The sequence below is a fragment of the Monodelphis domestica genome, chromosome 1 (genome assembly GCF_027887165.1).
Source record: "Monodelphis domestica isolate mMonDom1 chromosome 1, mMonDom1.pri, whole genome shotgun sequence".
In the NCBI taxonomy this organism is placed as follows: Eukaryota; Metazoa; Chordata; class Mammalia; order Didelphimorphia; family Didelphidae; genus Monodelphis; species Monodelphis domestica.
Window position 1 is genome coordinate 704,457,533 of NC_077227.1, and position 72,089 is coordinate 704,529,621.

A 72,089-nucleotide genomic window follows, 5' to 3' on the forward strand; every position below is an offset into this window, starting at 1 on the left:
CATTGTCCCCATTTTACAGATAAGAAGATTGAATCAAAGATTGGGAGTGATTTGCCCAAGGTCACAAAGGTAATGTCTGAGATAAGATTTGAACTGAAATGTCTGATTCCAAATGCACCAATCTTTTCACTACCCAATGCTACCTTCCCCTTACCATATCCTATCTTTTTATTTATTTATATTGGGCAGGAGGGACTAGACTGTATAATCTTTGGAGACAAACACCTTATAAGATGGGGAAAATGCTGAACTTCGTCAGGATACCTGCAACTCAGAATCTCTGGCATAAGCCACATCCCTAGAATTCATTTGAATTAATAGGCAGCAAGATACTTTAGAGATATTAATATCTAATCATCCCTTTTTAAAGTGAACAAACCAAGGCCCAATGAAGTCCCTTACCCCAACATAAGTAAGTGGAAGAGTCAGGCTCTAAGCCTAGGTCCTCAGATGTGTCCAAATGAGAGAAACTGAGGCAAGGGAAGTCAAAGCAATGTACACCACTAGCCCTCAATCATTTGGAATGGGAGGTGGAAAGGAGGAAGCATACTACTCATCTCTGTCTCTATCTAGAAAGGTCAGTTGCCTAAGCTTTGGAACTATAAAAGGAAGAGGCAGTGAGAGTCCTCAAAAGAATCTGCCTTTGGATTTGTCTCACACACAAAATAATATAGCTTTAAGACAAGAACTCCCCAAGTTAATAGGAAGGAAAAAAAAAGCCTCCACAGCTAGCCAGTGTCTACAACATTCTGTCACCAGTCACCCTCTAAGTTTGAATCCTGTCTTAGATATTCATTCACTGTCTGATAGCTGGAAAGTCATTAAATTGTTCATAGCCTCAGTTTTTTCCATCTATGAGATGGGGATAACACTACTTACTTTAACCACCTCACAGAATTGTTGTGAGGAAAGTGCTTTGCCAACACGGTTGTGTGTGTATGTGCATTACATACAATAGGAGTCTAATAATTGTCCTTTGAATCAAATTTATTCAAATTGGCAAGAAAAATCATGCAGAAACACATGAGATGTCTGGCAATGTAAGACAAAAAATGATTGATTAAATGCCCAGATGAGCAGAACAGAGGAGGCTGGCTATAGTTCAAAGGAATGATAGAGAAATCCTGCTAGAATAATATTAGCTAACTTTAAGTAGCTCTTTAACGTTTACAAAACAAATGCATTATCTCATTTGATCCTAACAGTGTTCTTTGTGAAGTAGATGCTACCTAATCACCATCTTACAGAGAAGGAAACTGAGGCTAAAAGAAGCTAATTGCCTTGGCCAGGGTGCTATAATAAGTTCCCCAAATGATATTTGAACTCAAGGTCTCTCCTTATTCTGGGTCCAGCATTCTATCCTTCCTGAAGAGGTGGGACTTTGGATTTATTACTTGACAAATATTGATGAGTTATTTCATTATTCACCCTAACCTCAAGGGTTTCCCTCCTTTCCAACTTTCTTTCGGAAGTCAGCCAATCCTTTTCTGGAAGTGGGGGGTGGTGAGGGAGAAGGAATAAGGATGGATGTGGAAAGTTTGCATAGTTTTTCACTTTAGCTGGGCATGTTTCCTTTCTTTTTCTTTGCATGGTCATTGAGAATATGGAGCCTCCCGTCTTGACTCCAATGCTCTCTCTGCCAAAATTCAGAAAGCACTGAGGAAAATGTGACTATACCATGCTGGCCTTTTGCCACCCAGAAGTCTGACTGAGTATGGAGGGATGACAGGCTATTGTTGGCCCCTTTCTAGCTCTCTCTCCCATTGAAGAATGGGCAAGTTCAGGCCATTCCATCATCCCAGGGGGCCTGAAGTGGTCCAGCCCTTCCTTTCCCCTTTCTCCCCTAACCTAGTCAGGGCTCAGACTGACACACTGACCCTGATCACTTGTCACCTTGTATGGAACATCTACCAATGAATTCCACAAACATCGATTCGGTGTCATCTCTTTGAACAGCAGTTTGTTAGGTTTTAGGTATGCAAAGATGAACCACAAGAAAGTCCTTGTTCTGTAAGCTCAAATAATAGGGAAATGGTGTATACTCTTTTCACTGACTGTCATGTCTGGAGTGTTCTTCCTTATGTCAGTTTCCCTGGATTCTTCAAGACTCAACTCACCTCCCACCTGTTCTTTCCTTATTTTTAAGCCCTTACCTTCCATCTGGAGTCAATACTGTGTATTTGTTCCAAGGCTGAAGCGTAGTAAGGGCTAGGCAATGGGGGTAAAGTGACTTGCCCAAGGTCACATAGCTAGAAAGTATCTGAGGCCAGATTTGAACTCAGAAAGATGATCTCAGAAAGTTTCTATCTATCATCTATCTATCTATCTATCTATCTATCTATCTATCTATCTATCTATCTATCTATCATCTATCTATCTATCTATTTATCTATCTATCTATCTATCTATGTATCTATCCATCTACCCATCCATCCATCAATCAATCTATCTATCTATCTATCTATCTATCTATCTATCTATCTATCTATCTATCTATCATCTATCTATTCTTCCATCTAGCCATCTGTCTGTCTATCTATCTATCTATCTATCTATCTATCTATCTATCTATCTATCTATCTATCTATGTTTCTGTCCCTCTGTCGATCTGTCTATGTCTGTCAGTCTTTCTATCTTGTACAGACTGATTAAAGGCCACTGTGGCTTAGCAGGCAAGAGCAATGGGTCCAGAGTCAGGAAGACCTGAATTCTAATCCATTTCCTAGCTATAGGACTTTGGGTAATTCACTTAACCTTGGCATGACTAGCCTAGGAGGAGCTAGGAAGATTAGTGGATAAGGTTCTGAACCTGGTATCAGGAAGACATGAGTTCCAATCCTGCCTCAGACACATCCTAGCGATGTGACCCAGAGAAAGTCACTTAATCACTAATTGCCTGACAAAAGGATCTACTGGAGAAGGAAAGGGCAAACCATTCCAGTATCCTTGCAAAGAAAACCCCATTAGTCCCTTGTGTCAAGAAAAGTCAGACATGACTGAACAATACACATGCATGCATGCACACACACACACACACACATCAAGAACAGTAAGCCTTTACATGGAGGCTTGCTAACTAATTGCCTGACAGTAAACACGACTCAGATGCTACTTCTAAAAGAGGCCTTTCTGGACTCCCTTCAATGCTTAACATTCTCTCCCTCTTGAACTCTTTGTGTCTTGTGGTGTACATACCTGATTCCCATTTGTGTACATATTACATCCCCCTCCCAGTAGCATGGAAGTTTCTTGAGCTAAAGCCATAGAGCATAGACCAGATTTAACTGCATGGGACCCTGGAGACCACTGCCTCCAATATTTTCATTTTACACATAGAGAAAATGAGACAGAGATTAAATGGCTTTCTCAGGGTCCCACAGTTAGAAGTAAGCGTCTGAGGTAGGATTTGAACCATGTTTCTGACCAGTGCCCTATTGAAGTATTTCCTTTTTGTCTTTGCATCCATTGCCAAGCACACAGTAGGTGTTGGAGCCCTCATGTTCAGATGGACATGTTTGCTGAATTGAATCACCCATGTCCTCTCTTCTCTCCAGTCACCACAGCCTCAAAGACATAATGAGTGTAAAGTGCTTCCAGCCAAGGGAGGCATCCTGGATGGTTAGAAGTTCCATGACCAGCTTCATGGGAGGATGGAGGCCAATGTCAGCTGAACCCGTTAGGGCAGATTTATCATCCATTAGTGGGGTGTGGAAGGAAAGCTCACTTCTTTTTCTTTGCATTGGTAGAGAAGCAAGATGGTGAGTAAGACCTTCCAGTCAGCTAGTTTCCAGGTTTCCCAGGCTAAGTTTATGTGTGTGTGTGGGGGGGTGGGTGAGGGGTAAGGGGTGGATGACATATTCAGATAAGACCCATCAGAAAGGTTAGACTGTCCCCCTACAAGCTAAGGACACTAATGATTGCAGGAAGTATAAGCCATTTCTGATGTGGAAAGTTTGGCAGCCTATATTTTAAAGCTCAGGTTGTTTATACATTCCTTTAAAAAAGGAGAGCAAGGAAGAACAAAGAAAGAGAGGGAGAGAGAAAGGGAGGGGAAAGTAAGAAAGGAAGAGAGAAAGGAAGGAAGGAAGGAAGGAAGGAAGGAAGGAAGGAAGGAAGGAAGGAAGGAAGGAAGGAAGGAAGGAGGGAAGGAAGGAAGCAAGGAAGGAAGGAAGGAAGGAGGGAAGGAAGGAGGGAAGGAAGGAAGGAAGGAGGGAAGGAAGGAAGGAGGGAAGGAAGGAAGGAAAGAAGGAAGGAAGGAAGGAAGGAAGGAAGGAAGGAAGGAAGGAAGGAAGGAAGGAAGGAGGGAAGGAAGGAGGGAAGGAAGGAAGGAAGGAAGGAAGGAAGGAGGGAAGGAAGGAGGGAAGGAAGGAAGGAAGGAAGGAAGGAAGGAAGGAAGGAAGGAAGGAGGGAAGGAAGGAGGGAAGGAAGGAAGGAGGGAAGGAAGGAAGGAAGGAAGGAAGGAAGGAAGGAAGGAAGGAAGGAGGGAAGGAAGGAGGGAAGGAAGGAAGGAAGGAAGGAAGGAAGGAAGGAAGGAAGGAAGGAAGGAAGGAAGGAAGGAAGGAAGGAAGGAAGGAGCCTAGAGTCATCAGTCAATGTTGCTTTGCTTTCTTGGGCTACATCAAAAGGAAACTGGAAATCCTGAGTCAAGAAAAATCCCTTATGAAATGGGCAAAACCAATGAATAAAGACCTATTTAACTTGATTCACGGAGTTTCTCCCTTTTGGGAAAAAGTAACTGAATTCTGGGATTCATTTCTGTTTGCTATCTTAGCCATTCCTTTATTTCTGTATTCCTTCCACCCTAGCCTCTGCCTCAGCTTCAATCTCAGCTATGTCTGCCTACGTTCCTTATACCTCCTATCTAGATACTATATGCTGACCCTTTTTTGTTGTTGTTGTTAAACCCTTACCTTCCATCTTAGAACCAATATGTGTAGGTAATGGGGGTCAAGTGACTTGCTCAGGGTCACATAGCTGGGAAGTGTCTGAAGTCAGACTTGAACCCAGGACATCCCATCTCTGGGCCTGACTCTCAATTGACTGAGCCATCCAGCTTCCCCCATATATGTTGCCTTCTAGTGTAGCTTACAGTGAATGGCTGACTGCAGATGACTCTTAGGAACTTAGGAAAACAGTAAAGAATCCACTGATAAAGCCTCACTCATTGATCCCAATTAAGGACATCTTGTCTTTAACATCTTTATACTCTGCCTGATCAGTATGAGAATCTCCCTCCCTCCCTTCCTCCCTCCCTCCTTCCCTCCCTTTTCTTTCCTTCCCTCCCTCCCTCCCTCTCCATTCCCATCCTTTCCTCCCTCCTTCCCTCCCTCCCTCCCTCCCCATCCTTCCTTCCTTCCTTCCTTCCTTCCTTCCTTCCTTCCTTCCTTCCTTCCTTCCTTCCTTCCTTCCTTCCTTCCTTCCTTCCTTCCTTCCTTCCTTCCTTCCTTCCTTCCTTCCTTCTTTCCTTCCTTCCTTCCTTCCTTCCTCCCTTCCTCCCTTCCTCCCTTCCTCCCTTCCCACATTATGTCATGACTAGCCTACAAGGCTATAAAGCAGAGGGGTCATAGAGAAGCAAAAGCCACAGCCCAGATTTCCTGCTTGCTACCTGTGTGACCCTGGAAAGGTGACTTCCCATCTTTACTGTTGAATTCTAAATAAGGGATTGGGTGATCTCTAAGGTCCCTTCGGCTCCTAAGATCCAACCTTCCTGAAGTTTCTGGTTTGTGAAGATCATTAGACTCCCTGACATATGGTCAGTCTCATTTCTCCTTTGTGTTGTTCCTTCACTTTCCTGAGTGATCCATACAAGAAGTGCTGAAAGAATTCAGAGAAGTGGGAAGTTCAGTGATGGCTGGAACAGCCTTGGAGAGGCCTTTTGGAGGAGGAGGATTTCCTGCCAATGTGTCAGGGTGCCCTAACTAAAGAGAGGAGTCTAAACACCCCCAAGAGCAGCAGAAGACCCAAAAATATTCTCCCCTCTTCTCATCTTGGGAACAGAATGCACCGTGTTACTTCCTGCCAGAAAGAATATATTTAATATTTAGATACACTCTGTCAGACTGTTGATTCATTGAACTCAAACAACATTTCAGTAAGTGTTTATTAAATTAAGGCAGCTCTGTGGTCCAATAGATAGAGCACCAAGCCTTGAGTCAGAAACACCTGAGTTCCAATGGAGCCTCAGACTCTTAACTAGTTGTGTGACAATTCGACAAGATACTTAACCTTTGTCTGCCTCAGTTTCTGCATCTATAAAATAGGGAAATTGATAGCACCTATTTCTCAGGTTGTTCTGAGGGTCAAATGAGACAATAATTATAAATACTTAGCACAGTATCTGATAGAGAGTGCCATAGAAATGTTAGCTATTATTATTGTTGTTGTTGTTGTTATTTCATGACTACTAGGTACATGCCAAGAACTATGCTGCTTAGTGCTGGGGACAGACAAAAATGAAAAAGCTCTCAGCCTCAAGAAACTGACTTTTTTTTCCCCTGGGAGGCAGGGGACATACACACAGATTTAAGAAATGCAAAATATATATACATAAAAGAGGAATTGAGGAATGGGTAGGATGCAGCAACCTGCCTTGTTGTCTCCTTTTTCCACTGGTGAGTTCTAGCCCAGTTCTCTGCTTTGGTGAGGGAGTGCAGACCGGACTTCATTCCTCTCCCACTTCTGTTTCTCCCACTTCTCCCACTTCTCCACCACGTCCTGTCCTCCACCGTCAATGCCTCACCCCTTTTCAATACCCTCATCCAGCCCACTTTATTCATGGGGGAAAGTGAAGACAGGAGAGTTTAAAAACTTTCCTAAGATCCCCCCAGCCAGTGAGAAGCAGAAGCAGGTTTCAAATGAGGTCTTATAATCCAAATTCAGTTCCCTTTTTCCACTCTACACCTTTCCTATGAGTGAGATAACATCCAGCCTCTCAGAGCTTCTGTCTCCTCGTTTATAAAATAAGAATTTGAATTCCTTCTATTACTTCACAGTTTGTTATGAGAAAAAATGCCTCATAAATATTGCAGAACAAATGTGAATTAGTATTAGTAGAGGATCATACATTTAAAATTTTAAAAAGGCTTTTTGCAGTCATTTAATTCAACCTCCTCATTTTATAGATGAAGAAACTGAGGTCTAAGTGGTTAAGTGATTACCTGTGTTTTCTGATGTCAAATCAAAAGTATTTGATCTTGACCTTTAAACAGTGGTAGGATTGTGACAGATGGAGATGCAGATGCAGGATGTGGGGTCAAGGAGTGCTGGAGCAAGTTATAAATGGTGTTCAAAATTAAGTTTTCAATGTGGATATTTACACTCAGGAAATTGGCAAATCTACACATCAAGTCTTGACTTATCTTGTTGATTGATTATACTTAAGAAACTGGGGTGGGGGCAGCTGGGTAGCTCAGTGGATTGAGAGCCAAGCCCAGAGGAGGTCCTGGGTTCAAATCTGGCCTCAGACACTTCCCAGCTGTGTGACCCTGGGCAAGTCACTTGACCCCCATTGCCTAGCCCTGACCACTCTTTTGCCTTGGAACCCATACACAGTATTGATTCCAAGATGGAAGGTAAGGGTTTTAAAAAACAAAAAGAAAGAAAGAAACTAATGAGAATAATGTTAGTAATGCAGATTAAACTTGTAAGTGTGTTCTTTGTACACATTTTTGCTGCCCCTCCCCAGCCCACCCTAACCCTCACACCAATAATGATTGTTAAACATTTACCAACACATCCCTGGATAGCAGTTACATTTTAGGCACAAAGAATTATATGCCAAAATTTGGGAAGCTTAACTGGAAAATCAGTGGCCTATTGAATTTGATAAACTAATCAGATAATTTTAATCCCCATGACAAATTTATTTTCAGTAATAATTATGAAATGAAATGAATAATTATGGCAAAAAAGAAAAAATTCCTTTAATTGAACTTAATTTATATATAATTTATTCTCTATATAGATATGACATATATTTAAAAATAATTCATTTGGGCAATAAATTATATAAAATAAATTTATTTTAAAATAAATATTCTTGCTCAGTAGTTTCAGTTGTATCTAACTTTTTGTGACCACATTTGGGGTTATCTTAGAGTAGATACTTTTCCATCTCCAGCTCATTTTACAAATGAGGAAACTGATTTGCCCAGGGTCACATAGCTAGTGATGTCTGAGGTTGGACTTGAACTCAGGAAGACAAGACTTCCTGACTCCAGACCCAGTGCTCTATCCATTTCGCCACCTAGCTGCCTGAGTCAATATTACAGTACTGAAAAGAAAAAAGTAATGAATGAATACTTTTAAATTATATTACTATATTTATTAAAAGGGGGAAAACTGTATACATTCTGTGTTAGTCAATTGCAGTGATGAAGAACAACATCGTAGTTTCTCTTTTCAAGCCTAAACATCTGTGGATTTGTTGATGATTTCATCAGTATTGATCTTCACATATTTGTTTTCAAATCTGTCAGGCTATCCTTGCTCACAGTCGATTGAAAAACTTTTAATTCATTTTAATTTCAAAAAGTTTTCTTCACATAAAGCAACAGAAATACTAACAGTTAGAAAATATCTTCAGAATGAAGGGGACAGTTAGGTAACTCAGTGGACAGAGAGCCAGGGCTAGAGATGAGAAGTTCTGGATTCAAATTTAGCCTCAGACACTTCCTAGCTAAGTAACCCTGGGCAAGTTACTTAATCCCCTTTGCCTAGCTCTTACCACTCTTCTGCTTTAGAATCAATACGTGGAAAGGAAGGTTGTTTTTTTTTTTTAAGAATTAGATAAGTTTGGTAGAGATTCATAAAAATCCCATTTTACAAATGAATTTGAATAAAACTGGAACATCTACAAATGGTATAATTTAGACAACAAAGTTCTACCATTGATGTAACATTTTATTTTCTTGATCCATCCTTTAGTTTTAAAACAACTAACCATTAAAATAATACATTTCCATTTTAAAGATTTTTAAGTTTAATGAAGTATTTCATATGTACACTAAGATTTGCACTTACCAACAAAAACATACCACTTCTGAGTCGACACTGTTTTACTATTTTAAACTTTAATCACAAATTAAAACTCCAAGTGGTCCCATGGAATGAGAGAATTCAGATAATTCAAGGTCTGCTCCTTCATCTCAATAATAACTGTGCTACTGTTGTTTATTTTAAATCTACTGCTTAAATTCAGTAATAAAAATTAATAATAAATTAGTAATAAATGAATAAAAATTAAAATTTTGTTTAAATTCTACCAGGATGGACTCAACTATACCCAAAGGAAACACCAACCATTCTTAATCCTTAGAACTTTTTTTTCTTAACCCATACTTTCCTTCTTAGCAATAACTCTAAGACAGAAGGGCAAGGGCAACTTGTCCAGGGTCACACAGCTAGGAAGTGTCTGAGTCCAGATTTGAACCCAGAACCTCCTATCTCTAGGCCTGGCTCTCAATCCACTGAGCTACCCAGCTGCCCCCTCGGTGAAAATTTTTAAACAATGTTGTTGCAGGTTCAGAGCTTCATTTCAGGTCAATTAAATTAACAGCAGTATGGAGGGCAGATGGATGAGGCTAGACTGTAGAAGCTAGGAAATCTGTTGGGAGGCTGTTGTGCTAATCTGCAAGAAAAATGATAGATGCTTGAACCGAGTATGTAGAAAAGCAGCTAGGAGGGTGTTTGCTCTTCCTAAAAATGACCTGGCTTAAAAGCTGACTAATAAATTCATTCTTAGGTAATCAGACAAATTGAGCATGATTTGGGGAAAAATATAATTCCAGAACTTCACTCTGTGACCTGAGTCACTGAGGCTTCTGTGAGGCCCCGGCCAGCTGTTTGGAATCAAGATCCAGTGTTCTTGCAAGCTCTGGTACTCCGGCCAAGCTCAAGAAAGGGAGTGCCCGCCCTCAGAGTCAATATCACCTCCAGACGCCGTCCATTGAGCACGCTCTGGGCATATGGCACCTTGCTAAGTGTTCCTGAAGGAAACCAACCCAGAATTGCTGAGAAGACGGTGACTCTTACATTCCAAGGGATGAATCACATGCTACATCCAGGGACCGGGTCTGGACACCTTGGGTCCAAGCAATGTTCCACATTCACTTTTCCAGTCCAAGCAGCAGCTCTCATATTTGAAATAAAAGCTGTTGTAGGTAAAAATAGACCTTCAGCAAAGGATCCAGTTGCTTAACTGGAAATGATGGAAAGTCAAAGCTTGGTCTAATGTAAGGACAAACTTCCTACCAATTAGAGCTGAACAAAAGCAATAATGGCGCCCTCCAAGGAGAATGAATGAGCTCCTCGTCCCTGGATGTCTTTAAAGGGAAACTGGCTGGCTCTTTGTCTAGGTGGCTAGAGGAGGGTCTTCTTTTCAGATACAGATTCACCTCGAAGATCTCTCAGATCCCTACCAGATCCATGAATAGTTTTCTAAAAATAAGTCTCCAAATCGAGACATTTTCTGCATAAAATAGCCCTCATTAATAGAAAGAGATTTGGTCCCAGTGCCTGGAAAAGAAGCTAGGTTCAGTCCCATCTCTGATATGGGCAGGCCATTTAACCTCTGCCTCAATTTCCCCAATTGTAAAAGGGCACCTATTTCCTAGGGTGGTTGTAAGAATCAAGTGAGATAATATTTGTAAAGCATTTAGCACAGTGCCTGGTGCATAGTAGGTGCTTAATAAAGCACTTTTCTGTTTCCTTCCCTTCCAGGTAATTCCCTAAGCTCATAAATTGTAGAGTGGTGGAACATCTGAATGAGGAGAGGGAACTTCCCCCTGACGTTTTCTACGCTATTGAAATCACAAGTCTATTAAAAATAACAATAATAATATGGAAACAATAATAGAAAAAAGTCCACGTCTTGGAATAAAGTTCTTTGACGTGTTTGATTGAGTCCCATGGGAGGGAAGAGGTTGCTCCTCACACCGAAATGGACTTAGAGCTCGTGGGAAACTGAATCTTCAAGAATATAACACTTCCAGGCCAATCCAAAGAATGAGTCATATGCCTATATTGCTCAATAGTTTACAGAGCACTTGACCACAGCCCCATAAAGTACTCACATATTTATTAGTCCACTTTACAGATGAGGAAATTAAGGTTTCGAGATTTAGCATGACTTACTGACATTCACAAAGCTGCTAAGTAATGGCGATTCGAGTTGGAGCCTTCTGACTCAGAGTCCAATGCTCTTCCCCCCCGCCCCTAAAATCACTTTGTATGCCTTTTTGCATTTACACACTGGGTGCCAATTGTTCACAACCCTTCACCCTTAGCCCCAGTAGAATGCAAACTCCTCAAGATCAGGGACTGATTCTCCGTTTGTCTTTGTATTCTAAGGTTTGGTGGCTGACACTCAGTAGATGCTTAATAAATGCTATCAGAGTGGAATAGAATTTAATTTCAGCCCTAAAAAGCTGGCATCCCAGAACCATTTGGTCTACAGGATTAAATCATGGTATTGATGAGGGCATGCTTTCAGGCTTGTGTTCAAACAGATTAGTTAGCTTCTCTCTGGCGAACAGTGACTGTTCGAACCCTCACCATTATCATTAGTCACAAGAGGAGGGCTAAGCAAGAGGCAATGGATCAAATCAGCCCAGTTACTGCTATGGGAAAATTGGTCAGGAGTATGAGATGTCCATAGAATATCTAACTCAGGGTTCTTGTGTACATGTCACAGAGTGCCTGGTGTCCTACTATGTGCATATAGTATATTACGTTGGTATTCAGATGCTGCTTTTGGAACTTAATTAAGTTGCTTCAAGGATAGCCTTTCTGTACTTGTGGAATCAACACTTTTAATATTAAATATTAAGAAGTTCCAGCCTATCACTAATTTGCTAACCAAGTAGCTCCTTCTCTTGAGATCTCAGATTCTTCCTCTCTGAAATGAGGGGTCGGATGAAGTCCTCTCTCAGACTCCTGCCTGGCTCACACTTTATATATCCTATATCCCTCCCAGATCTGAAACTCTATATTCTAAGGGCTCAGTCCAGTTCTGACACTGGAATATCATATTCCAAGCCCTCTGGTCCTCTGATATAGAATCTACTAGGTCCTGTGTAATCCTGATTATGGTGGTACCATATTTGAATTATTTCTTTCTGATTATTTGTAGTATTTTCTCTGTGATCTAAGTTCCCTCTCTCTTTTGATATTTAATATTCTCCTTTTAACCCATTCCATTTTAGAATCAACACAGTATATTAATTCCAAGGCAGAAGACCAGTAAGGAATAGACATGGGTTTTAAATTTAATTAATTAATGTAATTAATTAATTAAATTTAAAACAAGAGTTTTTAATGACTTGCCCAAAGTTTTATAGCCAGGAAGTATTTGAGGCCAGATTTGAATCAAGGACTTCCTGTCTGTAAGTCTGGCTCTCAATCCACTGAGCTTCTTAGCTGCCTGCAATATTTAAAGTCTTCCAGCTCTGACATTGTATGTCCTCAGATCCCATCCTGCTTTCCCATTCTATGCTCCAAGAACCCTTCCATATCTCATATTATAGAGTTCTGGGATTCTCTGATATTTTTAAAAATGAAGTTATCTTCTATAGGAAGATGAAGAAATCTTCTATAGGAAAACTGCAGTTTTTAGGCAAACCTTGGCACTTTGGGGCATTTTAAAGGCTCGGTCTCTAAAAGCAACAAAGTAATTTGGGGGAGTCTTGAGTCCGATTCCTCTTGAATGCATCATCTCACTTGGACTATGTTGATGTTCTCTGATGGGCTGGTCAGACGTCTGGGTTTCACTAGGACATGTGTTCCGCTTGTTGAATATTCCCAGCATCGGTCACTGTGCTTTGCTGATTTGTTGTTGTCAAGCCTGTGGTTGAACCCATCACTCTCCTGGAAGCTCTGCTCCAGGGTAAAGAAATCCTTCATCCTCAGAGGAATGGGCCTAAAAATAAGCCAAGTTAGGTTTGACTCATGTGCTTTGCAGACAAGGGCATACAGGAGACTTCTGGAGGCAGAAGTCCCTTTTTAGTGTGTGATTTGTTTTTTATAGACTTGTGGGAATCAGAAGGAAAACAAGGGTCATTTGGTGACTCAGCTCAGAGGACTTTGATATAGTTGTTGCTTTTCAAGCTTTTTGGTTTCTCCTGAACAGCTGACCTCATGGGCCTGCTTTGCAGATTTAGCAAACGCAGAGACAGCGAGAGGGCATCCAGCAGCAAAATTTTAGATAAGCTTGGAAAAGAACCCCCAAATACAGAGACACCTTTTTTTTTTCAAGGACCAGAATCCCTTTAGTGAGGAAGGCATAGAGGAGGCAGATGGACATTCAGGCCAGAGCATCAAATAACCCAAGATTTAGAGGTCATCTAGCTCATTCTTCTGCCTTGGGAATTTCTAGCATCCCAGACTGTCAGTGTATGTTAGGGACTTATCCTCTAAGCCTTATCTGCAAAATCCTACTACCACTACTAACCATAAGACTTCTTAAAAAAAAACAACACACAACTCTTTTTTTTTCTGTCTTAGAACCATTACTAATTATCAACTCCATGGCAAAAGCGACTCCCTGACATTCCTTTCTTAGTCATGTTGTTTTTGTCCAAAACCTTCCCAGCTTGGTGGACTCTGTAAGAACTTCTGTTCCAGGGGGCAGTGAGGGGGCTCAGTATATTGAGAGCCAGGCTTAGAGACCTGGGAAGTCCTGGTTTCAAATCTGATCACACACTTCAGTCACTTAATCCCCATTGCCTAGCCCTTACCTCTCTTCTACTTTAGAACTGACCAGGACAATGCTAATTGGGTCTTGTACAAGGAATTGATTGACAACCCAAACTAACTCCACTGCAAGGAAACAAGCTTTATTTGAAGAGAATCTAGTAACAGAGTGGCTTGTATTGTACGTAAGATAAGATAGGTAAATAAGGCAAGCCAAATAAAGGCAAAAGTGAGAATAAGTGAGAGAGTGGGTAGGGGTTTTCAGATGTGGAAAGATGTTTGTTGTTGTCCTGTATCTCCAGGGAATTTATGTCATTTTACTCATGGCCCATTTTGGTCTGCACAGCTTTATCTATGGTCCACCATCTTGGGTCCATTGTGGTATTCCAAAAGTCTATAGGGGTGCAAATAAGAGAAGGGGAACAAAGGGCATTGCATACTTAGCCCAGGAAAACACACAGTTAATCTAATAGTAGACAAGTAGACAAGACAACCCATTCCAGGTTAGGTCAGGTGTGTCTAGGAGCAAAGTTCGGTACTTTGTCAGTCTGCCACTGGTCAGCAACCTATGGCTTTTTGTTTCAAAGACACTCTGGACCCAATGGGGGTCTGAACTTCTAGGGGATGCTCAAGAGTCACTCTCCTCTACCATCATGGCAGTGGCTACATCTGCTCTCAAACAGGCTGGCCACCCCTGGGCTACTCTGTCTAGCTGCTTGGAAAAGTAGAGTCCCAGGGGCTGAGTAAGGACTCCCCGAAGGATGTCTCCTTCTCTCATCCACAAATAGAAAAGTTTGTCAAAATGTTGGGTAAAGCTGATGCTGGGGTACATATGAGCTTGACCTTTAAGGTATGAAGGCAGACTGCTGATCATGTCTCCAGTGCAGAGACTGGGAATCAGAGACTGTCCTTGCTTTGTATGGTGGCTTGACAATCATGTCAAAGTTAGGGATCCAGATCCTACAGAAGCCTGCCATGACTAGGAAGGTCCTAAGTTGTTTCTTGGTCACTGGGGCAGGGAGGGGAAGAATAGCCTTCTTTCTTTCAAATATTAGGGATCTGGAGGTGGGGGGGAGGTTAGTTCATGGCTAGTATTGGATTTTCTGTTGGCAAATCTGGACCTTGTTTTAACTGAGATTTCATATCCCCTTTCTCCCAGAAGAGTGTCTGTATGTGAGGACTCAAAGTCAGGGATGAAGATAAGGACATCATCTACATATTTTTGGATGGCCACACTCTTGTTGCAATGTAACTCCCTTAGGTCCTTGCTAATAAAGGCATTGCCAGATAGATGGGGGCTGTCCCTAAGTCCTTTGGGGAGGACTATCCAGGTATACTATTGTAAGATGGGGTCAGATGGTGATGCCTAGTCAAAAGCAAAAATGAACTAAGAGCTGTTGTGTAAGGAAATGCATACACAAAAAGGTATCCTTGAGGTCTGAAGTTGAAAACCAAGCGATGTCCCCAGAGATCTGGGCTAGTATCATTTAGGGATCAGGGACAATAGTGTGCATAGGGATTACAACCTCCATAACATTCCCTAAATCCTGCACCACCTGATATTCCCCACTTGGTTTTTTTACAGGAAGGATGGGCAAGTTACAAGGAGAAGGGGTGGATACTAGAAGCCCATGCTAAAGAAACTTGTCTGTCAAAGGTTGTAGTCCTTCCCTGGCTTCTGGGTCTTAGTATTGTTTCCTCTGGGGGAACTTGATAGGATCATTTAGGTGGGCAGTGGCAGGGTCTGCATGAATTGACTTTTGGGACAATCCCCCGTGTCCCAGACTTGGGATCGACCGTCTCCTGCACAGAGATGGGAATGTGTGTGTGAGGTCTACTTAAAGGCTCATCTAAGAGTATGAAGGTGCCAGCACAGGAGGAACCTCCGACACGGCTGAAATGTGTCCCCATTTTTAGTGAAATGTCTCTTCCTAGTAGGGGGATTGGACAGAAGGGGATTACCAAGAAGCTGTGCTGTAGTGGAAGATCCTCAAACTGGCAGGGAAGTGAATGGGTTTCTAAACACCTCTTCTGAGGATCCTTGATCCCAACTATATGATGCCTAGAGGGTCTAGTAGGACCTGAGAACTGATGTAGAAGAGAGTATTCTTATAAACTTTTATTTTTTAGATTTTCCAGGTAGAAGGAAAATAGAAATCAGTTCTGAAGCCCTCCATTATTGTCATCTTCCCCTAACCAACCTCCCACTCCATTCTTTTCTGTGAACAGCTTGATTCTAAACTCTGGATAGAAAGTAAGTCATCCGATCTTCTGGAGAAAAATGGTTCTTATTCTCCTGCTCTCAGATAGGCAATACTTCAAGTATCCTCCTTGTCTTGACTTTTTAGTAGAAAGATCCAGACTTGAGGGTCTTAGTTCCAACCTAGAAATCTTGCCACTAACAGTCACTAGAAAAGGGATCAAAAGAAATCTTCCCCAATGACTCAGATATCAAATGTGATGACTGAGGGTGAGTAACCAAGTGGAATAAATTTGAGTTTTGGTTGATGACACTATTCTTGTGTAATGAGTCCCAGCCCTGGGTTTGTAACACCCTAGGGAATCTACAATGATCTCAAGAGTTGTTTCCAAAGCCTACAATAAAATTAAAAATCTTGTTTTAATAGACTTTTATTTTAAAAATAATGTATGTCATACAATCTATTCTAGAGGAAGGATGGAAATAGCTCTTGATTTGAAATCAACACACCTGGTTTGGATTTCTCTTTCTGAGAAGTCACCTCATCTCTCTTGGCTCCAGTTTCCTTATCATCACTCAAGATTTTAAAGCCCTAGATTCCAAGTGTCTATTTCCATTTTAGATGAGGAAACTGAGGCCCAGAACAAGGGTAACTGATGGGTAAGTTAGGGGCATGTGAAGACTTTTCCTAGTGGAATGTGAATCCTAGTAGATGAGAAAAACTTGTTCCAAAGACCATGAAGGCTGCTGAAGAAGGCACTGTGGAGCACTAAAAGCTTGGTCACACATTGAAAACACCAAGATTGCATCCTGAGTCATCATCAGTCATCTTGACTTCTGTCTTGCCATTGGGCTTGAATGACTTTAGAAAAAATACTTTGCACAACTCTACCTCACTTAAATACTACTCAAGTTCAAGTTAAGACATCACCTTCATGGTGTCATTGGTCCTCTTCAAAAATGAAAGGTGAACAACATCTGTGTTACCTTAAATGTCTCTTAATATTCCTGTGCCTCATTTATCTTTACCCTAACTCTACCTTTTCTGAAAGGTCTAGCCTAGATAACCTCTAAGGTCCCATCCAGCTCTAAATTTATGACCTTATGGCTTTCTGGTCTGCACAAGTCCACTTCTAGAGTGAAATGGGCCAAGCTCATTTAAGACAGGAGACTGCAAATTTGACATTCTAGAACCTGAGACAAAAGCAGAAATGAGATGACACTATCATTATTTTTGGAGTATTTCCATTTTTTTCTGTGTGTGGCATTATGGCACTAGACATTTCCTTGTTAATTCTTTCTGAAATATGAGGACAGACATCAGTGAATGAAATCAGAGCCCAGAAATGAAATGGAAAAGAGAATCTAATTTTATTAAGCTTTCTGGGCTTGGTGGCATAGGGTCTAAGGGAGGAGCCTTCTGTCCAGTGCCCCAGTTTATTATCACTCTACTCCCCAAAGATCTAAATAATGGCATGCTAGTTCTTTGTATTTGAATGAATCACTTCATTTTCTGTGGGAAGAACCTTTCCCACACTGCAGAGTCTTAGAAACAATCTTAAAACTCAGACATCATGGCCACCCACCAGATCGTTGAGTAGGCACCTTCTGAGTCTTTTTTCTTAAACAATGGCACACAAGTCTTTTTCTAGGATGAGAATTTTGAAGTATGTTAATTATATTTTAGAGGGATCACATGATATATTAATTTTTTGGAAACCTAGACCTGAAGTTGTATCAGTGGGAAAATTCCCTTTACTGAGGTAAACAATTTATCTGTGGCATATAGACTTAGAAATTTGCTTCGGTTGCCCACAAGTCAAGTCAACAAGTATTTATTAAGTGCTTAAAGAACTCACCTTCTGTTGGGAGAAGACAATAGACACATGATTATGTATATGGAAGCTCAGTAAAGGATAATTTGAAGGTTATCTCAAAAGAAGGCTATTAGCAGCAAGGGGGGGGGGACTAGAAAAGGCTTTTTGAATTAATTTCCCCCCAGTTACATGTAGAAACAATTTTTGACAATTTTTTTCTGATATTGTGATTCAGATTCTCTCCCTCTCTCCATCCCCACCCATCCCCACTTCCCTGGAGTGGTAAATAGCCTGATATAGGTTATAACAGTTCTTCCATTTAATACATATTTCCAGATAGCAAAGACTTCTTGCAGAAGGTAGGATTTGAACTGACTATTGAAGGAAGCCAGGCAAACCAGGAGTCAGACAAGGATAGAGAGCATTGCAGGTATGAGGACCAGCCAATGATAAGGCATTCATCAGGTCCAGAGAAAGTGTTGTGTGTGAGGAATAGCAGAAAGGAGAGTATTGATGGATTGTAGAATATGTGGAAGGAGATAAAGTCTAAGAAGCCTGGAAATGTACAAAGGAGCCAAGTTCTGAAAGGATTTAAAGGCTAAATGATTTTATATTTGATTCTGGAAGTTATAGGGACCCACTAGAGTTTATTGAGCAAGGAAGTAACATGGACAGATCTTTACTTTAGAAAGGTCCCCTTGCCAATTGAGTTGAGGGTAGACCAGAATGGAGAAGACTTGAGGCAGAAGGACCAACCAGCAAGCTTTTGCAAGAGTCAATGAATGAGCTGATGAGAACTTCCACTAGGGTGATATCAGTGTCAGAGGGGAAAACAGGTTAATATAAGATAAACTGTGAAGAGAGAATCAAGAAGAATTAGACATAGTTTAGATAAATGGGGTGAAAGTGAGGGGTCAAGGATGTGAACTAGGTTGCAAATCAGGATGACTTGGATGGTGGTGCTGTGCTTGACAGTGAGTTAGAAAGGAGAGAGGGTTTTGAAGAAAAGATAATGAGTTTAACTCTGTTAAGTTTAAGATGTCTATGGGACATCCAGTTCAAACTGTCTCATAGGAATTTTGGAGATTTGAATCTGGAAGTTAGTAAAGAAGTTGAGGCTAGCTATATAGTGTGAAAGAGAATTTTTATTCCCTTTGTCTGTTTTAAGTTAATCAATAAAGAACTTAAAGTACCCCTTTGTGGTTGCCAAAATTGTAAGAATTAAATTATAATGGTTTGACTAAAATATATGAAGATTATAAATAATTATGGTGGCTGCTGATTCGAAGTATGGCTCAAAGTTGAGATGATGACTCAAGCTGAAGGTGACTCCTGAGGCCAACTTTCTTCCTTGAGTTGACCTTCCTTAAGCTGACTTCCTTCTTGAAGTCCAGCTCCTTCTTGAAGCTGACTTCCTTCTTGGAGTCAACCTCAGCTCGAGTCATCATCTCAACTTTGAGCAATAATACTTTGAATTGGCAACCACCATTGTTACTTATAATCTTCATATATTTTCGTCGAACCATTAAAAATAGTCTGCCCTCAGCTCCCACTATTGTCAGCTGATTGTGCTGCTAAGATGCTGGTGAGAAGTCCAAAATCTTCTGATTTTCACAGTATCATCATCCAGCCTAAGAGGAGACAGAGATGAGGCCCACTGATGGCGAACCTTTTAGAGACTAAGTGCCCAAACTGCACCCTCATGCTACATGTGAGCTGCCTCCTTATCCCAGGCAGGGGAGGGAGGAAATGCTCTCATTGGGCTGCTGGGTAGAGAGACAGGTGATGTGAAAAAAATGTTCTTAGGTAAAGTGGAGAGGGGGAAATGAGCAGCCCCCTCCAGCAGGCATGCCGTAGATTTGGCAGCATGGGTAAACTCTTTTCTCCCAAGGCTTACATCACTAAGCTTCTAGATGAATGAATCTTTTGAGCGCCTCTTTTTTTTTTAACCTCCAGGACATAAATAAATTTCTTCAATTAATCCAAACATTTCCTGTTCAACATCACTCTAGTTTATCCAGTGACTTTCAAAGACATTCAAGTTGGTCAAGAATTTTTCATACTTCTTCTAAAACCTTGTATTGACTCAATAGAGATGTTTAGATTTTGTTGACCCCAAATTCATATTTCTAATTTACTTCTTCAATCAAGAAGTCTAGAGTTTTTGTAATTATTAAGGCAGGAGCATGAATCACCCCTCTTATATATAGTAGCCATGGTGGGTCTCATTCCTTTGGGGCTACTTGGTTTAGAGAATGTAGACAGTCAGTACCAAGGGCACTTCCAACTCTACAGGCTTAGGAAAAATGAGTTCTTTCTGATGCTGTAGTTATTATGTAGCACATGGATTGGAAAAATGTCATCCTCAAGCACCGTTAGCTAACTATTCTTCAAAGTCCTCATGAAGGAAAGAGAATATTATGAGCTTGCCCTGGTTGAGGAAGCCAGCCCCTGCTATTTTTTTTCTATAATATGTCCAACTTCTATTATTTCTCCTCTATCCTCATAGTAAATCATTCAGTGCTTCATTGGATTTGATGTTTCCTCTTTTCATACCAATTAAATGATGATCTCATAAGTTTTGAAATCTGAGAAGGTACACCATTTCCATTGGATTTTATAGCAGTGTCACTGGTGGCTGATAGCAGCATATGTACTGAGAATTGAGAGGCAAACTGAGGATAAACTAGAGATATTGGGCAGGGAAGTATTTTCAGGACTCTGCGAGGATACTGACCCTCAGAGTCCAGGAGAGAATTATACCTAAGGGCAACTTCACAAAAAATTCACAAAGGGAGGAAAAGGCTTTCAGGAACCAGTTTATACGTGTTCCCATTCTCTTTAAGGATCCTGTGTATATAAAGAAAGAGTGTGCCTCTGGTTTGGGGAGATGCTTTCATAACAACTATTCTTGTACCTAAGTAAGTATTCTTTCTAAAAACTAATTCACTCTGGCTGATGATCAATGAGGAAGCACAACAGTGGGGGCTCCTGAGTCACAGTATTTGCAGTACTCAAAAACCCTCAGTTCTCCTAGATACCTCCAGAACCCTGAAGTGAGTAATAGTCACCTTAACTCTAGGAATCTGATCTTCCAGTGTGAGTGGGAAATGGGGAGTGAGCCTAGAGAGATGCAATGTATATATGACTTAAGGCAAGTCTTTGTGGACCACAGTTTTATCATCTGTAAAGTGGGGTTGGACCACATGGTCACTGAGATTGTTTCCAACTCTAGAACTATGGTACTATAAACTCCACAAATATTTAGAAGAAGCAGCCTAATAAAGTGAAAAGAGCATTCATTGAGGGGGTAGCTGGGTGGCTCAGTGGATCGAGAGCCAGGCCCAGAGATGGGAGGTCCTAGGTTCAAATCTGGCCTCAGACACTTCCCAGCTGTGTGACCCTGGGCAAGTCACTTAACCCCCATTGCCTAGCCCTTACTGCTTTTTTGCCTTGGAACCAATACACAGTATTGATTCTAAGGTGGAAGGTAAGGGTTAAAAAAAAAAAGATCATTGTTCTCAAAGTCAGAAGACCTGGGTTCAAGTCTCATCTCTATAATTTATTATCTCTCTGACCTTGAGTAAATCTCTTAGCCTTTGTGGGTCTTGATTTCCTCATCTCTAAAATGAGGGTGGTGGGACTAGATAATCTCTGGATGCTTGAGTTGCTAAGGACCTTCTTGTACTTATTGTCCTTAGGCAGAGACACTGAAGAAGCATAAAACATGGCCCTCGTGGGAGAGGAGCTGACCTAGGTAGAGTTGAAAATACAGAAGGGACAAGTTGCTGTTTTTCTCTTTGAAGCGGCAGCCTGAGCACATGCCATGAGTTTCCATATGTGCTGTTGTCAGAGGGAGGCAGCCTGTTTAGGACACGGAATGGAATGCCTTTTCCGATTGTTTACCATTTTTGCGGCAGCCTGGGGAGTGGTGGGTAGAAACTTAAGGAGCTCCTCATTCCTTCTTCCAAATGACAGTTCTCTCTTTTGGACTTCTTGTTGGCTCTGAGGTGGCTTCTGCGTGTGATCCTGGAGCTAGTTCAAAAGACTGGAGACTTTGGGGCCTTTTTGTTGAAGTGGGGAAGAGTTTGGGACCGCCCTCCGAGAACCACAGAGCAGATGCCAAATTCTTGGGCACCAAATCGAACAATAGGCAAATTCTCTCCACCCATCATCTGGGCATTTTATAGACACCTATTCCTGTATGTTCCGGAGTTTGGCCTAGAAATGATCAACCCTTGTGGGAACCATTAAGCTTGACTTCACCAGCTTCCAGACCTTGGGCAGACATAATTTTTCCTGGACCTAAGAAAAGCTTGCTTAACTTGTGTGCTGCGTTAGTATTTCTGACTGCTCTATGACAACACAGCAGAAAATTCTCTTCGGATCATATAGGCAATTCCTGCCTAAAACCACAGTCAGCTTTATTTTGAAGTCATCAGATTCTTTGGATTTTGGGAATTAGATGGACCCCATCCTTTCCATCCAGGGGTAATAGAAACTGAAACCTAAACGAGAAATTAAACATCCTGAAATAACAAAAGAATTTGGACGTATGGCAAAGATCAAGAGCTGAAGTCCTTTTGGAGAGGGAGAACTATAGAAAATATTCATTGGCTGTTTGGTGGATCCAAGGAGGAGAGCCACCTGGCAGATGGTCATGGTAGTATTCACAAGAACCAATCCCCCCAAAGATGCTTGAAAACCACCCTCAAACAATTGGGCGGATGACCTCTTTGGGGCCAGGGAAAACAGACCCAGCCCTGAAAACAGAAGACACTGTCTGCAGCTGCATTTTGTAAATCCTGGGACAGTTGCGAAGAATCTTACATAAGGTAGAGGAGAGCCAGTCCAAACCTAGCCCTTCCCCATTAACTCTGCTCAATCTTCTGGAACCATGGCAGAGGCAGAGATCACATGGACTTTCTTTGGTTCAAGGAGGGGGATTTCTCATGCTTGAGTTCCAGTGAGACAACAAATATCTCTGGTAGCACTGGAGATAATAGCTTTTCTGTACTCTGAGATGATAACTATTTAAAAGCATATTCCTTTTTAAAAACCCTTACCTTCAGTCTTGGAATTGATAGGAAGTATCAGTTCTAAGGCAGAAGAGTGGTAAGGGCTAAGTAATTGGGGTTAAGTGACTTGTTCAGGACCACACAGCTAGAAAGTATCTGGGGACAGATTTGAAACCAGGACCCCCTTTATCTATCCTGATTCTACCTGCTGAGCCACCTAGATGTCCTTTCCTTTTTTTAAACCCTTACCCTCTGACTTAGAATTGATACAAGTTTTAGTTCTGAGGCAGAAGAGTGGTAAAGTTAAGTGACTTGCCCAGGGTCACGCAGGCAGGAAGTATGTCTGAGGTTAGATATGAACCCTGGTCCTCCCAACTCCACTCTCTGTCCACTGACTCTATATCCACTGAGCCACCTAGCTGTCCCTGAAACCATATTCCTTTAGAAAAGGTCTTAACTGACAATTCCTGTTTGAAAACTATATCATTCTCCTTGATTCAGGACCTCAGAAGGCTCCTTCATCCCTTTCTCTTGTTTTCAGTAAAGGTTTCTTCTTTTCATTTGAGCTACAATTTCCTCATCTATAAAACAGGAATAATTATATTTGCATGATCTCTCTGAGGGTGACACTTAAAGGATGCTCCAAATGTGAGCTGGTACTATTAATGGGCATCTTTCTAGCTTTCAGTCACGTATGTTAGACAAGGGCCCAGCTTTCCCAGTCCCAGGAGTCCTGTGGTCTGCAGGACCAGCTGACAACTGGCCAGACTTGGAGATACACTTTCTGAATGACTGCTGATAAGAAGGAAAAAGCTTAAATGAATCTTAAACATTCTCAGCAGATCAAAGAGTTCCATAAACAAATTCCTAAACAGTTTAAACAAAACTTCCAACTGTCTTATCTTGGAAAATTATTCAAAGTGCAATAAAGCTGGATTTTCTGGAGGAGACAGTCATTCATCGAGTGGCAGCCTAGAATGGCCTAATATCTCTTGATGCACCCCCATGTTAAGGAGGATGGATTTCTCAGGCAATGCCCAAGTCTTTCTCCAGTTGCCTGTTCTCACAAGAAAAAAGGAAAATAAGTGTGTCCTGCTCTAAAAAAATCCACTGTAGAAAAGCCTGATGTAATATCAGATTTAAGCATATTTAAGTATTAAGTGCCCCACACCTAATATAAAACTTATATACTTCTACATCTTATATCCTATATAGTACATATATCATATGTCATATAAGCGATACATTGGGAGCAGAACAGGGGACGATGCTGAAATTTACCAAAAAGCTTTATCGTGCCTCCTTATAAGGCTACTTTAATAAATAAAATGTTCTCACTTGTAGAACCTCCTTTATTCCTCTCCCAGCTCTGCTCCATAAACTATATGATTGTCATTACATCTCCATAGTTTTCTTTCACTGGAATACACCTCTGCCCCTTTTCTCTCTCCTCCCATTGGCGAGTCCTTCCTAGAACCACCATGTTGAGAAAACCATACTGATTCCATTCCTCTCCAACTCCACTCTTGACTCTCTGTCCACCTTTATGGTGCCCCTTGTGGATGTTCCCTTTTTACCCCCTTTTGGGCTCCTTTTAATTCTACATTATAATGTAAGCTCTTGGAGGGCAGGCACTTTCTTGTATTTTATTCCCAACTCTTGCCATAATGTCTGGTGCCTATTAAACCCTTCATGAATACTTTTGATTTGACTAGAAATTTCAGTGCTGCAAAACTTATTTATCCCAAACTAGACTAAAATACAGGGGGAAGCTAGATAATACAGTGGATAGAGCACTGGGTTTGGAATCAAGAAGGCTGATCTTTATGAGTTCAAATCCAGCCTCAGACATTTACTAGCTATATGACCTTGGGCAAGTCACTTAACTCTATTTGACTCACTTTTCCTCATCTATAAAATAAGCTAGAGAAGAAAATGGCAAACAAAACCCCCAGTGGGGTCATGAGAGTTGAATAAGACTAAAACAACTGAATGGCAAAGGCCAAAATACCTCATCGTTGTAAAGCTTACAGTATAGTACAGGACTATAAGGAGCCCAAATAATCATGGCACCCAAAAGAACAAATGATGAAATGATGATTTCTCATCTCTTGGTAGAAAATTAGGAGCAATGAGTGTAGATTATTGCAAATCTTTTCAAGTATGGCGATTTTATAGTGGGTTTATTTTGTATTTTCCTTGCTAAAATAAAATTTTATTCAACAAGCACCTACTATGCACCATGTGCTGGGGATACAAAGACAAAGTTTAAATTATTTTCTGTCCTCAAGGAGTTTACAAAAGAAGATTCATTACAGCAAGGGGATGGGTATATATGAAAATGACTAAGATGTTAAATATAGGAGATTCATTATAAATATTTTTATTGCTGGCTTTTATTTTTATATCACCTTAATTGACAATTATTTCCTTCCCATTCCACTACTCAGAATCATCTTGCATAAGAGGGGAAAACTATACTGAAAAATTAATGAATACATCCACCACGTTCTTGAATATACACCCATAGGCACCCACCTCTGCAAAGAAAGGAAGGGGGAACATTCTCATATTACTTGTTTTCCACCACAATGACAAAAAGTAAGACACCAAAAGGCCTTTTTCTATAATTCATGCCAGTTTAGAATTCAGCATAAGCTAATAGGAAGAGCCATGGATTTAGAGTTCCACAATGTGAACTCAAATACTGGTTCTGTTACTGGGTGACCTTGGTCAAGTGCCTTCCCTTCCATGGACCTCAGTTTCTTCATTTATAAAAAGAAGAGAGAATTTATTTATTTTTCTTTCTTTCTTAAACTCTTACCTTCTGTCTTAGTATAAACTCTAATATAGAAGATTGGTATGGGTTAAGCAATGGGGCTAAGTGACTTACCCAGGATCACACAGCTAGGAAGTAAGTGTCCAAGGCCAGATTTGAGCACAGTTCCTCCCAAATTTGGACCTGATTCTCTATCCGTTGTGCTACCTAGCTGCTCCTGACTTAGATCATTTCTAAAATTTCAGCTCTAAATCTTATGATTCTTTCCATTTCCAGCAACAAAGAGGCATGTAAAAGTAACCTCTTTCCAATCTTTCCTACATCTAGGATTATAATGGTCCTCCTGATCCTATAAAGCAGAAAACAGGGCTCATGGACATATGTTGTATTGATTTGCCTAACAGAAGAGGTAGTCCGATGGCTCCCCCTGCAAATGTCCAGGCCTGACCTGAGTCTTAGGTTCAGTAACTTTTGAGATCATGACTTAGTGCATTTTTACTGTCCATTGATCTTTGTTGGCTTGTTACTTTCAGGTAGTTGTAGTCACCTACAAATTAGGAGCCAACTAGCTTCTTCCTTTTTTGAGTCTCTTTTTCCCCTGGCATAAAATAACATCACCCAAGCTTAAAGGAGAAGCTGACAAAAACTCAGGGACAGTGAGGAGCTGGAATATTGGATAGTGTGCTGCCCTTGGAAGCAGGAAGACCTGGGTTCAAATTCTGCCCTCAGAAATTTACTAGCTTTTTGTCCTTGGGTAAGTACTTAATTTGCCTCAATTTCCTCATCTGTAAAATGAGATGATTCCTTAATGGCCCTTGAATATCCTTTCCAACTCTGGCATTGGTTCATAGAGGAGGAGGAGTAAAAGTAACATGTGGAAAGGGAATATATGTTTGGTCCTTGGTTGGGACTGAATTACAAAATTATCTTGGTTGCTCTTCTGAAATTGAGCAGAGAGCTAATTAGACAATAATCCAATTTCCTAAAGGTGTGATGGGCCTTTCACTGACATGAAACATGGTGTGTCCTCCCAACCCTGACTACAGTCCTTTTTGAGACTCAGAGTTTTCCATCCTAGCCATGTAATTCCATTTAGTTGAGTTGGATGCAAAGTATATGATGGAACAGCCAACAAAGACCCAGAAGAGTCTTCCCAGCATCCCTTTGGTCAGATATTCTTTTTCTTAGGGAGATCTCTTTGTACTTAGTGGGTACAGGCCAGCCAACCCACAGCTGAAGACAAACCAAGCGGTCCTTATAATCATAATAGAATTTACATGGCATTTTGAGGTTTGCAAATAGATTTATGATCTCATTTTATCCTCATGACATTGGTTGGTTGTTGTCCTTCTAATAATTAAAACCAGGGTTGTGCTGGTAAATGTTTTTACAACTGCCTGCCTGGGAGTGGGGACAGGCAGAGAGTTATACCCACAAGACACTTTTAAATTTGCATTATTAACAATTTCTTTATCAATTTCTTAAGCATAGTCAAGCAGCAGCAACAACAAAAAACAAATCAAACCCCAGTTTTTGTAGCATTTGCCAATACACTGAAAAATTGGTATTTGGTTGTCAGGAGCTTGCTAGCTTCAGCATACCACTTAGAAATGACATTTATATAACATTTTAAAGATTTCAAATAGTCAGTCAACAAAGATTTATCAAGAACCTGCTGTCTACTGGATACTATACCAAAGACTAGGAATACAAATATAAGTAAAAAAGAAAGAATCCTTGCCCTATGGGAGCTCACATTCTAATAGAACTTACAAGCAACAATGGAAGTGGTGGTAGAAAATTCCTAGTTCAGGACATGATGGAGAAGTCCATCAGAAGTCCAGGAGGGTAACCTGGTGAGAAATGAAGAGAAGGTAGACCCATATCCCCTCCTTAAATGGAGGTTCTGGGGGGTAGCTGAGTGGCTCAGTGGATTGAGAGCCATGTGTATGAGAAGTCCTGAGTTCAAATTTGACTTCAGACACTTCTCAGCTGTGTGACCCTGGGTAAGTCACTTAACCCCCATTACCTAGCCCTTATCACTCTTCTCTCTTGGAACCAAAACACAGTATTGATTCTAAGACAGAAGGTAAGGGCTATAATAATAATAATAATAATAATAATAATAATAATAATAATAATAATAATAATAATAATAAATGAAGTTTCTGGGAAGAACCTGATGAATACTTTCTGTAGGAGATTTTTTTTCTATATGTGCCTTTGACACCCCACACCACCAATTACTTCTCCATTGTTGGTCTAACCCTTCTGAAATTACCTTCCATCTATTCAGTATCTTCTAGGTACTGAGTGATAAAGATGTTGCCTTCCCCATTGGAATGTGAGTTCCTAAAAATATTAACAAGAATAATAATGGCTAATATTTGAATAGTGCTTTAAGATGTTCATGTCAGTTTACAAATATTATCTCATTTGAGCTTCACAACAATCCTGGGAGGCAGTTATTGCAGATAACAAACAAAAGATTGAGTGTAGTAAGTGACTTGCCTAGGGTTTACCGTTCAGTCCTTTCAGTCAGGTACAACTCTTTTGGACCCCATTGGGGTTTTCTTGGCAAAGATACTGGAGTGCTTTGCATTTCCTTCTTTAGCTCATTTGATAGATAAGGAACTTGAAACAAACAAGATAAATTGACTTGCTCAGGGTCACTCAGCAAGTAGGTGTCTGAGGCAGGATTTGAACCACATCTTCCACAAAGCCTTTATAGACCCCTTGAACTCACAGAGATCTCTCCCTTTTCCAACTCTCTAAATTTCTTAGTTGCCTTCTAAATAGAAGGAATTAATTCCTCCTCCTCCTCCTCCTCCTTCTTCCTTTTTCTTCTTCCTTTTCTTCTTCTTCCTTTTCTTCTTTCTTCCTTTTCTTCTTCTTCTTCTTCTTCTTCTTCTTCTTCTTCTTCTTCTTCTTCTTCTTCTTCTTCTTCTTCTTCTTCTTCTTCTTCTTCTTCTTCTTCTTCTTCTTCTTCTTCTTCTTCTTCTTCTTCTTCTTCTTCTTCTTCTTCTTCTTCTTCTTCTTCTTCTTCCTCTTCCTTTTCTTCTTCTTTCTTCTTCTTCTTCTTCTTCTTCTTCTTCTTCTTCTTCTTCTTCTTCTTCTTCTTCTTCTTCTTCTTCTTCTTCTTCTTCTTCTTCTTCTTCTTCTTCTTCTTCTTCTTCTTCTTCTTCTTCTTCTTCTTCTTCTTCTTCTTCCTTCTTCTTCTTCTTCCTTTTTCTTCTCTTTCTTTTTCTTCTTCTTCTTCCTCCTCTTCCTCTTCCCTCTCTCCTCTTTTTTCTACCTCTCTTCCTTCCTGTCTTTTTCCTTTCTCTTTTTCTCTCTTCTTCTCCCTCTTCTTTGTCTTTTTCTCTTTCTCTCTCATTCTGTCTCTCTGGCTCTGTCTGTCTGTCTGTCTGTTCCTTTGTCTCTCTCTCTTTCTCTTTCCCTCTCCCTAGGTCTGTCTCTCTGTGTCTGACTGAGTCTGTCTGTCTCTCTAAGATTATAACTTCCTAATTCCTTTTTCATTGAATTTTAAATGTCAGACTTATAGTTAGAAGACCTGGTTTCAAGTTCTGCTTCTGCTCCTTGTTGATGAATTTGTCTGGAACAAGTCAGGCAGTTGATCAATCAGCATTAATTAGCACCTACCTCAGGTCAAGCACAACTCTAGTCATTGGGGATACAAAGAAAAGGGCCCACAAGGAGCTCACATTCTAAAGGGGAAAGAGATGTACCAACAGCTAAGAATAAGAGATAAATTATATAAAGAATCCTAAACTTTTTCTAAATGTTTCACGTCAAGGCTCTAGGGGCCAGAACACTTGGTGAGGGAAGGAGAAGAATACTGAGCTTCAGCTGAACTATCATAAAGATAATATTAGTAGTAACAACATGTAATAATACTAATAAGCATGAGAGTTGTATATCCATAGATAGATATTGTGACATGACGGCTTCTCTAGTGCAGGAATTACTTGAGAACTTTAACATAACAAAGAAACAAATGATACTAATATAATAACAAGCACTTATAAAGTGCTTGAAGGTTTGCAATAGACTTTACATAGATTTCTCACTTGAAAAAGGAATGACTGAAATCAAAGGACACTTCAGACCAGATTAATGTCTTCGTGTTTTGAACTAAAAGAGGGATCCAATCCCCTCCCAATGAGCTTGGTCCCTGAACTGTTTGTTTGCGATCTTGTGCAGATGAGTCACCAGTGTTGTCTGAGCCTGGCCTCCAACAACCCAGAAGCAGTGTGACTTCATTTTCTTTGGGTTCAGGCACTCCAAGAGCTGAAGCCTTTCCAAGAAAGAGAAAAGAAAATGCCTCCCAAAGTTGAGACGATCTTGATTCCAATAGAATTTGTAACAAATTGTCCAGAGAACCAAGTAGGACTTGAGCCTTAGCGAGGAGGACTAGAGTCTTCTGTGTTTCTGGGAATGGTCACCTTCACAGTCTGCTCCCATTTTACAGAATCATGTAAAATAATCAGCTCTGTGCTTACCCACTCCATGGAATTTAATGAGCAACGATGCAAGTGCCTATTACTATTTACCAGGCACTGTGGGTAAGAAGACAAAAATGATATGATTCCTGCCCTCAAAGAGCTTACATTCTACTGGAGGAAAATACGTATACAGGTAAATAAACACAAAACAGTATTGGAGAGTGAGGAAATGGAGAACTAAAAACTGGTGTTGGTTAACCTGTGGTGACCTTCCTTGAAGGAACTTCAAAAGAAAACAGATTTCTTGGGACAGCTAGGTAGCACAGTGAATAAAACAACAGGTCTGGAATTAGGAAAATTTGGGTTGAAATCTGGTATCAGATGCTGCCTAATTGTGTGACTCTGGGCAAGTCACTTAACCCCAATTATCTAGCTCTTGCCACTCTTGTGTTATAGAACTGATATGAAGACAGAAAGTAAGGTTTACTGAGAGAGAGAGAGAGAGAGAAAGAGAGAGAGAGAGAGAGAGAGAGAGAGAGAGAGAGAGAGAGAATCTCTTAATTTATACTTAAATTTAAATCCTTAAATTTAAGAAATGAAGGGCAGAAACTTGCATCTATTTTGTAAATAATAACATACTTGTAACAATATTCTTTGGTTACAAAGTTTTCATATACATTATTTCTTCAGATTCTTTGAGTAGGGTATTGTATTTGAAGATAGGAAGACCAGAGTTCAAATCTTGTTTCAGCTGCTCACTTGTTGTATAAGGCTGGCCATTTAACTATTTCCAGCCTCAGTTTCTTCATCTGTAAAATGGGGATAATAACCCCCACCTCATAGGCTATTGTGACAGCATTAAACTCATATAAGTCCTTGAGTATTCTTGATAATGGGATGGCACTAACTTAAGTGAGATGAAGGCATAAGTGACAGCCCCCAAAGGAACATTGAAAAGCAGAGTCTTTACCAGAAGAGACATAACAGAGGCAGAATATTCTGGGTTAGCTCGTGATAGGAATGAGTCCTAGGTGGTAAGACTGAGGCCCATGATGGGCAGTTGGATACCCCTAGACTAACGCTTTCATAGAAAAGTCACAGAGTCAGCACCTGATTCTTGTAAATGAGTATACTTAACCTCGAGTGGGACCAAGAAGATAAGGGACATGCCTTGACTCTACCCTTGACTCTTGTTCTGTTGTTTCAGTCATGTCTGACTCTTTGTGACCCCATTTGGGATCTTCTTGGCAAAGGTGCTGGAGGGGTTTGCCAACTCCTTCTCTAGCTCATTTATCAACCAGCAGGAAAGGATGGGTGGTAAGTTGGGTCTTGCAAAGGGATGCTTCATGGTGAGAGGGCATTGGAGTTGGTAGGCTGTTCCAGTGTAAGGGTGCGTTGGGCAATGAAGAACATTCCAGAATGAAAGAGCAATAGGAGAGCATGATTTTGAAGTTCAGAGGAAGTCAGGTATAGGGTGGGGAGAAGAATGAGCAAATGAGGTAATGGGCTTCAAATTACTTTGAGGACAGCTTTTAAGGAGTTGTCATTATAATCATCAGTTCCTACTTCACTAAGGTTCCCTTAATGCCTCTCAGTTCACAAGGCTCATTTTCTACTTCAGGAAATTTCCTCTTTTCTCTAGTAGAATCTAGGCATTGGATAATCAGATAGAAGGCACAGCGGTAAGGATCCTGGACCAAGAGTCAAGAAGATATGAGTTCAAATCCTGCCTCAAATGCTTATTAGTTGCCTAATGCTAGTCAAGTTACCTAACCTCAGACTCACCTTCCCATGTGTAAATGAAGAGATTGGCCTCTTGGGTCCCTGATGGCTCTAAATTTCTGATCCTATATAGCTGTCCAGAAATAATCTTACTCAGGGCAACCTTTAGCTTTCCTTGGTTTTGCTCATCAGTTCTTTATTTAGGTAGACCAGGTCTTCCAAAATGGATAGAGCAAAATAGAGTTGAGATGGAGTTGGGTGGGGAAGTCAGACCCATAATGTCATCATGGTAGGAGCTGCCAAGGAGCAGACTGGGATTGGTAATCCTCTGCAATATATATAGCTGTAAAGAATTGTCTAATAGCACTGAGAGTGTTTTTGACTCACTGAACATCATTCAGGCAATACCTGATAGAGAAGTCCCTTCAACCAGGTCTTTCTGCTTTTGAAGCCACTAAACCAATGGTGTCAAACTTACATAGAATCTGGAGTCTCTAAATGGTACATAAGGATTCATGAAGGCTGCATACTGACTTTGAAAACTACATATTAACATTATTTATGCTGTATGGTCAGCTAAGTGGCCCAGGGGAAAGAGGGATAGACCAAGAATCAGGAAGACCTGAGTTCAAATCTGATCTCAGATACTTAGTAGTTGTGTGACCCTGACAAGTCACTTTACCTCTGTCTGCCTCAGTTTCTCATGTATAAAATAAGGAAAATAATAGTCCCTACCTCCAAGGCTTGTTTTAAGTATCATGCCACACTTTGTAACACACTTAGCACAGTGCCTGGCATGTAAATGCTATGTAAACATTAGCTATTATTTTTTTTTATAGATTCACAAATGACCCAATTAACAAAAATGTCTTTGCTCCTCTGAATTCTTATAAGAGAAATATTTCCAGATGCTGATCAATTTAGGTACTCCACTGTCAATTTTATTGTTTGACTTCTCTTTGGTCTCTTTAGCATGTTTTATTTAAGGTTAATTTGTCAGTTCTGGGTATAAGAAATAAGGCCAAGTTGATCCAGAGGTTTGCATGGAAGTTCAATTCAGAAGTATTTTAATTTAGAAGCAAATTACATTTGTTGGAAAGGAGAGTCTTACCAAGCTGGGATCTTCTTCCTTTCCTCACCCCTCAAGGGGAAGAATTCCACATTGGATTACAGCTAAAGCGGGAGGGATCAACTTTGTTTTTTAATCATCTGAAGCAGGGTAATCCCCATGAGTTCTTCATTTCCAGCTTAATTGAACAATTTCCTTGGGTGATCTGTTTCTGGTTACTTCTTTCCACAGTGGGACAGAGGGTTGAAAGGTATACATGGAGAATGATGTGTATGTGTGTAAAAGAGTGCTTCTGGCATTTTAAATGAAATGGTTTTACTATAAAGAAAAATGATGTCTGAAGCACTTGTTGTTCTGAAGAGGATGTGGTTTGGGGAAAAGAGACCTTTCCTATTGCTGTCCTTTCTTCCTCAATCAGACCTACCCTCTGAAAGTTCAGCAACAAGACTTGGAGCCTACCTCTCCCAATAATACTAATAAATAGAAAATAGCAATAGATTTATTGAAAAGGACAAGAACAGTCAGCTACATGAATAAAGGATGGAGGCAACTTGCATCCTCAATGAGTGAATGATTTGATATGTCCGACCAAAGTGCTAACATGACCTCGGGCTACAAGAAGAAGAGTGTCCCAATCAAGAGAAGCGGTGTCCCAAATCTACTTTGTGCCACCAAGGATTCATCTGGGATGTTGATTTCAGGTCCAAGTCCCATATTCTAAAGGCTTTATTTTTTCATTGATATCTTTTCTTTTTAAATTACTTTTGATTCCAGTATATCCCTCCTTACATCCCTACTTGAGGGGCTAACTCTTATAACAGAATAAACAAGAAAGGGAAATGTTAAACCACACTGAACAAGTCTAGCAGTATATGCAATGTTTCACATTGGATACTGGATTTGAACTTAGGAAGATAAGTCTTGAGTCAGCTAGGTGGTATAGTGGATGGAGCACTGGGCTTGGAATCAGAAATTCATCTTTCTGAGCTCAAATCCAGCCTCAGTCATTTATTAGCTGTGTCACTCTGATCAAATCATTTACCCTTTTTTTTGCCTCAGTTTCCTCATTTGTAAAATGACCTAGAGAAGGAAATGGTAAACCACTTCGGCCATGAAAACCCCAAAATTGGGTCACAAAGTGTCAGACATGACTGAAATGACTGAACAACAGCAAAGTCTTCCTGGCTCAGTACTCTTTCTGCTGTGCTACCTAGCTGCCATTTTTTTCAAGAAGGATATTAACAACTCGGAGCACATGCAGAGGAGGACAACTAATATAGAGAAGAATCTGGAAATCTTGTTTTGTGAAGAACCACTAAAGGAACTACTGATGGTAGGGAGCCATCTGACCCCTTTGATTTAGAGCTAGAATGGACCTCTCAGATTATCTAATTCAACCCTTCTCCTCCTTTTATAGATGAGAAACTAAAGCTCACAGAAGTCTAAGTGACTTCCCCAAGGCCACACAGGTAATAAATCTAATAAAGCAGATATTTGAAAATAGATCTTCCAACTCCAGTTCTACCATGCTTCCCATTGTCTCACATTGATGCCCAGAAGACCTAGGGATGGGAGCAATAGCAGTTTTCAAAGATTTTTCAGTTGAATTCAACAAATATTGACAAGTGGCAATAATACCCTAACTAATCTACTCTTTCAATGTCATCCCAATTAAATTACTAAAAACATATTTTATTGAACTAGAAAAATAATAACTCCATTTGGAAAAACAAAATGTCAAGAATATCAAAGGAATTATTAAAAAATGTTAAGGAAGGAAGTCTAACAGTACCAGATTTCAAACTATATTATAAAGCAGTAATTATCAAAACCACCTGGTACTGGCTAAGAAATAGAGAAGTAGATCAGTGGAATGGAACAGACATACAACAAACAGCCAAAAAAGATTATAGGAACTTTGTGTTTGACAAAGGTAAAATTCCAATTTTTTGGAATAAGAATTCACTATTCAGTAAAAATTGTTGGGAAAACAGGAAAGCAATTTGGCAGAAACTAAATATAAAGCAATACCTTATAACAGTGATGGTGAACCTTTTAGAGGAGCAGGTGATGTGAGAAATGTCCTCAGACATGAGTGGAGAGAGGGAGAGGAGTAGCCCAGCACCAAGTCCCTCTGCCTTTCTAGTAATGAACTCTGGTGAACTTTGTGCTGGGGTGACAGCATGTGTGCCCACAGAGAGGTCTCTGAGCACCCCCCCTCCGGCACATGTGCCATAGGTTTACCACCACAGCCTTATACCATTTAAATGGATACATGACCTATAATATGTGGGTATAATATTGATGGAATGTTGATTATGTGTTAGTCACTATGGTAGGCAGTGGGGACATGCAGGCAGAAAGGAAATACTCTGTGCTCTCAAGATGCTTACATTTCACTGGGAGAATGCAACTTGTTCACAGATAAATAAATGAAAGAGGATTTGAGGAAAGAGAGAATATTAGCAACTGCTGAGAATAGGAAAGTTTTAGGAGGTGGCAAATAATTTGGACTTTGAGAGAACCCAGGGAAAGCTTGAGACAAGGAGATAAAGAGTGCACTCATTCCAGGTGCTGGGGCCAGACAGGATAAAGGTAAAAACTGGATAAAGAATGGTGAGTGAATAACAGTTAGTAGATGAGTTTAACTGGAATGTAGGTTGTATTAGGAGAGAGATGTGAGTATTTCAGTCCAGAAAGACAGATGGGAGCCAGACTGGAGAGAGCTTGGAAAGCTAGGCTGAGGCATGTGAATTTTATCCTAAGGCAATGAGAGGCCAATGACAATTGGTAAGGAGGAGAGTGAAATTCTTTGACTTGAATGTAAAGAATATTAATTTGGCAGATGTGAGCCGACTGGATAAGAGACAGGAAGGGATTAGAAGAGAAAGATCAGTTAAGAGTTTGTTGCTGTATTCTAGGTGAAATATGATGAAGTCTTGGCTTGGGATATGCAAGTAGAAATGATGATGATGATGATGATGATGATGATGATGATGATGCTGGTGGTAGTGGTGGTGGTAATGGTGCTTCTAATGGTGATGGTGATGATGGTAACTAGAATTTATATAGCACCTATTACGTACCAAGCACAGTACTAAGCTCTTTATAATTATTATCTTATTTGATCCATATAACTACCCTAAGAAGTAGGGACTATTATTTTGCCCATTATACAGTTGAATAAACTGAGGCAAACAGAGATTAAGTGACTTTCCCCAAAACCCTTAGCAAGTAGATTTCTGAAGCCAGATTTGAACTCATGTCTTCCTGATTCAAGGCCTGGCACTCTATGCATTGGACCACTTGGAGAGAAGAAGATGTTGTGTAAGTAAAATAAACAACATTTGTCAAGTGATCAAATATGGAACATAAGAGAAAGGGGAAAGGGTAACTTCAGGTTGTAAAACTGGATGGCTGGAAGAATTTTGGCACCATCAATAGAACTAGAGAATTGAAGCGAGGAGGCAAGATGATGATGTCCTCTTTTGGACACATTAAGTTTCATCTGCAAATTGGATATTCAGTGGATATATCTAACAGGACGTTAGAGAAGTGGGATGAATATAGAGATTGGGGAGTCATCTACATAGAGATGGTAATCGAACTCATTGGGGCTAATAAGTTCACCAAGAGAGAACACGGTCAATCAATCACTAAGCATTTATTAAACACCTACTGTGTACTAAATGCTAAAGATACAAAGAAAAGACAAAAGACAATCCCTTCTTTCTCACATTCTAACAGGAGGCAACATGTTAACACTACCTACAAAGAAGACTTAGGATAAACTGAAGGTAATCAATAAAGTAAATACTAGCATTAAATGGGATAGAGAAAGGCTTCTCATAGAAAGTGGGACTTCAAGGAAGCCAAGGAAGTCAGGAGATAGAAATGAGGAGGAAAAATATTCTAGGCATGGAGGACAGATAGTAAATGCCTGGAGTCTAGCAATGGAGCGTCTTGTGTGATAAAAAGAAATCAGTGTCACTGGATTGTAACATGTGAGAAGAGAATAAGTTATAACAAAACTGGAAAGTAAAAGGGGGATAGCTTGCAAAGGGCTTTGAATGCGAGAAGATTTTATATTTGATGTTAGAGGTCAGAAGGAGCCAGTGGAACTTATTGAATGTGGGTAGAGGTGACAGATTTTTTTTTTTTAGTGAACTCTTACTTTCAGACTTAGAACTGATATTAAGTATTAGCTTCAGGACAGAAGAACGGTAAGGCTAGGCAATTGGAGTTAAGTGACTTATCCAGGGTCACACAGCTAGGAAATATCTGAGACTAGATTTGAACCCAAGTCCTCCTGACTCCAGACCAATTTGATAACTTAATAGAGTAGAGAAAGATAGGGAGACCAACTAGAATTCGATAATATAGGAATGATATGGTAAAGTGTTAGCCAAGATGGTGACAGTGTCAGAGGAGAGAAGGAAATGTACACAAGAGGTCTTACAAAGGTAAAATTGGCAGGTCTTGGCAAGAGATTAGATTGGAGGGAGGGAGATGAGAGTAAAAGAGGAGCTGAGAATGACACCTTATTGACTAGGAAGAACAGTTAGGAGGAGTGGGGCATCTAGGGAGGAAGATAATACAATTTGGACATGATGAGCTAAAAATATCTCCAAGCTCTCTAGTTCGAGGTGATGGTAGGCAGCCAGGAGGCCAGGAGGGAGATTAGGGTTGGATAAGTGGATCTTAAGAATGATCAGCATGGAAACTTATAGATTATTGAATCTTTAAGGGTTGATGAGATCACCCAGTGAAATAGTATAAAGGGAAAAGAAGAATGGCCTGGAATACTTCCCAAGGGAACACTCACCTTTTTTGGACCTGCAAAGGAGACTGAGAAAGAAGAGAACCAGGATAGAATGATATCACAAAGACCTAGAGAGAAGAGATTATCAAAGAGAAGAGGGTGACTGAGAGTAGCAAAAGCTGCAGAAAGGTCAAGAAGGATGAAGATTGAAGAAAGGCCATTAGACTTGGCAATTAAGAGATTGGGGATGGGCGTAACTTAAGAGAGAGCTTCAGTTTCAGTTGAATGATAAAGAAATCAGATTATAGTGTCAAAAGGAAAAGAAGTGGAGACATCAATTATAAAGAGTTGTCTCAAGGAGTTAAACTACAAAATGGAGGAGAGATATTGGACGATAGCAGAGATGGGCAGATTGAGAGAAGCTTTATTGAGGATGGAGGAAGCATGGGCATGTTTAGAGGCTGTAGGAAAACAAACAGTAGACAAGGAGAGATCCAAGATAAGTGAGAGGGTGAGGATGATGAAGGGGGCAATCTTGAGGATAGGATGGAATGGGATTATTTGCACATAAAACAGATTAATCTTGTTAACAGAGAAGTGCCACTCTTTCATGTGGGATGGGGAGAAGGAGAACATAGTGGCAGAAGCCATCACGAGTCAAATGAGACAAGGAAAGGAAGAGAAGAGGGACCTTTTGCAATTATTCAATTTTTTTCTGTGAAATATGTGGCAAAGTTCTCAGTTTAGAGACTGAGTAAGTGGATACACATGAGATCTGAGGATAAATGTATGGGTTTAGAAATCCTGCTGTGGTGTTTGAGATAGCTCATATTTGTTGTTCAATTATTTCAGTTAACCCATTTGGGGTTTGCTCATAAAAGATGTTGGAAAGATTTTCCATTTCTTTCTCTAGCTTATTTTACAAATGAAGAAACTGAGGTAAACAGGGTAAAGTGACTTGCCGAGGGTCACACAGCTAGTAAGTGTCTGAGGCTGGATTTGAACTCATGATCCAGTGCTCTATCCACTGTAATACCTACCTGCTCTATTGAGTTAGAAAGGTATAAAAGGAATCTTGTAACAGTAAAAGACCATTGGAAGTTATGTAACACAAATTTGTAGTAGACTTAGTTATCAATTCCATTATTTTCTCTAACTTTGTTCAGACAGAAGAGAAAGCACCATAATATGTCCCCATGAGGGGACATCTATGAGTGTTTGGAGAAAAATCAACAGTGATCTAGCAAAAGACTGAGAAAGAATAATCAGAACAAGAAATAAGAGAGAGCAATGCCATGGAAACACAGGTAGGAAATAGGATCCAGGAGGAGGGAGCTGTTTACAATGCCAAAAACTTACAGAGAAGACAAGGAAAGTATTAAGAAAAAAGAATTGGCTTTAATAGTTAAAATGCTGATGGAAACCTTGGAAACCATGCCAAAAGCCAGATTTTAGGAGCTTGGGAGATAAGTAAATGGAATAAATGAGAAATGAGTAAATGGAGGCAAAGTTTGGATAACTTCTTCTAAAATCAATATGTCCTGAATTCAAATTCTTCTTCGCTCAGCTGTATCACTATGGGCAAGTCACTTATTTCCTCATCTGTAAAATTGAGATAAAAATAATATCTATCTCAGTGTCATTGTGACATCTAAATGAGATTGCATATGTTAATCATTTTGAAAAACTTAAGATGCTATATTAATGCTTGGAATTATTGTTATTCCTACAAACAATGCAATGATCAAGAACAATTTTGAGGGATTAATGAGAAAGAACACTATCCACATCCAGAGGAAGAACTGTGGGAGTAGAAACACAGAAGGAAAATATATGATTGATCACATGGTTCGATGGGGATATGATTGGGGATGTTGACTCTAAACAATCACCCAAGTGCAATTATCAATATTATGGAAATAGGTCTTGATCAGTGACATGTAAAACCCAGTGGAATTGCATGTCAGCAATGGGAGGGGGTTGGGAGAAGGGGAAGGAAAGAACATGATTCATGTAACTATGGAAAAATATTCTAAGTTAATTAATTAAATTAAATTAAATATATTTTTTAGAAAATTATTATTCCTACAAAGTTGGCTTTCCATGGGGAAAAAGGATATAGGATAACAATTTGGGTCGGTGGTAAGGTTTAGCTGAAGGGTTGTTTCTTTCATATGCTTTTTAAGATTGGGAAGACCTGGGCATGTTTGTAGGCTGCAGGGAAGAAGTCAGTAGAAAAGAAGAAACTGAAGATGAGAGATAGTGAAGGAATGCTGGAAGAGAGCATTCTCTTCTCCCTGGAAGACATTGGGGGGGGGGGACCAGATCAAGAGCATGAGTAGAATCCTTGGCCACGGCAAGGGAAAGGGTCACCTATCTACAAAGATGTCATGTAGGAGAGGAAGAGAGAACTGGATGTGTCTTGTGACATTGAAGAGAAGAGAAGCTGGACCAATGGCTCTATCTATGGCTTAGTGGAGAAAGGAATGGATTGGGAATTAGGTAACCAGTTTTTTATTTCCAGCTCTACTATTGTGGGGCTTTTACTAATCTGTTAACCTGTCTGGGTCTCAGTTTCTTCAACTGTAAAATAAAGAAGTTGGACTAAATGACCTTTAAGATCTTTTTTCCCCCCACTCTGGCTAACAAACTGAGCTGCCTCAAAATGGAATGGAGACAGTGAGCACTCCGTTGCCAAAAGCTCTCCATTGCCCAAGCCAGATGACTTCCTGTTAGGAATGCTATCAAGAGATCTTGCACTGGGCGAGAATTTAGACTACATGATCTCTGAAGTCATCTTTCTAAGGTCAATCCTTCTGCTTCTAATATTTCATAGTTCTAACATACTTACCTTCTGTCTTAGAATCAATACTGTGAACTGGTTCCAAGAACCAGAGTGGTACTGGTGGTCAAATGACTTGCCCAGGGTCACACAGCTAAGAAGTGTCTGAAGTCAAATTGGGATGCAGGACCTCTTGACTCCAGATCTGGCTCTCAATTCGCTGAGTTACCAATCTGCCCCCAACACATCTTTTTAAACATATTTCTCCTCTGTTTTGTTATGTTGCCCAGTGACATAGCAGAGTCCTCAAAAGGCACAGGTGGTGAGACCTTTCAGACCAGCTTGTGCCAGAGTGACTACTGATCCCAGCCTGGGTATGTGTGTCTCAGTGCCTTGGCATCCTCCCAAACTAGAGTCATTTCCCACAGCACCTGCATGGCCCTCAATGTAGACCACACTGACAGATGAGGCCATCTGTCAACGCTGCCTGCCGGGGTCTATTGCTCAGGTCAAAAATGGCTGATCCTGGAGCCAAGTTTCATGGACAGTGAGAGAACAGATTAACTCATTCTTCAACATTCTGCTGAGTGTTTGTATTTGGGCTCTGGCAACCAGCTTTATGGTGCTGGCATTCATCTGGAGTGTGGGATTAGTTCTTGCAGTGATTATTTTCTTTTACTATTGTCTTTTTGAAAAAACTGAATGGTACATTTTGTTTTGACACAACAGATACTCTCCAGAGAACACCTAAAAATATTCCTTACAAAATGCATTCCCCTCTCCGCTTTAGTAAATTTCTCTCCTCTCGCATCTTTTTTTTTTTATCATTTTTTAAAATCCCTAGCACTTAGCATAGTGCCTGGTTTATATGAGCACTTGATAAAAGCTTCTCTGGGGCAGTTAAGTAGCTCAGTTTAGGCTCAAGACTAAAGGTGGGAGGTCTTGGGTTCAAATCCGAATTCTGGCATTTCCTAACTATGTGATCCTGGGCAAATCACTTAACCCCAATTACCTAGCCCTTGCTATTCTTCTGCCTTGGAACCCATACACAGTATTGATTCCAAGATAGAAAGTAAGGATTTTAAAATAAATAAATGAACATGCTTCTCAACTGACTGACTGACTGACTGAGCCATCTCAGTAAAATTAATAAGTAAGCAAATAAATAAAAATTTAAAACCAACTATAAAAAATATATATATTTTTATATATTTATATATATATATGTATATATATATATAAAGTTCAGCAAAACCTTTAATCAAATATGCCTGACAATGCACAGAATATTACATACCTCTAGTGCCTTGCCTCTTCTAAGAAAAAAAGGAAAGATTCATGCTTTTCCATTTCTTTTAATATCAAGTCTGGTCATCATCATTACATTGTCCAGTTTTGCTTTATTGTCCTTTCCATTTACACTGTTGTCATTGTATATATTGTTTTTCTGGTTCCCCTATTTTCGCTCTGTTTCAATTCATGAGGTTTTTTTGTACTTCTTGGAATTCTTATTCCTTATGGCACAGCAATCGTCCATTATATGCAGGGATCACAATGTGTTTAGCTATTCAAGGGGCATCATATTTATTCCCAGCCCTTTCCTGTTACCATAAAAATACTGCTATGAATATTTTGATAAAAATGAGATCTCTCTGAAAGTCTATCTTGGACCTCCTTGGGATATACGCCAAACAACGGGGACTTTGAGTGAAAAAGTATAAGCATGTTAGTCAGGTTTTTTTATTATTTCTAAACTGAGGTTGCCAGCACTTTTAAGGAATTTCTTATCTAGTTGGGGACAGAGAGAAGGACATGACATGTTCTTACACCAGTAATTATGAAATGATCCACGTTTAAGGATCACGAAATTCTTCAGGTAAGCTTTGCAGAAATGAGAAGCCTAAATATCTTCCATTTGGTCAAACTACAGTTTCCTGCCATAAGTTGATGAGTAAGTAATAGTGGACAACGTAGCGAGTCACAGGACCTTAGTTTGACTCCCAGCTAACCATTTATCGGTGGGATCTTGGGAATTTTTCCTCACATTTAAAATGAGGATGTTGTTCTAGATGACTTCTGAGCTACCTCCCAGCTGTAGATATCATCTTAAATCTATAATCTTATAACTACTGATCTATGGATCACCTGGCTAGTAGTATAGTAGTATGGATCACTAGGCCAAGGATGGAACTGAGATTTTTGACTCTCTTTGCATTATCCTTCTCTAGTCCTAGTTACATAAAATGCAATTTCCTTGATAATCTGGTTCTCAACGTCAAGTTGAAAAAAGTAGGAGAGGAAAAGAATGATGTAACGGCCTATGACATTTTTGTCACCTTATCCTCCTGAGAAGTAGTTTCTCCTAAACTGATCCTTGAGCCAACATTCCAACTGACTATTATCCTATATCTCTTCATGACAAAAACTCTCTGAGAAAATCATCCATACAAGTGGTTACCACTTCTAAATCCTTTTTAATAGGAATGGAAAAACCAGACTGAGGCAGAGATCTGGGCTTGGGGTTAGGAAAGGAATCAAGTACATATACTTGATACAAATCTTACAATTTCTTTGCTTCTGTTGTTTTGTTTTGCTTTGTTTTGTTTTCAGTCATTTCAATAGTGTCCGATATTTTGTTACCCAGTTTGAGGTTTTCTTGGTAAAGATACTGGGGTTGTTTCCCATTTTGTTCTCCAGTTCATTTTACAGATGAGGAAACTGAGGAAAACATGGTGAAGTGATTTGCTCCGGATCACACCACTAGAGAGTGTCTGAGGCTTGATTTGATCTTAGAAAGAGGAGCCTTTTGGTATCAACTCCCTAGTGCCCATTTTTGTTGTTATTTCTGTCCCAAAGTTCACTGTCCTTGATGTGGAAAACTCAAACCGATTTTTAAAAATGACTTGAGTATCTCTTTCTCTTGTTATCGGGTGAGATGATGTGGCTTTGGACTTGGAGCTGGGCTGACTTGGTTTCAGATCTGACCTCAGATACTTCCTAGTTGTATGAGACTGTGTAAGTCACTAAATCAAGCTGAGACAGTCTTGTTCTCTGTCACATGAGAGTAGCGATAGCTCTTGGCTCACAGGGTTATTGTGAAGAAGTAATATATGCAAAATGCTTTGTAAACTTTATGGAGGTTTGTAAATGAGAGTTCCCTGCATGATCAGGAGGCAGCCTGACAAAAAAAATGAGATCTAGGCTCAAGCCCCTGACTCTAGTACACATGGGCAACATGATGGTGTTGCCATTTACCTTCTTAGTGTCTTCAGACAACCCTTCAAGCCAATAGGTGAAGTGAGAGACTCGGACCAAGAATGACCTCCCATCATAATCATCATTGGCCTCATGCCCAAAAGGTTGTTCCTGTCTAGAAACTGGTACCCTTCTAGCAGAAGAGGACAAGTGGACACTCTCCAGGATCCCTGCTGATATACAATATGCTTTATGATTTTTCCAGATGGACAGGTTGGAAGGAGGGTAGGAGGAGAGGAAGGATGATGGTGGTTCCATCCTTTCTCCCAAAGAGCACACAGGGCTAATGGAGCAGGCCCCTCCTATCACAGGCATTTTCAATAGCGTGTGCCATTTTTCAAAAGCTGGAACAGAGCATCAAAATGTGGATGTTGGCCATGGTAATTCCAGGGCTTAAAAAAAAAGGCAAGATCACTAGAGTTAATGTCAGCAATCACCTCACTCCTCTGCCAAGATGTTTCAGTAAGAGATAACAGATGCTTTGACCAGGATTCAGACCCAAGAATCTGTGGGAAAATTAATTCATTTTTGATACATCAGTTCTTCATAAGTAACTGCCAGTCTTCTAATGAGGCACCTCATCAGAGATGCACTGACCACGGGAAACAGGAAGGATGTATTTCTTGGGCTCAGCACAACACATTCAGATGATCTATGACCTTTTGATACTTGACAGGAAGCCAATGAGATAGGATGTGTTTAAAGACCAGTTCAGCACGTAACAGAGAAGGCATCCCCCTGGCCCATTCACAAAGCATGCTAAACATCTCTCCTATGGTTGTTGAAGCTGGAAGCAGACATCAGAACAGCAAAGAGTGGCCTTGAAAGCAACAAGGGGAAATGGGGTTCTAAACTTGAATGTTTTTAATGCCAAAAATTTTTCTCTCCGAGAGATTTATTTTGTTACAAGTCAAATCATTTGTCTTACAATAAAGGCCTTTAGGGGGATTAAAGATGATGTTAAAACACAGAGGAGAATTAAATTGTTAAATTTTGCTCAGTGTACACAAATGACTTTGTTTTGATTCTAAATACTATTTAGAATCATTTTAGAGAAACTATAGAACTGAGAGGAAAAGAAAGGAAAAGAAAGAAAAGAAAAAGAAAGAAGAGAAAGAATGAAGAGATAGGCAGAATAAACAAAAAGGAAAGGAGGGGAGGAAAAGTGAAAGAGAAGAAAAAAGAAAAGGTACAGAAAGAAGAAAAAGATAAAATTGGGAGGAGAAAATGGAGAGAAGATGGAGAAAAGAAGGGGAGAATGGAAGGAAAGAGGGAGAGAGATGAAAGGGGAGGGAAAGAACATGGAGAGAGGTTAGAGAGAAAAAAGAGCAAGGAAAGAAGGAAGGGGAGTGAGGGAAAGGAAAGGAGATGGTTGGAGAGGTGTTAAAGAAAGGAAAGGCAGAGGTGAAAAAGAAAGGAAAGAATTGGAAAGGAAAAGGAAGGAGATTAAAAGGGAAAAGGAGATGAAAGGAGAAAAAGTAGAGAGGAAGGGAGGGTGGTAGAGAAAAGAAGGGTAGTTTATATATAGGATCATATATTATCATCATATCATATATTTTTATTATCACATCCCATGTATAGCCATATAATTTAAAGCTAGAAGGAACCTCAGCCAGGCACATAGCACCCACTTAAATACTTGCAGACTGATTTAGTAGTTAATCTAGTCCAATATCCTTATTTCACAGATGAGGAAACTTTGATCTAAATTGGTGCTCAAAGGCACCCAGGTAGTAAGTGTCAGAGCTATGATTCAGCCTCAGATCTCTATGATTTCTACTTTAGAGCTCAAGTATACCCTTTCATCTCCCCCACGTTGCCCTTCGTAGCTCAAGAGCTGAAAGTCCTTTCAGAGACCATCTAATCCGACTCCCTCGTTTCCTAGATTTTGCCAAGAAGAAAAGAGGAGAGAAACACATTTCTCTGCTGGTCATGCTTTGTCCAAGTATAGAATGTGTCCAGGATCAGCTCTTCACAGTTAAGTGGCTGATTAGTGACTGGTTTATAGATTCTCCAGAGCTGCAGCATGATACTCTTTTTCTCTACCCCCAGCCCTCTTTTATGGCCTGAAAGAATCTACATCAATGTCAAGGACGGCATTGGGGGGGGGGATTGTGGGTCAATTTGAGTGGCCAGCTGCCATCTTTTTCCTCCTGCTCTCCAACTCATTCATTTGTATTTGAGAGTAAACAAAGAAACTGATGGAGTATTTACATCAGTTTTGTACTGTTGCATATAACTAATAGGTTGTACTATTTCCTTCTGTATTTCTGCCTGTTATACTGGTCTTATATTGCACTGTATCCTCTCTGTGTTCCCCACTGGGATAGGGGATAGTGAGACTTCTCCTCTCTTGGAGATTTCTCCCTGGAATACCCCCAAAATGCCCCCCGGGGGGACTATTCAATAAATACCCAAGTTCTGATCCACTACTTGGGTTACTCCACCAGCCCCAAGGCCATTCCACCACTGAGGGCTACTCCATCAGCCTTTAGGCTATTTAATTGCCCTAACCCTCTTCTTTAAATACTTTCCTACCTCTGCCCAAGAACAGGAGTTTTGAGCCTCTCATTCTTGGGGAGAGATCCTGCTACAAACTTTGGAGTGTTTTTCCCACAACAAAACCTGTCTACTGTTTTTCCCTTGCCTTGCATCTTCACCTCTTAGCATGGTGCCTGGCACGTAGAAAAAAACCTAATAAATGTCTTTTTAAACATTTGATTGACTACCACAGTGGATAGACAGTTGAACCTGAAGTCAGAGGGGCTAAATTCATATTCCACCTCTAATATCAGATATGTGACCTAATGATCAAGTCATTCCTCCTGGGTCTCAGTTTTTCCATCTGTAAAATCAAAGGATTGGAATAAGGACTTGTAAAGTCCCCTACAGCTCTATGACTATGAATGTAAAAAGAAGAAAACATCTCAGACTTATAAATATACAAATCTCTAGAGAGATAGAATAGTGTAAATGGAAAGAGCTTGGGCATAAGGATTTGTGTTTTTATACTACCTGAGTCACACTTACTGTATGACTATGGATAAGTCATTGAACTCTCTGAAAATCAATTTCCTAACATCTGGAAATGGGGATGATATCACTTGGAGCAATCTCTCCCATAGGGATGTTATGGGGATCACACAAGATGACCATGTAGCTTTTTTTTTTAATAGTATATAAATACCAGTTAAGAGGCAAGCCAGGCAGAGTACAATTTCTCTGGTGACTGGTGGTTACACCTTATGGAGTTTCCAGTCACTCCAATCATATCTGATAGTATTTCTCCTCTAACCCTGGTAAAATGGAAGTTCCTTGAGGACAGAGATGGTTTTGTTTTGTTTTGATTTGTTTTTTTTTTTTTGCCTTCATTCCTAGAGCCTATCACAGTGCCTGGCACATAGTAGGGACTTTCAAAGTATTTCTTGAATTGGACCTCCTTCTGTAAAGTTTTATTGTTCAGTCATTTCAGTCACTTCTGACTCTTCAAGACCCCATTTGGGGATTCTCTTGGCAAGGATATTGGAGTAATTTACCATTTCCTTCTCCAGCTCATTTTTACATATAAGGAAATGAGGCAACCAGGGTTAAGGGACTTGCTCAGCATCATACAGGTAGTGAGTTTCTGAGGCTGGATTTGAATTTCTGTAGATGAGCCTTCCAGATTTCAACCTCCAGGCTCTATCAACTGCACCACCTAGCTATCTTCTGTAAGGTAAAGGCCAGGTGTAGTCATCCTGTATTGTTCAACCTTTAAGAGTCCAAGACTGCTTCCATATCATGAAGGAATATTGAGATAGATTTTTGTGAAGACTGCAGGAGGTTTATAGTCATGTTCTTTGTGGTGGCAAAAAATTGGAAAGTGAGGGGATGCCCTTCAATTGGGGAATGGCTGAACAAATTGTGGTGTCTGTTGGTGATGGAACACTATTGTGCCCAAAGGAATAATGAACTGGAGGGATTCCATGGGAACTGGAACAACCTCCAGGAATTGATGCAGAGTGAGAGGAGCAGAACCAGGAGAACAATGTACACAGAGACTGATACACTGTGGTACAATAGAATGTAATAGACTTCTCTACTAGCAGCAATGCAATGATCCATGAAAATTCTGAGGGACTTATGAGAAAGAACATTATTCACATCCAGAGGAAGAACTGTGGGAGCAGAAACACAGAAGAAAAAACAACTGCCTGATCACATGGGTCGATGGGGATATGATTAGGGATGTAGGCTCTAAACGATCACCCTAGAGCAAATATCAATAATATGGAAATAGGTCTTGATCAATGACATAAGTAAAACCCAGTGGAATTGCATGTCGGCTATGGGGGGGGGGGAGGAGAGGAGGGAAAGAATATGAATCATGTAACCATGGAAAAAAATTCTAAATTAATTAATTAAGTAAAATTTTTCAATAAAAAAACCAAAATTTAAAAAAAGAGTGCATGAGGATCTGAGGGGAATCAGAGAAGAGACCTGGGATATAGGAGAGTCTTAGAACACCACCTTAGCTGGCTCATATTGGCATTGCAGATGCTGAGAATTCATTTGAAATGTATGACATGGGTCCCAAGGCCAGGGAGCAGCATAGAGCAGACCTAATTGGGTGAAGTCATTCTAAGATAAGGGACACCTATCCCTTAGGGATTCTAGTCTGTACTCTCATAGAGTAACCAATGACTCTCAACCCCCAAACCCCCTTCTACTGGGCAGAGACTGGGATATGGAGATAGGTAGAGGGAATTGCTGTTGGGAGATGCAGGGCCAAAAGAGTTACATAGGATGGCAACAGAACCATGGAGGTCAGACAAGTGAATCTCATCTTCTTGGCCATTTATTTCCTTTTCCAGTTTTGTCTCTTTCCTTACTCAGACACATTGTCATCATCATCATCATGGTCAGTTTCATGATCATGATGCTGAATGTCAAAACATCTCCTGCAGATAAAAAAGGTCCCCTTTAATATCAGTTCCTTGGAACAAATCCTTGGTTGCCCTAGTCTAAGTATAGCTCTGATTCCTGTGATTCTTAGGAATGGAAGTAATCACCCAAAGAGCAAAGTGGAAGTAATTTAAGATCCAGTTCTTAATTACCTATGAAAAATAAGCAGGGACACCAGCATAAGATGACCCTTAAGCTTATTCACATCTGATATTGAAATACATTTGTGTCATTCCATCTGAATATGGCTTTGGGTTCCAGTGAGTTCCTTCTCTGATGCCTCACTGTGTCATGGAGGTAAATTCTGTGTTCTCAAAGGTCTAGGAGGTCCCATAAAGTAGGAAAATTTCCAAGAATGGGTGATAGACTGTGTTTTTGCCATTCGAGGACCACTTCAGCCAAGTTATAGAGCCTTATCATGAGGATGGCTTCCAACGAGTGGCTTATTCTGGCCTCAGCATCTCCCAAAGATCATCTGCCTTGTTTCTATCAATTTCCAATCAAATAAAGATCCTGCTAAGAATTCACAGGTTCACCTTACCTGATGGCCAGGTTTGATGTTGAAAAGTCATCTATGAAGAAAGTTATGTGCTTGTGTGTCTGTACAAGATGTCCCAAAAGACTTTAGTGCAGTTTGAAGCTATTAAAGCTTAAAAACCTGCATCTATATATATGTATGTGTGTATGATGATATGTAGAGATGTATAAATAAATTCTCGCAGAGGCTAATGATTAAGTAATTAAATTATAATTAATTTATGATAATTATAATAATTATTTATTGTCACTTACTTATATTATATAGATATTATAATAATTATGATGAAAATAAATAATAATTACTGATTAATAAAAAGAGTCTGACATCATGGATAGAGAGCTACTGTTAAAGCCGGGAAGACTTGGGTTTGAATACCATCTCTAACAGTACCCATGTAACCCTGGGCAAATCATTTAACCTCTTTTAGTACAGCAAACAACTCAAAAAGACTCTTGAGTTGCAGCAAAGGTACCAACTAGCATTAGGAGAAGGAATTTTCTTACTAAGTTATTCTCTCTGCTGATGAAATCATGTCTAATCCCCACCCCACTATTAGATCTTATCGTCCTGTTGTGGTTTTTTTTTTTTAACCCTTACCTTCTATCCTAATAATAACTCTAAAGACAGAAAGGCAAGGGCTAGGCAATCCGGGGTAAGTGACTTGCCCAGAATCACCCAGCTAGGAAGTGTCTGAAGCCAGATTTGAACCAAGATCTTCCTGACTCCACGTTTGGCTCTATAACCACTGAGCCACCTAGCTGTTCCCCTATTGTATTTTTTGCAATTATATTATTTGTTTTTACTTGATCTTCAGATAGATTGGTAAATCTATCTCCCTTCTTTTCCCTCCCCAGGGCAGCCAAGAAGAGCAGTCCTGGAGTTAAGGGTGAAGGAGGGTGGGACTGAAAAGGGGAAAGGATGGTCACTGGTGACTAACTCCTCATTGAAGCTGGGCTGGGAGCCAGCTCCCTCTTGGCAGCTTCTGGCCTTGAGTCCTTTCCCTCTGCTCCCTAGAGAAGGCAAGGCATCCCAGCCAGTATTTGTAAGGGGGGAGTATGGCAGGTGCTTTAAGAAAAAGGAGACTTCCTTTCGGCTTCCTGGCCTCAGAATAAACTGTTCTGTGGGAGAAGCTTCCTGGAACAGGATCCCCTCCTGCTGATTAGCAAGAATGTGAATGTGGATTGTGGAATGGATTGAATCTGATGGGCAGGGTTTGGGGTTCCAGCCCCACTCTCCCTCCTCCCTCTCCTCCTTATTTCTGCTTCATTGTGTCCAGAAAAGCAGACACTGGAAATACCATAAACAGATAACTACTTAAACAGAAATACACTTGGAAAGCTTCTTATTGCCAAGACACTGGTATTTACTCGGAGCAATTGGACCATAAATGATGCAAGAGCAGAAACTATCTTCTTCCTTTGCATTGACCTTCCTGCCAAGTACAGTGCTGGGGATGGCGTGGGCCATACTGAAATACTGTACAAGTTTAAATTCTCCATTTGTTATTCAAGACCTAGTATGTACAAGGTTCTAAGACACTGAATTTTTAAAAATGTCACAGCCCCTGCTTTCCAGAAGTATAAAGTCTGCTGCCTCAGTTTTCTCATTTGAAAATTTAAAAAAATTAATAATAGCACCTCTCAGGGTTGTGATGAAAAATGAGATACCCTATATATTGAAAAGCTCTATATAAATGCTAGTTATCACCATCGTGGTCATCATCATCACTTCCTGCTTCAGGTGATGAGTAATCCCAGCAAAGCATCATCTTCTTGGCCATTTTCTTTTCCAGTGTTTGTCAGGTCCATTCACCACATACAAACTGTTGGTCTTGTTTCAGCTTTTCTCCTCTGTATCTCAGCTTTCAGTGGCTGCCTTGGAGAAAGGTCTTTGTAGTATTATACACTGTCTCCTCCTCAACTTTTCCTTCTGTCCCCACACCTACCCCATTTGCTAGCCTATCAGATATGTTTTATAGAGTTTATTTTGAAAGAAATATTCCCAGAGAATAAGGACCACTTTGGTCATTAGGAATGTTCAAGAGTTTCATGAGTACCATTTTGATCTCAGTGGTGCCCAAGTTGGAAGTCCTAATTACAAAAGCAGATTTAGTCTATCTGAGACAGCAATGGATTGGAGAGACTTAATTCCCAGCAGCCCACAGGCATTTCCAGGCAAGAGGGGGTCGGGGCAGATGATATCTCCATATCTTCTACCCCATTACAAAATCAGCATTCCCCTTCCCACAATACAAGCTTTGGCCTCAACTTACATATATCTAGGACCACATGAATAGATTTCATGCTAATGGGACCCTAAAGATAGAAGGAAAATGTATCTTAATGTTGGGGGACATCAAGAAGTACATTACAGATGGATTTCATGTGCTCTCAAATACCTCAGAGTGTTATGGGCTTTTTGGATTTTCAGTGAACCCTTAATTAGACTTAACTCTAACCCTAATGCTTCCTTTCAATTCAATTTAATTCAAATTTATTAAACAATTTCATTGTTCTGTGTTCTTCTTTATCCTGAGAATATGCCCCAATACACAGAATTGATTTGGGATCTCATAGATGTGTATACTCCCACTTAAATGCAAATCATGACCCATCTACACCTGTCCCTCTTATGAGACTCTTGTCCATGCTCTTCTAGGAATTCAACACAAGTTTTCCCCACAAGCTTAGAGCTTTTCTTGCTTTCTCTGAATATTATAAGAATGCCAATGAAAGCTATGGCAAACCTTTTAGAGTGGCTGGTGATATGAGAAATGTCCGTGGGTGTGTGTGGAGAGGAGAAGGGGAACAGCCTGGCCCCACATCCCTCTGACTTTCTAGTAATGAGTTCTGGCAAACAGTGCTGAGGCATGGTGCACATGTTCACAGAGAGAGCTCTGAGTGCCCCCTCTGGCACATGTGCCACAAGTTTGCCATCATGGCCATAGGCTATCTATTGGGTCTGCAATTCTCTGCCCAGATGACTATCCCATTTCCTTTGTAATTTGTTCTTTTTTTTTTTAATGATACTCTTTTCTCTGGTTCTCTTTTCTAATTTGGCAGTTCTTGTTAGTAATGTGTTACACCCACTATGGCTTCCTCCTTGCTTTCTGGGTGATACTCATTTTCAATTCTTTGGCAACTCAAGTGTTCTATGACTCACAACTATACGACACCACAAGGAGATCCTTTGAGCATTCAAAAAAATAAAAAAATGTAGAGCCCCTGTTTAAGAAACCTACAGTTGACCCTGTCATCCCCTCAAGCGATTGCTCTATATCTCCTCCTCCCTTTCAGTGCCAAACTCCAAGAAGCCTTTACTTCCTCACCACCCACTCACTTCTCATCCCCCTGCAAGCTGGCTCCTGATCCTATCTGCCTAATTTGCTCTTTCCAAAGTTAACAGTGACTTCTTAACTGTTAAATATTTGGTCCTTTTCTCCATCTTCATCTCCCTGGGGCTCTCTGTATCTTTTGAAATTGTAAACCATTCCATCTCCTTTCATTTGAGATACAGGCTCCTCCATGATACAGCTCTCTCCAGGTTCTCCTACTACCCATTTTCACCATGCTTCCTTAGTCTCTTTGATTGGATCATCACCCATCTTCTGTCCTCTAAGCATGAAAATCCTCTATGGCTTTGTCCTGAGTTTTTATCTCTTCTGTCTCTCAAAGCTTCCTTTGGTGATCTTGATGGCTTTTAGGAGTTCAGTGCTCATCAATCATCTTTAAGCAGATTATTTCCAAATTTCCTTCTGCAGCCCTAACCTCTCTCTTAAACTCCTACTCCATGTCTCTAACTATCTTCAGTGCATTTCCATTGGGAGTTCCTGTCAGAATTTCTAACTTAACATGTCCAAAATGGAACTTAACATCTCCCCCCAAAATTTTTACCTCTTTGAAATGGTCCTTTTTTTAGGGTACCACAATCCTCCCAGTTATGTATGTCCCTAACCTCTGTGCCATCCTTTGCCATTTTCTCTATCTTACCTGATAAACCCTGCCAGTATCCACATCCTAGGGAAACTACCTCTAAAACATCTTTCCTGTCTGTCTCCTTCTCTTCACTCACATAGCTTCCACCTTTATCCAGGCTGTCCTCACCTCTGCCCTGAACTATGGCAATGTCCTCCTAGGGAGCTAGTTAACATAATAGATGAAGTTCTAATCTTGGAGACAGGAAGATCTGAGTTCAAATTTTTCCTGAGACTAGCTGCATGATCCTGGGAAAACTAAATGGGAGCTTCCCAGAATAGATTGTTCAAGGGAAGAGAAAAGGCTGGTGTTGATATATTGGACTTCTGGTGCTTGTTTCTCAATTTGGCTGAGAATTCCCAGAAATCTTTCTCCAGAATAAAACAACCCTTGTAACACTGCGTCATAGTCACTCAACAGAACTGGGGAATTTATCTGAGGGTGAGTCTTTTAAAGGGACTTTGCTCATTTGTTTTCCCTAATAAAAATCCCTTTATTCTGCTTCTATTTTGAGTCCCTAATCCTTAGAACCCCTGGCCAAACTTGTGATGCTTTTTCTAACTGATTTAGGGAAGATTACTCCTGATGATGTAGTAAAGGATGGGAAGGGTCATGTCTCTATCTAACAGATACAGAGATACAGATACCTACTACCTCAAGAGTAACTGTGGGTGCCAGAACCAGCTAACACTTGTGGGCAGTAGAACTGGTCAAGAGCAGGAACTGGCACTCAGTTGGAATGCCCAAGCTCACACCTTAGGAGCTGAGTTTCTCAACTAGAGTTCCAACATATTATAGCATCACCATGGTCTCACAAACAAGTCACAAAAATCTGGGCTGTCCCCTAAAACTTGTATTGCTCACCAAAGTTCATTATATATGTGTGTGTGTGTGTGTGTATATATATATATATATATATATATATATATATATATATATATATATATATATATGTATGTATGTATATTTTAAACTCTTACCTTCCATCTTGGAATCAACACTGTATATTGGTTTCAAGACAGAAGAGTGGTAAGGGCTAAGCAATGGGGGTTAAGTGACTTGCCCAGGGTCACATAGCTAGGAAGTGTCTGAGTTCAAATTTGAACCCAGGACCTTCGGTCTCTAGATCTGACTCTCTATCCACTGAGCCACCCAGGCTGCCACTGTTCATAATATTTCCAGCAGCAACCAACATAATCCTTTGTGCTTCTTCATGTCTATCTTAGGGAATTTAGATTAAAACTGGACTGTAGCGATTGCCTAGTCCAACTCCATTCCACATGAAGCCTTTTCTGATCCCCCCAGCAGTGATCTCCCAGCTAGCTACATTGTATTTATTCTCTGTATTCCCATTGGATTGTAAACTCTTCCAATAGATTGTAAGCTCCTTGAGGGCCAGAACTATCTTTTGCCCTTTTTGTATCCCCAGCCCTTAGCACAGTACCTATCACAAAGTAAGTACTCATCCTGGATCAATTATATTCTTAGATATATACAAGTTGTCCAAGATAAAATGCAGCACCCTGGAGGTAAATACTGTTGACTTATTGACTTGTGATCCCAGGACAGGATAGAAGCAAGTGTAGAGTTAAGCCTTTGTGTATGTTATCCCTGGAGATAGAATATTCGCATCTTGAGGGTAAAAAATGTAGAATTGTTATCTTTGTGTCCTTGCACGTGGCTCAAGAAAACCAAAGGTTACCTTCCATCTTAGAATTGATATCGTTCCATTGCATTGAGATTAGTTCCAAGATATTAGCTCTGTAGAACAGATATTGGTTCCAAGGCAGAAGCACAGTAAGGGCTAGACAATGGGGTTAAGTGGCTTGCCCGTCATATAGCTAGGATATATCTAAGGCTAGATTTGAACCCAGGACCTCCTATCTCTAGGCCTGGCTTTCAATCCCCCAATACATAGCATTGATTCCAAGATGGAAAGTAAGGGTTTAAAAAATATTTTTGGCTTTTTTTTTAAGAGTGAGCCAAATTCATATTCTCCCTCCTTCCCCTCCCCTCTCTCAGAGCAATGTACTAACTACAATGTACTATAGATTTTACATGAGTGCACTTCCACTTCAATTATCTCATTTACTTTGAGAAGGAATGTGGCATAATAGAATTTATGCTTATTTAGCCTCAGAAGAAACCTGAGTTCAAATCCTACCTCTAATGTTTATTCATTCTCCTCTCTAAGTCTTAGTTTCCTCATCTATAAAATGGGAATAATAATATTCCGCTCCTCAAATAATCCCTAGCAGAAGAGCAGCTCCTTGAAGCCAAAGATAGTTTCCATTTTGTCTGTATCTTAAGTGATTAGCATACTTCTTTGTATATAGTAGGTGCTTAATCAATCCCTTTGTTGGTGTTTGTCCCCCCCTAAGATCTGGATTCCTTTTTGCAAGGATGGGAGGTAACTGAATGTAGAACATCTATATACGCTGCCAGAATTGACTGATATGTTGAACAGTTTTCCCCTGTTTCCCTCCTCCACCTCCTATTTCTATCTCTTTTTTCAGTCTTTGTTACAAGGGGTGGCTCACGGTCTGGTGGGCATGTCAAAACAAAAATGTCAGTAACGGTGAAAATGCTAAAGACTTGTTGAAGAAAGGCACATTATTATAAAGCACTCTAAAAGGGTCAGTTTTTGTTATCTCACTCACTCTGGGAGGTCAATAGAAAGGACTGGGAGGAGCCCCATTTTATGCATTATTAAGGCATCCTAGAATGGTGAATAGAGCACTAGTTCTAGAGGCAGGAAGATCTGTGTTCAAATCCAACCTCACACACTTACTAGCTGTGTCACCCTGGGCAAGTTACTTAAATGCTCTGTCTTAGTTTCCAGTCTATGAAATAAAGCTCTTAGACTCAGTGGCCTCCAAGGCTCCCCCCAACCCTCCATCTCTTATCTATGCCTATGACATGAGGGAGAGGCATGGATAAATGAAATGACTTGCCCACACTTAGAGATAGAAGATGGGGGGCTCAGACCCTCGTCTCCTGCCTCCCAGGCCAGTATTCTCTTTCCCTGACTCGTCCAGCTGAGAACAAATGCTTCCTGTAACTGAAAGAGAGGACCCATTGGAGAACTCATTAAGCTCTCTGTGACCTCAATCCCAGCCCCATGTGCAGTCTGTCACTGCCGAGGGCTGGCCCTGGCGCCGGAGAGAAGTGTGCACTGAAGACTTAATGATGTCCGTAGCCATCGCGAGTTTGGTTAAGATTCATATCTGATTCCTGGGGAATGAGTGGAAAAGGAGCACAGCCAAGAGAATGGTCTGGTGTCTCCGGCATGGCCACGTTACGCTGCATTCAGGCTCTATCTATCATGTGCATTTCTCCCCCTTGTTCACAAGGCAGCCCGCCGCTCCAACGCTTGAGTGGCTCCAGACACAGCAGGTTCTTCCATCTGCCTTCAGCAATTGAAATGAAATACTTATCATGACCCGAGGCTCCTCAGACATGGCCCGAATTCCAGCTACCCGGGACAGACAGAAGGAAAATAGTCTGGGCTGTTCTCCTCCGACTTTTATTCTTTATCTGAGTTATTACCTGGAGAAAGGGAAGGGGAAGGCTCTGCCTTGGAGTGGGGCCATCAATAATGTGCTTGGAGTCTTCCATGAAGCTATGCAACAGGCATTTGTAGAGTTCACCTTGCTGGGTGAGCACGGGCAGATTGCTCTTCCTGCATGGACCACATTTTCCTTACCAATGAAATGTTGAGGAGTGGGAAGAAAAGATGTTCAGGCAGTATGAGAGAGGATAAGCTCTGGACTTGATCAAGAAAGCCTGAGTTCAAATCATTCCTGAGACTCTTTTTTAACCCTTAGTTTTTAAGGCTGAAGGGCAAGGGCTAGGCAAGTGAGGTCAAGTGACTTGGCCAGGATCACATAGCTAGGAAGTGTCTGAGGTCCAATTTGAACCCAGAACCTCCTGTGTCTATGGACCTTTTTTTTTTAATCTTCTTCCATCTACCTTCCCAACAGCTGCTAGCACCCCATCCCTGCCCACCACAAATTACCTTGTATTAATTCTCATATTATGTATTTACTTAGTATATATTTTATATCCCTTACTTGGATAAATTGTTTCCCCAGTAGATTATAAACTCCTTGAAGGCAGAGACCATTTAGTTTCTGGTTTTTAAATCCTTATGCCTTAGTATAGTGCCCAGCACATAGTAAGCACTTAATCCATACTCATGGATTGAATATTTATATTACCTACCTTGCCATGAGGAAAATGTTTTCAGTACCTGCATTGTGCTAAGCCCTGGGGATACAAAAAGAAGCAAAAGTCAGTCCCTGCCCTCTAGGAGCTGACAGTCTAATGGGGAAGACAAACAATATAGCATTACATGTAGTAAATGTGAGCTATTACTGTATTCCAGTATCATTGAAGAACATCTTTCACTTTTTAGAAAGCAATTACAAACACACACACACACACACACGCACACACGCACACACACACACACGCACACACACGCACACACACACACTCCTCTCCAAGTTCTAAATGATGATTTTTTAAAATTTATTTTTAGCCCTTATCTTCTGTCTTAGACTAAGTTGAAGGGAGAAGAATGGGAAAGGTAAGGCAATTGGGGTTAAGTGGCTTGCCCAAGGTCACTCATCCAACAACCATTCTATTTTATTTTTTAATTGAAAATTTTTATTTAATTAATTAATTTAGAATGTTTTTCCATGTTTACATGATTCATGTTCTTTCCCTCCCTCTCCTCCAACAACCATTTTAAAGAAAGACTCAATAGAGGCAAGAAAAGTACTGCCCAAGACCTATTATATATACAGGTCATCGGCCAGCTAGGGAATTCCTCATTCTAGTGCTTTCTCTCTGTTAATTACTCTTTATTTACTACATTCATATAGACTTACATATCCTGCATATAGCTTGTTTGTATATATTTGTTTGTTGGCTGTATTTGTCATTAGACTGTGAGCTCCTAGAGGGCAGGGACTGTCTTTTGCTTCTTTTTTTATCCTCAGGGCTTAGCATCTTGCTCAGCACATTTCATTGTCATTCAGCCATTCAGTAGTGTCCAACTCTTTCATGGACCATAGAACATCCACTTCACTAACTATGTATGGGGTTTTCTTGGCTTGGTTTGCCCTATCCTTCTCCAGTATGGACAAATAATAGATGCTTAATAAATGTTTCTTGAATGATCGATTGCGAGTTCATGAATAGATATTCACAAAGGCCGTGGTATCCTGGAAACTATTCATAAGGGAGCAGAGGGTAAGCTTTTGAAAAAAATTTGATGCAATCTAAATCATCTTGAGGATTCAAGTGAGTGAGGTGGGAATAGTTGAGCAACCAAGATGAGGCTGGACTGGACAACTTATGGTGAGCACCCAAAGAGAGTAAAAGCACCCATTAAGTGACTTAGCCAAAGTCATAGGATCAGTCAACAGCAGAGTGAAAACTTGAGCCCAGGTCCTTTGACTTCTCTCTGTTAATTATTTCCTATTTATATTGTTGAATGCCTCATGAATATGACCAGAAAAACTCACTAACTCTTTGTCTTTGTTTACAACTTAGGTTAATAGAACGTGGCTCCTACACTCTAAGTCATGGTGGAAAGGATGGTGAACATATAAAAACGGGCTTGGATTAGAACCTGGCACTTTGCTCTGTGTGTAAACAAAAGCCAATGGTCACTGACTACAAAGGTAAGCAGTGCTTTATCCACTTCTTAGGAAAGAGAATTCTTTGTACCATTTTATCTTTACATGGTATGGCCAAAATGTTCCTGGCTGTCTTTTACTGAGGAATTCCTCTTAGATGTTTGACTTCCTGTTGTATCTTGATGACTTCTGGATTGAGCTACAACTGTCTGTGTAAGTAAGGACCTCAGGCTTAGTCATGGTCCCCTGTCTTGGCTGATCTATGCATCTGGGCAGATCCAAGAACCATAAGGCAATGGCGCTAAGATCAAGGTGACCAGCATGCTGGTTGGTTCTGGCACCTCTGTTCTGATTATCTGGGAGAGAGAATTAGAGGAGAAATGTTGTAATTGCTTTCCAGTATTTAAAAGGTTTTCATTCTTGGTCCAATTCCTAGAAGAGAGAATTGACTCATTATGTTGCTCTCAGAGGTCAGAACTAGGAGCAATGGATAGAAATGAAAAAGCGAATTTAGGCTTCATGTCAAGGAAAATTCTTCCTACCAATTAGAGCTGCCCCAGGAGGCAGTGGGTTGCCTTTTACTGGAAATCTTTGAACCTGGATTATCACTTATTGGATAGGTTGTAGTGGGTCTCTTTTTAGGGATAAGTTAGTTGTGGTGCTCTCTCCCAAGTCTAAAATTCTGTGATTCTATGAAGAAAGCATCTATTCCTAGAGAATTATGTTGAAAGGATATTATACCCTATTAGGTAGACTGCATTCTTGAGCCTGTAGGTAATCAGAATTCCCTCCTCCTGAGTAAAGAGTGTTATTCCAAAGCCCCTCCTAGTAGAAGGAATATAGCAGAGAGCCAAGATGCCATTGACTAGGCTCTTCCAATGTGTTTGTGATTAAGAGAGATAAGATCCAAGTTTCTAGAAAATAACTCCAAGATGGCGCCTGACAACAAAACTGTTCTTTCTCTTTAACCAAATGGGGTGATGGTAAAATTTTGCAAATGTCTAGTAATCCAAGCCAATCTTAAAACAGGGAAGTGGCCTTAGCAAAGCCATTGACTGTTCTAAACTCAGATTAAATTTGGATTCATTGTATGGTTAGTTATCCAAAGTATGAAATCAGTCCATAATCTATTTCCTTTTGAGGGCAGGTTAGGGAGAGGGAGGAGTGGAGAAGGACCTGATGTTTTATCAGAGTGAATGCCTCCCAGTGTGGAAATTCCCTTTACCAATGCAGATCAGCAATTCATCGATAGCTTTCAATCTTAGTTGCCAAAGGTACTAGGAGATTAAGTGTCTTTTCCATGGTCACACAACAAGTATGTGTCAAAGACATCAACCTCCTAGGTCTTCCTGATTCCAAGACCAGACCTCTATCCATATATCAAGCTACCTCTCAAATATCTATGTACATTTTCATTATTTTTAAAATAAATAATCTTGTGGCTCAGTTTTCTCACTGATCAGACATATTCCTACAAGGCACATAATAATGACAGTCAACATTTCCACAGTGTTTTAACATTTGCAAAATGGCTTACATGTTATCACATTTGATGCTCACAATGGCTGGGGGAGGAAGGGGCTATTATTATCCCCATTTTACAGATAAAGAAGTGGAAGCAGACAGAGGTTAATACCAAGATCACATAACTAGTGTCTTGTAGCATTCAGATTTTAACTGGTAAAGAATATATGGCCATTTCCTTGAGAATAACATTGTTAATTAAGCATGTGCCTGCTAATAAAGAATGGATCCTTCACCAGCAGAACATTTCAAGTTGACACTGTCTTTTACTTAAATGGGGAACTGTGACTTTTTTCAACATGAAAATGAGATTGACACTAGGACATGAAAGAGTCTAAATGTCCAACAAGTCTATTTCATCCTAAAATTAATAGGGAGTCACTGATGTTTATGGAGTACAGAGTGGCATGATCAGACTTATACTTTAAGAAAAACATTTTGGGGCAGCTAAATAGCATAGTGGATAGAGAGCTATTTTTGGAGTCAGGAAGTCCTGGGTTCAAGTCTGGCTTCAGACACTTCCTAGCTATGTGACCCTGAGCAAGTCACTTAACCCCAATTGCCTAGCCCTTATTGCTCTTCTTCCTTAGAATTGATGTTAAGATAGAAGATAAATGTTCTAAAAAAAATTTTTTTGGCAAATGAATTGAAGCAGGGGAAGGTTTTAGGAGGTCAATGGAATACTTTAGGTGAGGTAGGATGAGGGTCCAAACCAGGGGTGATGCTCTGTGAGTAGAAAGGAGTATGGTTGCTAGAGATACAAATATGGGGGCCACAAAAGTGAATGAATAACATATATGTGGAGTGAGTGAAGATGGAGATGAGGCTGACACCAACACTGTAAACCTGGCTCATGGGGAAGGATGGCCATAACTTCAACAGAAATAGGAAAATTCAGAAGAGACAAAGAGCTGGGGAAAAACATAATGGAATGAGAACTGTAATATGGATTATATATGAGACTTCACTGGGGATAACTGGTGTGGGAGTCCGGTGTCAGAAGCCGGGGATTTGAGAACTTACACGATTGAATGATTATGTCAGAGAAAAGGGGAAAATTGGTTTGTAATGAGTAAACAGTGGGTAAAGTTGTACTGGATACAATTTTACTGGCTATGGCGAGCGAATAGGGTAGGATACAATCCATCGTATCGCCCTTCCATTGGTTAATCATACAACTATTATGGTCCTACCACTTTCCCCTACAGGTAATGTCATGCCCCTTCAGGGTACCACAACCCCAACTTTGGAAACCAATTTTTAAATAAAAATTATTCTTCTCTAAACTAAGTAAATACCAAGCAAGATAAAGCTGACTTATGTACATCATGTTTTCTCTCCTGCAATTTGGTCTTTGGAAGTTTACACATGGTGCAGAGAGTAAACCTCTGATTCAGGAAGACCTGGGTTGAAATCCTTCCTCTAACACATACTGGCTATGTGGGAAAGTCTGGGAAAGTCACTGAACTTTCTAATTCCACCAAATAGCTCTCTAGGATGATGATGATGAAAGATTGCTGCTCAATATTAGTAGAGTTTATTGTAGCAAAGAAATCACTGGTCTAGACCAAAAACTCAGAGTTTCCAAGATTTAGTTTGGAAATCACACAGAGTCTAATCCAATGTACTCATTTTACAGAGGAGGAAACTGAGACTCAGAGAGATTAAGTAATTTCCCCAACCTTGCACAGGGATCCTTTCAAACCCAAGTCCTTGGATTCCAAATCTGGAACTTTTGCCACTGTTCCCCACAGCAACACCCCATTCTCCTGATTATCCAGTCTCCCAACTGATGTTTCCATTTTGCCATGATAGTAACAATATCCACAGACTCATATTTTTGCTATGGCAATAAAAATCTGGACCCTACCAAAAAAGTCATGAAGCAGGAGGCATATTGGACTAGGATCAGAAGATTGAGGATCAAATCCTGTCTCTGAAATTTACTAGCTGGGCAAGTGACTTTGCCTTGCTTAGTCTCAGTTTCCTTATCTGTAAAATGGAAATAGCATTTGTATTCCAGCCGTCTTAGGGTTCTAACCAAGAAAACACATCGTAAGCTTTAAAATGCTATGGCAGTTGGAGCTAAGATTTATGATCTGGATGTCAAGAGAATAATATTCAGGGAGTGTATTATTCCCTAGCAAGGTAGCCAATTCCTCTGCCTCAAGGTTACCCTGTCTTACTGTGAAACACATTGAGTATATCCCCAGCCTGCCAGAATACTTTTGGTATTTTCCTTAAAGGTGACAAAAATCTCTGCCTTTTCTATTGGATCTAGGTCCTGCCACCATCCTGGGTGTTAGTTTCCCCCTTGTTTCTTAAGGCCATGGCTGCCACATTTGACAGTCACCATCATGAAAATTGATTGGGGCATATAGAAGCAGAGGGTCTCCTCAGGCCATGTGTTCTGTGAAATAACTTATCATGGGTTGTGTAATTTAAATAAAGCAGGATGGGGACAGTGGCCTGCCAGAAGATCGATCTGCCCATGAAATGTTAAATGGTGGCTGTCAGGGGGATGATTTGGTGCCTCTGTGACCTGGGTCATCTCAAGATTGATTATGCCTCATTCGTCTGTATTTTAATTATTTTGTGTAAATTGGGTTGCTCGGTGTTCTAACATAGCACCTTCCTATACATGTCAAAAGAGGTTATAAAACACATAACAAATCTACCCCTAACACAACCCCCGGAGTGTGCTCTTGCAGAGAGACAAAAGAGAGAGAGAGAGGCAGAGAGAGACAGAAGCAGGAAAGTAAAGGAAGTTAGCAGTATGGCTTGTTCTGTGGACCCTTGAAAAACGTTGAGAATGGGATTCAAGGTCCAGGCCCACCACTAAGTAGCTTCCCCTCTCCGGGACCCAGGCTCTGTAAAATAAGGAGGTCAGATGATAAATCGTTATGGTGCCTCCCAACTCTCAGTCTGACTTTGTGATCCACGGTGAACAGTGAAGTATCATATCAAAAATTGAGGTCATGGCATAGTAAGGAAACCTGGACATGTGGAACCAGAAGCATCAGCCAACGTTCAATTTCTGGATGAGATACCCACAAACTTATGATTCTGCAGTCACTCCAGCCCTCTGAGTTTTGCTTGCTTATCTGTAAGATGGGTACAATAATATTTACACTGCCTATCTATACCTGTCCAAGTTCTTTTAAAGTTTAGTGAAAGGAACTTTTTGGAATTCACTACAATCCTGAATCACTTCATGGCAACAGTAGGAAATCACAAGTGTTTGAGCTTTATTGGCTAGGTAGCCCTACGTGAACCTCAAGATACCTAACTTGAGGGGTAGATAGTACAATTATCTAATTGAGAAGGCTCCATGCCATAGGAGTCAAAAATGAGAATTGAGAGACCCAGTGTTTCCTTACTTCCCACCCTGTGGTAGTCTTCCATGGAGTGTCAAAAATACTGTTGTTGTTCAGTTATTTTAAGTTGTGTCCAACTCTCTTTTACGATTTTCTTGGTAGAGATACTGAAGTGGTTTGCCATTTCCTTCTTCATTGTTGTCTTTCTGATGAAGATAGCATTAACTTGTTCCATTCATTTGTTGAAATGGTGAAGGGTTAGTCCCTGAGGAGGACTCATGCCCAGAAGTATGTTATCGTCATAACTTCATATTAGACCCGAGTCTAACTCATTCAGTGATCCCAGATTAATCAAGAGAATCAGGACTCTCTTTCACTTTGTTGTGGGCAGTCAGATGGGCATATATATATATATATATATATATATATATATATATATATATATATATATATATATGAATCAATAAGTCTTAGAGATGCTGAATAACATGATATATGTAACTCTATCTCTATCTACATGTGTATATTAATATACATAATTAATAACAATTATTAATATAATGTAATCTTTAATTATTGATAATATAATTGTGATGTTAATGTTATATGATTTGTAATATAATAAAATATAAATATATCAGTATATGTATATACTATAACTATTATATATATTCTGTGTATATGTATTTGTGTGTAGAGACAGATGAGACAGAGATGGATGGATAAATGGATGGATGGATGAGTAGATGGATAGATAGATAGATAGATAGATAGATAGATAGATAGATAGATAGATGAGAGATGGATGGATGGATGGATGGGTGGATGGGTGGATGGATAGATAGATAGATAGATAGATAGATAGATAGATAGATGGATAGATGGGTGGATGGGTGGATGGATAGATAGATGGATAGACAGACATAGATAGATAGATAGATAGATAGATAGATAGATAGATAGATAGATAGATAGATGGATAGATGGATGGATGGATGGATGGATGGATGAGTAGATGGATGGATGGATGGATAGACAGACAGACAAATAGATAGATAGATAGATAGATAGATAGATAGATAGATAGATAGATAGATAGTAGAGGTGTGAGAGGCAATGTGGTGTAGTGGAAAATTCATGGTCTCAGAATCAATATGATCTGAATTGAAGTCTTCCTTTTTATATATACCAGCTGTGTGGTACCAGGCAGTCATCTAACCCCTCAGTGTTCCAAGTAGCTTTCTAAATTGCACAGAAGGATCCAACTTGCATCAGTGTTCCCTATATCAACAACATCACAGGTCCAGTTCCCAATCTTACATCAATGTGTAACAGTATAACAGCAACAATAAGTGACATTTAGATAGGACTTTAAATGGTTTTAAGTGTTTTACATATATTATCTTATTTGAGCCTCATGAAAACTAGCAACATACAGAACATACTCACATACTAAAAATGTGGAAACCAGCTGTTGTTAGACAATACAACAAAGAAGAAACTAAATCTGTGCTCTGAACAAAGAGTCACTGTTCCCTTCTTCACCAGTCATGGGTGCCAATAAATTTGTCACTGATTCAAGCACATGGCTTAGATCTTCTATGAGTTTATGAACTTTGAAATATGCTCAATAGACTGCCATCCTTCCCCATCCCACAAGGATGTTAATAAGGATCAAATGAGAAATGTATCTAAAATGCATTGTAACAGTAATCCTACATAAATGTGTATGCTATCGTTATTTGTGAGGAGGTAAAGATAGTCCATTCAGAATTCCTTAGAGTCTGGAATCATCTATAAGGAGACACAATTCAGGACCAGCCACTGATCCTATTGGGTAAGGTTTGGGTGCATGGGTCTTCTGTGAGTAGAAATAATACTGGTCAACTACAAGTGAGCAGATTTCTCCAAGACAATCCAAGGGTTTCTTGGCCACTGGCTTCAGTGCTGAATAAGTCAATACCTCCGTACCAAGTGTTCAGATTCAATAGACTCTAGTATTCAGGATGAGCACAACACAGCTATTTCCTTCAGGACTCTGAATAGACACTCTTTTTCCTCAAGAAGATGGCATCAAAAGGGAGCCCTGACTATCCATTCTTCAAGGCCCAGCTTAAGGCTTACTTCTTCCATGAAGGGAATCCTAATCCTTGAAAATCACAGAAATTCTGAAATGCATTTATGATCTCGTTGATTTAGAAATTCCTTCCAATGATGCAGATCACTGCCCCTAGGAGCCTACTCATTGTGTATAATTCGTGTCCATGCCTTCCTTCAAGGGTAAAGGAAAAAAGAAATCTATCCCATTCAATTTCTTCTAACATTTCAAGGATGCCAGTGGAGTACCAAAGCTATTCACCTGTCATCTCTCACTTTCCATATAATCAGCCTTTTTCCTATTATATGATTCCTTGATGATGTCTTTTACTGCTGCTTTTTTTTTTTTTACTGGTTGGCTATATGGTTCAACCTGCTCACACCCTCTATATGATTTTTCCATTTCATTCAGTGTGATACTCTGTTAAAAAATTAAGTTTGATCATTAGAATGTTGGTGTTGAAAAGATGGACTCTGGGGTCAGTAAAGGAGCTTTGCCATTTCCCAAAGTCAATCCAGCCCAAAGATATGCTCTGTCCTGATTCTGTAGGGTGTCCATTTCAATATGTTGTTGGGAACAGCTAAGTGGTTCAGTGGATTAAGAGCCAGGCCTAGAGATGGGAAGTCCTGAGTTTGAATCTGGTCTCAGATACTTCCACATTGTGTGACTCTGAACAAGTCACTTAACCCTCACTACCTAACTCCTACCACTCTTCTGCCTTGGAACCAATATATATTATTGATTCTAATACAGAAGGTAAGAGTTTTTAAATAAATAAATGTTGCCATCTAGGTAGAAGGAATTCTTGACTTATTTGGTCTTTTCTTTGCAAATAGACATTAATTGCAAAATTCTTCTAGGAGACTCTATGATGCTCTAGGGCTGTGTTGGCAAACCTATGGCACATGTCCCTTCCCCCTCTCCACATGCGCTTGAGGACATTTCTCTCATCACCTGCCCCTCTGCCCAGAAGCCCAATGGGAGCACTTCCTCCCTCCCCTATCTATGGTAAGGCGTGGGGCTCACATGCAGTGTGAGGGTTCCAGTTTGAGCACTCAGTCTCTAAAAGATTCAGCATCTTTTCTCTAGGGCTGTTCCTAAAGAAAGAGGAACATCTGGAGGATGGGATAAAACTATCCAGAGGGAATCTCTCCTTGATGGGACTCTGTGTTCAATCTCTTTCATCAGTCATGAATATATTAGATACATACATCTCCCTGTTTTATGTATTGATATTTATTAAAGGCAGGTCAGTGAAAAGGATTATATAAGTTATCTGAAGCAGGTGAAGATATCAAAGTTATACAAAGATACAGGGGAAAAAAATCTCAGACCTTATTGATATCAAAAAAGATAACCAAGGGAAATATGACTACTTTTGACCTATCTGCCTACTTATATAAAGAATGAGAGTTATAAATGAATGAATGAATGAAAAAAATTTAAATTCTTACCTTCCATCTTTGAATAATACTGTGTATTGATTCTAAGGCAGAAGAATGGTAAGGGCCAGGTAATAGAGGTTGTGACTTGCTCAAGGACACCCAGTTAGGAAGTATCTGAGGCCAGATTTGAATTCAGGACCTTCCATCTCTGGCTCTCAATCCACTGAGCCAACTAGTTGCCCTTGAAAAAAATATTTTTCAAGTGCTTACCATATGCCCATAACTGCTAAATGCTGCAGATCCATTTACAAAATAGAAATAGTCAAGAAACTTATGGTCCAAAAAAAAAAAAAAAAGAAACTTATGGTCCAGCAGGATAAGCTACCACACAGAGGGGAGTTAGAGTTGGGAGGTGTAGAGAGCAGTGTGATTTTGAGATGTCTAAGAAGTTGAGTAATGATTTAGTTGTAGGCCATGGAAAGTTCAAATATCAGAACTCAAGATCCCAGGGACAGGAATCTGAGTTCTTGAGGGAGGCGAGAAAAGCTGGAGCCCAGATGGCATCGTTTGGAGGTGACGAGGAAATAAGCAGCCCTTGGCCATCTGCTCATTTCTCTCTATAGGATCTCCACCAGATATTCTCCTGATTCCAACTATTTCTTCTGTAGAGCCCCTTTTATGAATATTCCTCAGTTTGGCCACTTGCACTCATTGATTGCAGATTCTAGAGGAAGACTGACCATTACTTTCCTTAGGCATCTCAGGATGACTTTGAAGGGGTTGGATTTCTGGTATTGTTCTTCCCAAGCCCCTACCAGTGTAGTCTTCATTAACAATCAGCTACTTGGCTCCATGAGCTTTAAGAGAAGATATTCACTGAGAAATTATGGTATGAAGTATTAACCCAGAGAATTAGAATTCTCCTTAGACTTTCCTTATATGCACTAAGTTTTGATTTCTCATATGAAGTTAATAATAATAATAATAACAATGTTTATATAGTGCCTTAAAGTTTGTAAAGAGCTTTATATACATTATTTCATTCCAACAATCCTATAAGATAGATGTTATTATTATCCCCATTTTATAGATGAGAAAAATGAGAAAGAGAGTATGACTTGCCCAGAGTCACACAGTCAAATGTCTGGTCCAAGTCCAGCGCCCTATTCATATATACTTCAAGACTAACTCGGTTAGTGTTTTTACTGTCCTATCATCCTTATTCTGGTGATGATGGTGGTAGTGGTGTTGGTGAGCCTAGTTCAATGGCTTTTATAGAAATGTCAAGAGCCATGCCATTTAAATGTTTTGAGGACTGGGTGCCAGCTTCTTGCATTGGTATGATATATTAAGCACCTGGCATAGCTGGCCCAAAGCCATTCATCTTTGCTGCCAGCTGTGCCTCAAGAAGGCACGTTTGTGTTCAGCAGAGCCCCGAGTTCCCTCCTGGGCATGAGGCCAGGTGTCTGGTGTCTTTTGAAAGGCATCATTCTCTTCTTATATCTAGGCACTCACATTGCTCCAGAGCTTGGGTCTAAGGACTATAGAAGGAGACAGTATACCCAGCCACCAGGAGACCCCTGAGGCAAAGTACAGTCTGTACTGCTAGCTAAGAAAAAGCCTGTGATCTGGGAGTCTTTCATATTGGATTCTCAAAGCTCACACCTTTCAAACTACCTCTCCAACATCAGAACCCCAAGCCCCAGGGGTGTCCCTGGAGAAAGATGCTCCTTCAGGGATGTTTAACTTTCAGAGATCTGTAAATTAGGATTTAAAAAAAATACGTCAACAACTATAATTCAGTGTAATTTGTTTCCTTTGTAGCCTCATGTCTTTTATTTCCCCTACTAAGAAGGTGTCCATAGACTTAACCAAACTTTCAGAGGGGCCCATGACACATGGCTAAGAACTTCTCTTCTACAACTTAGGGGAGAGAATTCAAAAGTTACTGTGGCAGAGTCATCATTCCACCACAGAGAAAACTCCCCAGAGGGTCCTCATCCATAAAATGAGGAAGTTGGACTCTTTGGCTTCGAAGGACCCTCCTAGCTCTAAAAGGATGATCCTGCTACCGACCTGACAATTAGCTTCCCTGACTGTCTCCAAAGGACTGGCATACCATTCATCATTGGCGTTGGGTCCGTACCTGAAACCTCAATGAGATGGCAGGTCTGTAAGAGACTTCAGTGTACTCATACAGCCTGTGAGGACCCAGGGTTACCACTCCACCAGGATGGGTCATCCCCAAATTATTTGCCTGGAATGTACCTGACTACAGAGGTAAGAAGTTTTTATATTATATAGGCTTAAAGGCAAAAGGAAGCTAGTGGGGGTTTCTGAACCACACATTGCTAACTACTTCCTATTCAGCAGAAAACATTCATTTCTATCAGTATAAGTAGGCAAGATGGCAGAGGTGCTATTCTCATGAATCGCCATTGTGCCACCTGGCTTCTCCAATGGCACCTTAGAAGTTAACTAGTCTGTGTGGCCCTGGGCAAGTCACTTGACCCCCATTGCCTAGCCCTCACCACTCTTCTGCCTTAGAACCAATGCACAGTATTGATTCCAAGACAGAAAGTAAGGGTTAAAAAAAAAGTTTAAAAAAGTTAACTAGTTCTATTCTCTCCATTTATAATAAATATTAATCAATCAACATTTATTAATCATCTATCATGTGCTAAATGCAGATGAATAAACTGAGACCCAGAGAGGCAGGAAGTGGCAGGAAGACTTGAATTCATATTTTATTGCCTTGGTTTCCTCATCTGTAAAATGAGCTGGAGAAGAAAATGGCAAACCACTCTAGTATCTTTGCCAAGAAAACACCAAACAGGGTCATGAAATGTCAGACATGACAGAAACAACTAAACAACAAGACCACCATCATAAGTAGTAATGAGGAAGACCAGGAATTGAATTCAGACCCACTTTCTTTTTTTCTTTTGAACCCTTACCTTCCACCTTAGAATTAATACTAAGTATGAGTTCCATGGCAGAAGGGCTAGGCAATGGGGTTTAAGTGAATTGTCCAGGGTCACATAGTTAGGAAGTGTCTGAGGCCAGTTTTGAACCCAAGACCTCAACTCTCTAGGTCTGATTCTCAATGCACTGAGCCATCTAGCTGCCATGTTCTTTCTAATGCATCAAATTGCCTCACAGCTCCCTTCTCATATTTCCCTAATTTTTTCCAAATTAGATCATGAAGAACTATTAGATCATTCCTTTCTTTAACCCTTCCTTTGCCCATCAAGTTCAAGGATTTAGAACCTTAATAAAATGCTCACAACATATTCTGCTCAGACTCTGGTATGTGTCTCGTTGCTGATCTGAGTAGTAAACCAGTTGTACAAGGACGGAGAGCACACACGCACACACACACACACACACACACACACATACACACACACACACACATCCCTCTTTTCTTTTCACCCCCACCTGGACCGGGACCATCCTGCCAGGTTTTATCTTCCTTGTTGCTGTTGAAATATGTACATGAGTGCATTCAGCTATCATTTCTGATTAGTCCAAATCACTCATCGGGAACTGGATTTCAAGAGACATCTGACTTGCAAGTGAACTGCTTTGACTTTCCTAAGGAATTAAAAAAAAGACCCTTTATACTCCAGAAGGGCAGGTGGAATCCTCTGGACAAGATTAGCCTGGGCCCCTAGACTTAAAGAACTCAACTCTTCCAACTGTTTCCCCCCCTCCCCAGGCTTGGGATTTCCTTCCAACTATCTCTTGGCATAGCTACCATTTTACATGGTGAAAGGACATCCTCCCTGGGGTCCATAATGACTTCTAAGAAGAGGCAGGGACTTGGAAAAGGGATTTGTTACATTTATGAAAAGCACTGGATGTAGCAACAGGAGACCAGAGTTTTGAGTTCGGGTTCTGCTATCAGCTACTGTGGCTGCTCCTAAAATCAGGGAGGTTTTAAAAGCTCTTGATTGACATAAAAGAAGGTGCTTAAGCCCTGGTAATAATAATTTCCAGCATTATATAGGCTTTAATGTTTGCAAAAGGCTTTGTCTACGTAATCTCATTTGTCTCCTAACAATAGCCCTTTTTGTAGAGAACCAAAAGAGAAGTAGTGATGAGACCCTTAAAGAAAAGCTGGAACTGCTATTCTCCCTCACTGTAGATGCCTGAAAATTCTTCAAGAATATTCCACCCCCCTTCAGTAGTTTGGTCTGCCTTTAGAATTGAGGCCCAGTTCCTCCAATTCCAAATGTAGCCTGTTCATAAATTCAATTAAATTGAATAACAGTTATTGTAACATTTGTATGCTTGACACTGAGGATGAGGATACAAAATTAAAATGAGTCTCTGTTTACAAAGGAAAAAAAAAGAATATTCCACCACCCTTGCCTGCTCCACTTTCTTTCCCCAAGGATTCAAAAAGCATCCTTTCCACAGCTCTTTGCTGCTTTCCTCTCATCCCACCCTTTTTTCTACTTTTTTTCTGCTCCTTGCTTTGTATACATCCTACCTGAAAACTGGAGAGCCCAGTATGGATTAATCCAAAAGAACAATGGATTTGGAGTCAGAGGCCCTGGATTTGATCCTAGGCTTTCCACTTCCTGTCTATGTGACCTTAATTTCTCTGGAGCCCAGTTTCCCAATGGGCAAAATGAGAAGGGTCAGACTCGACAACCTCTGAGGTCAGTTTAACTCTAAATCTATGACTCTAAGACTTTTCTATGGTTATAGAATGAATAAATTGCAGAGCTGAGACTCATCTTGGAGTCTTCTGATTCTAATTCTCAGACTCTTCATCCAACTGACCCTACCTTGAGGAAATTATTTTGGTGACCTAAGTTAATTAAACAGAAAATAGAACATTTAAGATATTAATGAATTAACACGTAATTGATATTATTTAATATAATGAAGATGAAATTGCTTAGAGAAATTAACAATGCCAAGGATAGACGTTTGATGACTGAACATGCCAGTTAGCTTCACTTTGTTCCATGGTTATGAACCAAATACCAAACCTCAGCTGAACAGCTCACAAATGGGAGCCACTGGTCATGGCGGTGGGGCAGAACTTGGGGAAAGGGTGTGGATGGCTCAGGGCACAGCCATCCCTACTACTTAGAAAACAACCC